We start from the raw sequence: 70,316 nt of genomic DNA on the forward strand, positions 1-70,316 counted from the left end.
CAAATTGAGGGGGGGGACTTAATTTACTATGGTAAAACACTTTGAAAGCTGCAGATGAAAACTGCAATTTAAGTGTCTAATATTATAATTATATACTCATGCGTTTTATTAATGGGATTGAATGCTCATAGCTTTGTAGTAATGAGCTTTTTTGAAAATCCGTATAATAGAGTTTTCTGATGGTAAGGACCCCAGCATGCTGTTCCCTCTAAAATGCACCTCGAAACTCATGGAGTAGCTGGGGACAGGGTTAATTTGTTGATTTGGGTAGTAATTAGTCGCCCATCTCCTGGAGGAGCCCTTCTTGGAAGGGAGGAGGAACCCGAACCTCCTGCTTGAGGATGATCTGAAGTCTTACTGTGGTGGGACGAGTGACTCTCGAGCAAATGAAGTGTTTTGGGAACCCTGGAGATGAAAGGTAGCACGTTGACAAATTAGCACTTAGCAGATTGCTAGTATTAAAGATCTGTGGGTTTGAACACTGTCTACGTTCGGTCTTTTCTAACCCGGAGGAAGAAATAATTTTCCCCTCATGTAACACCTTTGTGCATGGGAACCAAACAAAATAAAATATCCAAACCTTGAGTCTTTTCATGGGCTGGGGCCGGTTAAAATGGTGCACGTTTACAGCTTGCATATTCCATCTGAAACCCCCCTAATCGAGATTGGGAAATGAGGAAAGACTTGGAGACAGATATCAGTTTTAAAGACAATGTTGAAATGGGCTATTTTGATGATTTAATTTTTGTTCCCCTATCGTCAATTTATCACAACTGACTTTCCTGTGAATAAATTTTGACTCGGATAAATCAACATATAGTATTAATTATATTAATAGACACATTAATTATATAACTGTTAGTGCATAAGAATTTGAGACTTTCTAAGACTGAACAGGGAGAGCATTGAAAATAAAGTAGCAAATCCTGGAGCTGTTACAGTGTGGACCGGCTGTTTTTTATGAGGTATCTTTTGACAGGAAAAAAAGTAATTTTTCAAAAGACTCTACAATGTTCTTTACAAATCTTGCTTTTCTCTAAACGCTTCCCTTTTATGCAAGAGCGTAATTAGCTTTTGTTAAGCTTTGTATGGGCAGTTTTCTTTTCATTTTGCACTTCCTTTGGAAATTGTGGCTGCTTTTCTAAAATAGCTGGAAGTTTTGTTTCTTCCTATGGCATCCCGAATTTTCTCAAAGAGGAAGATTCGTGGTTGGCCTCCCCTCACTAGTTAGACACCCTCGATGCACTTATTTAGGGAATGCAAAGCCGGGCTAGCGTTCGCCCTTCTCCCTTCGTTAATTAACCCAATATGTACAGTCATATTTTATTTGGCAGCCTGGCTTGAGAGCCCAGCTGCTGGGAGATGAGCCATGAGAGGAGGAACAGAAGCTTTGTGTTGAGTTAATAGGTGGATCTTTGTAGCGTGCTGATGTTCCCTGGAGCATCTGCTCCTTGGCATTTGCCTGGGCATCTCAACCTGGATCTTTCCAGGAATGATGGAAAAAAGGTCTAAGGAAGGAGAAGCGTGGAAATGGGGTTGCAAATGAGAAAATGGGGTGGACTTTCACTGCAGTTCTGAGTGGATGCTGGTAGTTGCTCCCGCAGATGGTGTTGCCAAATCTTTGGAACCTCTTCAGGACAAAACCTCCTTCCCTCCTCCCAAGGCCAGGAAGCCATGTCTGGCTTCCAGCATCATCCTTAGTCACTTGTGGTGAGCTGGATTTCGGGTGGGTGGGACGGCAGGAGATGGGAAGATCCCTGTCCCATGCGTTCACTGTCCTCGCCTGCATCCTTTCTGCTCTTCTCATTCATGGCCACTGTCAGTAATGAGATGGGAAGACTGGGCAAGGAGACAGCTCCAGTGCCACCCTGTCCACCCCCACATTATCCTGACTTATTACATTGTAATAAATTGAACCATTCCACTTCATTATTTCATATTTGAGGAGATTTATAGATTGTCCTGGTGGCTGAAGAGGCAGTGATTAAAGGAGCAGTGTGCTAATGAATGAGCCTCAGCACAAAGCCTTTTTAATTAATGCACAGCCCAGGGGCTGTAAACGACTTGCTGATAACAAGCCTGGCCCATTCAGGACATGAACTGACAACTTTGCACAAAATGAAGGCTTATGTGGAGACATGGGTACGGTATTGAAACGGCAATTAAGGCTAATAAAACGATTCGTCTGCCTCTCCGTCGTGACGGTGCTGGCCCTCCTTCGGCATGCCCGGCCCTCGGAAGTAATGGCAGGTGGAGATTTCATTTGGCTCTTCCAACCTTTCTTCAGTGATTTAATTTACGGGCTGGCGGCTGCATCTGTTCCTTCATGTGGCTCTTTCAGTCATGTTAGGAAGAGATTTTCACTCCGGGCTTTTCTGAACTCGCCTGAAATTTCCCTGACTCGGATGGTTTTGCCTAGCATTTCCACTGTTTTTTTTTCTTTTATTTTTTAAAAAACTTCTCTAATGGAGTGTCTTGCTGGGAGAGAACGTGGCCAACTTGTCGGCTGTTGTCTGTCCTTCCATCCTTTGTCCATCCCTCCAACCATCCGTCCTCCATCCACCCCTCCAACCCTCTGTCTATCCATCCACCCCTCCAACCATCCGTCCTCCATCCATCCCTCCAACCCTCTGTCTATCCATCCAGGGTGGCCTCAAACCTGCCAGTGCTTTTTGATGGCTTTCATGCACCCTTTCTGCTTTTTGGTATCCATACTTGGTGTTAAACAGACTCCCTGCTTTGAAAATAAGTCTTTGAAAAAGTAGATTAAGGGACAAAATGAGGCTTAAATAAACAGTTGGGATAAACCAGAAGTTCCTGTACAGCAGAGTGTTTTCCTTGGGAAATTAGGGGCCAGATGAACAGCAGAGGTAGATCATTTCTGCTCCGCTGCATTGTAAGGAGTTACCCTGATTTGTGCCAAATTCTGCATGGTGGCACTTTGGTGAGTTTAAATGCCGTGCCCTGGGTGAATCTTGGAGCAAAACTCCCTGGGTGTGTTCCGTAGTACACAGCTATCATGAGCTGAACCAAGCCAGACAGCTCTGATGCTCTATGGGGCTTGGCATCTCTGGGATATTTGGGAGTACCCTATTCCTCTGAGCATCCCCAGTCACCTGGGAGAGATGAGGGACCCAAAGCCTGGCACCGTCCCACCTTCTCAGGGTTCAGGTTCTCCATTTCACCTCACCAAATCCCTGAGAGGTGGAAGTACTGTTTTTCAGTAAGGAAAGTGGGGAGAGGAGGTGGGAAACTTTTGAAACAAAATAAAAAAAAAAAACCCAACCAAAAAAAAATATAAATGATGCTGCCTGTGGCCTGCAGATTTAATGATATTTACCCATTTGATTGATGAAGATGATGAACGAGGCTTCGTGGCCTGTTGAGGGTGAAAAGTCTAAGTACCAGGATGGCGAGTGAATCAATCACTTCTCGGGCTCCCCTGCCAGATGGGTTCATCAGTTAACTGCGGTTCCCAACAGGGTCGTCCATTACCCCTGGCTGAGGGACGGCACGTCAGCCATGGCTGCTGACTCTTCTCCGCAGAGATCGATAACCCATAGCGAGGGGAAGCAACGCAGCCTAAATGAAACCACTAAAACTCCTCTCCAACTTTATTTTCGCTTTAGATTTTGTTTGCTAGCGTACGTGTCCCCATAACACGTCTAGGAAGGGTTGAACTAGACCGTTGTGTTCTTCAGGGGCTGGGTAGGAGGCATTAACTGGAGAACATGGTGGAAAGTGCTGGTGGTTTGTTGGATGATAGTCTTCTCTGAGTGTTTGTAGTGACTCTGTTGGTTTTTGGTTTTTTTTTTTTTTTTGGTGTATTTTTAATGGTCTTTACTTAATATTTGAGCACTCATCAAGCCAAAAAGGTGGTTGTGAGGGATGGTTCTGTCCCTGCTTTGGGCAGAGGGTGGGAGTTGTCTCACCTGAGCTGAGACACTGCAGTGTTGGATTCCTTACAACTCCTACATTGAGTCCTCTGACTCATTCCTTTGCCACGACGAGACATATCCTCTTCGTGCCAACAAAATGTTGCATGTTCTTTGGGTGTATCTTTATTATTTTGAGTAATACTTACCTTTCACTCAGCAGAAGGCAGTGAAGTATTTGAGGATGTGTTGGTAAACAGGGTTTGAAAAACAGTTGTGCAGAACCTTGTAACAAGCTCTGGACTTGGGATGTTCATCAAAAGTTTGGGGGTTTTATATTTCCCGAGTTCCACCAACCTTGTGAGCAAAGCCAGTGTGATTTATGGCTTTGCGTTATGTTCCTGTGAAACTTGCAGGATTTTGATATAAAATTCTCCTGGCTTTAACTGTCAACTTTCACCTGAGTCCTGGTTTGGAGACCATTATTCTTTATGTTGTCATTTCTCAAGAGCTTTTTACAGCAGGAGCTCGGCATTATATAGCACTTAGTAACGAGCGGGTTACACTCCGGAGTAAAGAACATTCTGCTATGTTCAAACCTTTTATGGTGATCATTGCAGGTGTTGATGTCCAGGACAGATGTGCAGAGTGTTTTGTGAAGTATTTGTGTAGGGAAATGCCATTCTGCTCAAGTAGTTTCCCGTCTGTGACTGAGAGCCTAGAGGTGCTGGAGGATTTTCACACCATCTGAGTTCAGTTACCTAAAAAAGTCCCGTGTTGTGTCCATGGAGAAGGGGAAGCTCCTGCCTTTAGTGGTGTTTGATTTGGTCTGTTGACCTCCCCAATCTATAATCAGAACCCACTGGAGATCTGCCCTTAATTACCTGGCCTTAGTATTATAGGTTTTAACATCTTGGTGGGACGGAGATACTGTCACGTGCAATGGTCCTTGCCAGGCATGAAGAACGTGGTGGGCAATAAAAGGAGGAGGATGTTGTGATGATGCAGGAACGAAGGTCCTTGCAACATGCATGTCCAGACCCTGAGGTTTAAGAAGGGAGATGTCATGGGCCAGGTTTGGTTGCCATCACAGCACGTGCAGAACCAGGACACTAAATTTTCATCGTGAAAGTAGTAGGAGGGTGGCTTTCAGGTGGGGCTGGTGGATGGGGATGTCTCAGTGCAACGTTGGTTGTTTTTTTTTTTTCCCCTGGTTGCAGTGCAGACTGCTTCTGTGACCTTGGGGATGTCTTCAGATCTTTCTTCGCCTCTTGTATCTGTGCAGTCTGCTTAGACTGTGCTTTCTAGGGCAGGGAGTGTCTCTTAGAACATGTACTTAATCCAAATTTGCCTCTCATTTGAAGCTTCTGGGCACTGCTTTTGATACCGGTAACAATCCTGATAGCGAGAGACCGCAGACAAAGGAGTGATTCCCAGGAAAAATAGAGCAGTGGTGCTCTCCTGTATTGGTAATTCAGGGGTAAGGAATATAGATGAGTTTTAACGAGGAATAATAAGAACTAGAGAGCTGCGGAGTGCAGTCCCAGTGTGACCTAATAGCAGTTCTATGATGAAAAAAGCTTTCCACACTTCCCTGCGTGCTTTTTCTTGGGAGGGATGAGAGGAAGGGAAGCAGAAACACGTCCTGGGAAGGTCTACATGAATTCATAGGGTCAGTGCCTGCGGCAGAGCTCAGCCTGGGCTTGGTGTGGGTTCTGAGATGGGCCCCGAATCCCAGGCAGGGGGCAGAGGAATTGGGAAGAGCTCCACCTCCCCCAGTAAATCAATGCCGAGCCTAACTGGCAAATATCTTGTGAATTAGAGCTATTTCAGGTTGGAATTGCTGGCTAAACTCCACGACTTAAATTCAGCCCAATGCAGTCATTAGAGAGGGGCTTAAACTCATTATCTCCTTTTCATTAGCATTAACCATTAACTCTGGATAGCCGTGTTATTGATATAAATGTCTTTGAAACCTTCCGAGCTCTTGGCTGCAACGGATTTCATAGGCTGGTTGGGGAAAGTGTTTCTTTTCATCAGTTTTGAATTTGTCACTATTTCGGTGGAATCAAAGGGGACTTCTCGTGTTGCAAGGCAGGGAGGACAGAAATACCAGATGTACTTTGTCTCTCTCATTCATTAATTCATATACATTTATCATAAGGCTTCCTATTTGTCTCCTTTTTAAGACAAATAATCTCAGCCCTTCCAATCCCTTGTCATATGGAGACAAGAATGATTTAAGGACCTGGAAAAGTTCCATATGACAGGGGATACAGAGACTGGTATATTTAGTCTGGTCGTCTCATTTCCTAAAGGATGGAACAGAAGGTGGAGACGACCGGACCGAATAAGCTGGTATCTCTGCAGGTATCCCACTGGATAACACAGGGATGAGAAAATGGATAAACAGACGTCCACCCAATTTTTCCTGCTGCTAACACATTTCTGGGCTGGGTTAGGTTTGACTTGAGCATGGAATAAGAAAAATTTGACGGAGGCTGTCAAACTGGGACGACCTTGGGTCCCAAACCCAGAAGTGGATGCTGAACATCACACAGGACACATTCCTGTGGGACCTGCTGTGGGTGGACCTGCTCTGGCAGGGGGTTGGACTGGATGATCTCTAGAGGTCCCTTCCAACTCCATGGGATTCTGTGATTACGGGGGTCGGTCTCTTCTTCCAAGTTACAGATGATAGGACAAGGGGTGATGGCTTCAAGTTGCACCAGGGGAAGTTCAGGTTGGATATTAGGAAACATTTCTTTACTGAAAGGGTTATCCAGCATTGGAATGGGCTGCCCAGGGAGGTGGTGGAGTCACCATCCCTGGAGGTATTTAAGAAACGTGTAGACATGGTTCTTCAGGGCATGCTCTAGTGCCCAAGATTACTGGTTTGTGGTGGGGTGCTGTGTGGGTGGGTGATGGTTTTTGGTTTGGTGGTTGTTGTGTGTTTAGGTGGTGGGTGGTGGTTTGTGTTCTTTGTGGGTTTTTTTGTTGGTTGGACTCGATGATCTCTGAGATCCCTTCCAACCACTACGATTCTGTGATTCTGTGATTAATGTGTGCACAATATTTGGAGTTCCTAGGGTTTTTTGGGAGGGGGGGAGGGTGCTTCTATTGCTTCCCAGAGCATGGCAAGGATCCTGGGACCATGCCTGCAGCCTGGGTGCCAGGAGGGGTGTCCAGCCAGGAGACATGGCTTGTCCAAGGGCTGTCTCCTGCTGCACCCTCACCCATGTGCTTTGTTTACAGGCTGGTGGTGAGCTCAGGCAGAACAAACTGTTTGAGAAATCTCTCCCCGCCGCCAAGCCTAATTTCTCCTGTCAATCCGGGGCTCGCCTTCCCGTGCTCATATTTAGCGCCATTGATTTATTGGATTGCAGGAATATTAAGGACCTCAAACTATTAGTCCTGGTTACAACTTCTTGGCGGCTTCATCACTCCGTGTATCTTGCTGTGCTCCGAGGGAGACTGGTCCCTTCTCTGGCTCTCAGCAGCTATCGAGCATCACTTTGCTGCTCTCCTTCCCCCCATCCCTTCTTGCTCTCCTCAACGTGCCTTTCTTGCACCGACGGGTATTTTTTGGGGGGGGAAAGGGGAAGTGCAGTGAAATGAAGCAACTTTTTCAAGCTGAGGTGAGCTCACCTGTAGCAGAGCCAGGGAAATGAGGTTGCTTCTGTCCTTGCATTGGAGCTCCCCTCGTTTCTCCTCTGCTGCTCCTCATCCCTTTGCTCCCTTTGGCCATGGCCGGTCCCTCCTGCAGATATGATGGTTCTTCTTTCCTACCTTCAGTGTGCTCTTGGAAAATCCCAGTGTCTTTTGTCTTAGAGTGTCCTGCACGGTGTTTTCCCTTCTCACCCCTTTTCCTGCTCCTGGATGCTCCCCAAAATAAACAAGTTTATCCCGAGTAGGGATGGGAATCCATTTAGCTCCTCAGACAGAGATGCCACCTGCAAAGAGGTGCCGCCGTAGCCCTGGTTTTGAAACTGTCCTGGATCGGGAGAAAAATAGCCTCTGACAAAGGGAGGGAGGGGGAGAGGAGGGAATTTGGGGCGAGAAAAGTGCTGAAAGGAACAGTCTGTGCGCCACGATGTGCAAGGGAGGGTTGTAGGGGGGGGATGAGGGTGGGCTCCAGCTGGGGTGTGAGTATGGGGAGGCTGCTCGGAGCGGCTGTCGGTGCGTTTTCCCTCTTGCTGCCAGGATTTTGTGGGTGTGTAAGGGTTTTGTGGGTGTGCAAGGGGTTTGTGGGGGCGCAGGGGGGCTGCAGCCCCCTCCCTGTGCTCCGGTTGGGCTGTGCAGGGATGCAGCAGAGCTTGGGTGATGGTCTGGTCGCTGGGGACGATGCAGGGGCTGGTATATATCTCTTTATCAGGCTGGTTTAGATGATTTTATGAGCTGGTCAGCCAGGAACTGACAGTCCCAGTTGGTCCCCGTAGTGTCCATACATCTCCATTGGCTTTTCAACCATCCTGTCCCTTTGATCCCCCCTCCTGCTGGGAGCTGTGATTTTAATTAAAAGCCTCCTGAGCCTCCAGGTCAGGGGAAGCTGGTGGTGACTCTGCAAGCCACTGGTGGTTCTTGCTCACTGGTGTTGGCTGGTGGGGTCTAGCAGCACCTGCTGCTACCCCCCAGCAGCAAAAAGAAAGAGAAGAGGCTTTTAGCTGAATTTGTGATGTTCAGGGAGGCTCTGACCTCTACGGTGCCCTCTAAATGATGCCAGGCTCTGCAGAGGTGCCCCAAAAGAAGTGCTGGAGAAGGTTGTGCTGGACCCCATGCGATATCCTCACTCCTGAGCTTCCTTTCCTGCCCTCCAGAGGCTTTGTGGTGAGATGAGAGCTTCATCTCCAGCCCCGTCCAACCTCCATCACTCATGGCCTCAGAAATAGCCTGGAGAAAGCCTTTCCAGTCTCCCTGGTGAGTAATGGCTGGTGTGTGCTCCACAAGGACCCGGCCGTTTCTCCATGAAAGGCTTTCAATCATGCTCTCCCAGCCCCCTGGCCACGCGGCGCTTTAGCCTAATTACAGCTGCTTAATACACTGCAGCCACCAGCAGAAGGGGACTTCTAAGCTTTGACCATGTCCCCCTCCTTTTACTGCCCACCAGAGACGTCTGACGTGCCCAGGAGCACCAGGTCCTCCTGGCGTGGATGTCACCAGAGGGTCCTGTTGCCCCATCCACAGCAGCATCCCCTGTAGATGGAGTTTTGGGTCCTGGCTCTTGGATCCAGAAAAGTGGGAGGAGAGCAGGGGGCTCACGGGGTGGGTTTGGGTTGGGTAAATCTGCACCGAGCAACTCTTCGGGCCACTTCCACCCCTTGTGCTGTCCTTTCCCTTGGCCATCCCTGCTCCCCGGGTCCCGCAGCCAACACGTTGCTCACGGAGCAGCCCAGCCTGCTTAAGGAGCTAAATTTATTTCATTTTCTAAACTGCAGCTGGGAAAAAAAAATAAGGAGCCATTAGGCTGTCAGTTGTCAGAGCTTTAGAGGAGCATCAGCGCATCGTGTTTTTCTTTACTGAGGCATTAAATGTGTCAGGACCCGTGATGGACTGTCTGGATGGGATGCAGAGGGCAGGTGGGATGGGGAGAGAGGGCAGGAAGGCTTTCTCTGCTCTCCCAACACTGCTGGGCTCTACGCTCCTACGAGCCTGGGGAACACCATGCTTTCCAAAATCTAAGGGCAAAGTCCTACAGCATCGGGGTCCACGGCCACCTGGGCATTGTCACCTTCATGGGACCAGTCACACTGGGGATACTGGTGAGGCTGGGAGAAGCAGGACTCTGTGTCTCTGGTGGAGAATTCGGAGGCTGCCCCGGGCAGCAAACGGGAGCGTTTCTCCCCGTTTTCTCCCCATCAGGAGGTTAATGACTCCTTGACCACAACAACGTGCTGGGGCAGAGAGCTGGCGGGGAGAGCGATGTGGAAACTGTGACTTAAGCCGAGGAGAACTCACTGTGAATGTTGGTTTTATTCTTTTCTGAAGCATAACCAGACTTGGGGTTTTTATTTTTATTTTTATTTTTTGATGACTTTGCAGGATGCCCAGAAACGGGTTTTTATTTTATTTTTTTGATGACTTTGCAGGATGCCCAGAAACCTCCCAAAGCCTTCAGCATGGCAAGGCTCTCCCGAATTCAGTGTTTGGTCTGCACATACATGAGAAGTATGGCAAATATTTTATTTCAGACGCTGGCATATTTGCACTGGCACTGACTGCATTACATGTGAGTGATGAAAGGCCCTGTATAAATATGGTGTTTCCATCGGTATTGATTGCATTATGATTGCAATTACATTTGCAATGGAGCTGACTGTATTATGTGTGTCATTATATTGGCAGTCATCATTAGTGCTTGCCTGTGGCCAGTTTCTTTTTCCTCGAGTTGTGTCTGGAGCTGGAATTGAACTGTTGAGGCAAAGTGGCAGAGGCTGGGCCGGCTCTGGGATGCAGGACTGGCTCTGGGATGCAGGACTGGCTCTGGGATGTGGGGCTGGTTTGGGATGTGGGTCTGGTTCCAGGATGCAGAATTGTCTCTGGGGCACTTGGCTGGTTCTGGGATGTAGGGGTGGCTCTGGGATGCTGGGCTGGCTCCGAGAAGCCATCCTGACCTGGTCCACCAGAAATAGTGTGGGGGACATCAGCTATCGGAGCATGGGGGACATGTCCATGAGGTTTCTGGACCTGAGCAGGTCTGGCCACTCCTGCAGGCGACCAGCTGATGCTCTCCTGGCCATTACTTCTGGGTACCCTCAGCTGGACGTCCCCTCTTGTGTGGGGTGGCTGAGCAGCTCTGCTCTCCCACTAGCTCCCGCTGTCCCTCCTGGCCCATGTGCATCGCAGCACAGACCTCTAAAAGTCCAAGATACCATTGAAAAAAATCCTTCTTGCTCTCTGTGCTGACCTCCTTATTACAGAAGCTAATTTCCTCGGATGATCTGTGTAGGAAAACATATTTTTTTTTTTTCCTTTGTTTCCACCTCCTTTTTTTTTTGTTTGTTTGTTTTGCGAGAAGAGGTGCTGTGGGCTCAGGGGTGGTTTTGATATTTTCCTAGTCAATATCCCTTCCTGCTAAGAAAAAGATGTAATCTGTGTGTGTGTGTGTGTGCTCACAGGCTCGCACGGAGCCAGCACCACGTTCCTGGAATAGGAAGAAAGGGATGTGCAGTCCCCAAAGGCAGGCAGGGAGGAGCGGCGTTGCCTTTTAGCCTCCTCTGAAGCTGGTGAGAAGGATGCCCTTTGCTACCCTGCCCTGGAAATGTCATCCTGGACGGGGAGGGAGGTTTGTGCCTGCTCCTTGCCCGAGGCTGAGGCAGTTTTCCGTGGCGAATTGATTAAAAGCCAGCTGCTTTGAGCTCAGGAAGGGTTTTCCCTGCCTGGGCAGGTGTTAATGGGAGAGGTTACTGGAGTGATGGGGAGCCAGGACTGGAGCGAGAAGGAGCAGCCGGGTAAGCCAGGGGGTAGGGGCGATGGGAGAAGGAGAGAGAAGTGGAGATGTCTGTGGAGGCTTTCTTCATCTGCTGGCTGTAATTAGAGAGGAGCTGAGGAGCTGGCGTGGTGACCCCAGCTTTGCCACTCTTGGCCCTTTGAAGAGTGGTGGGGATTTGCTCTGGGCTCTGCCTCTGGCCCTCAGCCGCTGCCCCGGGGAGTTTGCCTTCTGCTTGAATAAATTAAAAAAAAAACCTCCGTGAAGGGATGAAAATGGTGAGGGGGAGGCAGGGACGAGGAAGGGACACAAAATACACTCCCTCTCTGACAATCCACATGAGTTTGAAGTCAAAACATTCTGTGCATGTCTGCTTTTTTTCCTTCCCTCGCCACCTGGTAGCTATTATCAGATGACAATTTATTCCAGGCGTCCTCTTGGGAAGAGATTTCATAAGCGTCAAGATTTGAAATCTCGAAAAAATCAGAAAGGGCCATAATGAGCACGGTGGCTGCATGAACCAGAGAGTTTGGCACCCGGTTCCCATCCTGGGCTGTGTTCCTCGCTGGCTGGAATTTCTTCAGGGACTGAAATTTGAAGTCCAGGAGCCTCCACCAGTGCTTGGACCAGTTCTCTCCAGCAAGGAGCCCCAACCATAGCTGGGAGAGGGAAGGATTCTTGCAGCTTGGCTGGGAGAAGGTGGCAGAGGCTGTGGATGGGTTCTGTGGATGGGCTTAAAGAGGAATTTCATCTTTTGTACCCTCTGGAGGTTTGCAGTGCTGATCTAAATGGTTGCTTCCAGGGGTCAGGTAGGTGGCAGGAGCTCCTGTGGCCCCCAGGAAGGAGATGCTTCCAACAGGCCAACGCTACGTGGTTGCCTCTGATTCAGGAATTTATCACCAGGACAAATCACCCATTCTCACAGTGCTTTTTGTCTTAGCTTTTCGCTTTGCCACAGAGGCTTATTAGTCGAATTGTTAACTACTAGATTATTACTTTGCTGCTAATGACTTAGTAATATGTTGCTCTGGGATAACGCAACTCCAAACCCCCTTGTATCTTACCATCGCAGCCACTTTTTCCCTGTGTTTTGTGGCTTTCTCTGCAGTGGGGAGGCCCAGCCTTCTGTCCTTAGACTATTACTGGGCAACCAGTATAAAAACCCACCCCAGCTCCTCTTGTAGTCACCCTGTGGCCACCCAGCTCCCTGTGCTCCTTGCCAGCATCACACCCGGGGCTGTGTGTACCTCAGCGCCTGCAACTTCGCCTCGCCGCCGGTGAAAATAGACTTGTCATGTTTGGTTTGGTTTGGTTTCCAGCAGATGTATTCGCAAATAACTTCATTTTTTGGTGGCGATGATGGGGAAAGAAAAGAAAATCATCCCCCTCGTTGCCTGAATGTTATCCAATGATCTACAGAGCTAGTCAGAAATTTTTTAAAAAAGGGGAGAAAAAAAATAAAATAAAAACCAAACCAAGAAAAGGAATTGTGAATAGCTTGACAAGAATGTCAGCGTTTCTTGAACAAATTACTTGCAGCACATAATTCAATTGGCTTGAGTTTCTGGTGCGCTTCAGCGCCCGTTCCTGAGCGCCGAGGCAGGGCTGTGCTGCCTGCCTGCCCCACGCCGGGGACGTGGCCCACTTTAAAATGCAGTAAAAATCACAGAGCCTTTCATATTGCTCCCAAGGCTGGAGTGATGACTTTTCGGGGAGGGAGGAAGGGAGGGAGGGATGCAATCGCATGGGTTTGGTCTCGGCCCCCCAAGGGTTGTCCCTTCTGCTGGTTGTCCCACAGAAGCGATGCTGGTGGCATCTCGTATAGAAAGCAAAGGTGCTGGGTGACTTCAGCTGAGGGGCTGCTCTTCAAGGTCTCTGCTCAACCTGTATTTTAATCTGCTTTTATTTAAAAGGGGGATTGTTTTTTTTTGTTGGGAAGCAGGGATGAGGGAGCAGTGCCTGCCCCAGGGGGGCTGTCCCCCTGCGATGCTGGATTAGGTAGCACGAAGCAAGGAAGGGGGTAAATACAGGCGATAAAAAATCATGCTGTAGAAAGGCTTAATGCAAATTCCCTCCCTGTCCTGGCTGTGTGTTTGGTGAGCAGCTCCTGCGACATGGGGTTTGGTCACCGGGGGTTTGTACCCCCAAAAAGCTGATGCTCTGTCTGAGGGCTCCGGCCCCGGGTGGCAGGAGGGGGAGGCTGCGAGGCTTTGCCTCTTGTTTAGAGAGCTGTGGCTTTTGTAAGTTCAAAATGAGATGGCAAATTGAATTTGTTCATGAGCAGGGAGGCTCTCAAGGGTTTCCTCTTTAATTCAGTAGACTTGCTTTAAGGGACTTTCTATTTTAGCAGAGAAAGGATGGGATCGGTGCTTTCATCTCTCTAGTGTCCTTTCTTGGTTTTCCCCATTTTGCTCCTGCTTCCCTCAGAGTCTGTCTGAGAGCAGAAATGTCCCTTTCCGTGCCTCCCATCCCTGTCCCTTGTCCCTGTGCGTGATGCTGCACCCAGGTTTTTGGGAAAGGCTCTGGTCCCTGCACCACGGTTTGCAAAGCTCTTGCGAGGACACATTGGAGGGGATGCAGCAGAGCCCCCCATGCTTTTGGGGCTGGTGAAGGATGCAGGACCTTGGTCCTTTCTCCTTCCTCCTCATCCTCTTTGCCCTGCCCATAGCAAGAGAAAAGGAGGCTGAGGGGGGACCTTCTTGCTCTCTCCAACTCCCTGAAAGAAGGTTGTAGTGAGGGTATGAGGGGGTGTCTCTTCTCCCAAGTAATGGGCAATAGGACAAGAGGAAATGGCCTCAAGTTGTGCCAGGGGAGGTTTAGGATGGATATTAGGAAAAAATTCTTCACTAAAAGGGGTTGTCGAGCCTTGGAAGAGGCTGCCCAAGGAAGGGGTTGAGTTGCCATCCCTGGAGGCATTTAGAAGATGGGTAGACATGGTGCTGAGGGACATGGTTGGCGAACTGAGGGACTTGGGTCTTCTTAGTCTAGAGAAGAGAAGGCTGAGGGGGGATCCGATTAACACCTATAAATATTTTAAGGGAGGGTGTCAGGAGGATGGGGCCAGGCTTTTTTCAGTGGTGCACAGGGACAGGACAAGAGGAAATGGGCACAAACTGGTACGGAAGAAGTTCCACCTAAATATGAGGAGGAACTTCTTTGCTGTGAGGGTGGCAGAGCCCTGGCAGAGGCTGCCCAGGGAGGTGGTGGAGTCTCCTTCTCTGGAGACATTCAAACCCTGCATGGACATGTTCCTGTGGGACCTGCTCTGGGTGGACCTGCTCTGGCAGGGGGTTGGAGGAGATGATCTCCAGAGGTCCCTTCCAACCCCATATGATTCTACGACTGGCAGTGCTGGGTTAACAGTCGGACTTGATGATCACAGAATCACAGAATGGTCTGGGTTGGAAGGGACTCTGAAGATCTCATCCCACCCCCTTGCCCTGGGCAGGGACACCTCCCACCAGAGCAGGTTGCTCCAAGCCCCCTCCAACCTAGCCTTGAACCCCTCCGGGGATGGGGCAGCCACAGCTTCTCTGAGCAACCCGAACCAGGGCCTTGAAGGTCTTTTCCAACCAAAACAGTTCTATGATTCTTAAGATCTGCCTGGGTGAAGTGTTTCCTCCGATTTCGTGTCTCCGGCAGCTGTCGGTGCCATCTGAGCAACAGGCTAATGGGTGCCATATGGAGCGAGGCTGGCTGTGTCTCCTGCCCCCCCGTGCTTGGGGGGAGCCCCGGGGGGGTGTTCTGAGCAGTGCCAGGAACAGACACGGGCAGAGGGACCCGTTAGTCGGCTCTTTCATGGTTCAGCGGTCTCCATTTCCACCTGGTGCTCTCCAGGGAGTCACAGAATGGTTAAATTTGGAAGAGACCTTGAAGATCATCTCGTTCCAACCCCCTAACCAGGGCCTTGAAGGTCTTTTCCAACCAAAACAGTTCTATGATTCTTAAGATCTGCCTGGGTGAAGTGTTTCCTCCGATTTCGTGTCTCCGGCAGCTGTCGGTGCCATCTGAGCAACAGGCTAATGGGTGCCATATGGAGCGAGGCTGGCTGTGTCTCCTGCCCCCCCGTGCTTGGGGGGAGCCCCGGGGGGGTGTTCTGAGCAGTGCCAGGAACAGACACGGGCAGAGGGACCCGTTAGTCGGCTCTTTCATGGTTCAGCGGTCTCCATTTCCACCTGGTGCTCTCCAGGGAGTCACAGAATGGTTAAATTTGGAAGAGACCTTGAAGATCATCTCGTTCCAACCCCCTGCCCTGGGCAGGAACACCTCCCACCGGACCAGGCTGCTCAAAGCCCCGTTCCAACCTCATGTTGAACCCCTCCAGGGATGGGGCAGCCACAGCTTCTCTGGGCAACCTGTTCCAGTGTCTCACCACCCTCTGAGTAAGTAATTTTTTTTTGGTCCCCACGGGCTGAAGGAGGAGACAGAGTCTTTCATGCCCGAGATTGTTGGTTTGTGTCTGTTTGTGTTTTTTTTTTGTTTGGTTGGTTTTTTTGTGGTTGGACTTGATGATCTCAAAGGTCCCTTCCAACCATAAAGATTCTGTGATGGGATGTGGGGGCATCTTTACACAGGATGAGGGTGTGCATCAGACCTGGAACCCTCATCTTGTCCCAAACATCCCCTCCCCAGATACCATGGGGAAAAAAAAAACCCACTGAATTTTTGCAGCAGCTTTTGGGTGGTGGTTTGTGGTTTTTTGGCTTTTTTTCCCCGCCACTCCCTTTTTCATCTCTTTGGCTGCTGAAAAATGAATGAGCCAGCAGAGATTGCTCCAGCGTGTGAATACGCTTTGGGGTTGTTGGTATTTTTGTCTCCACGCTTAACCCAAGGAGGCTCCGTGCTCTGCTGAGCTCAGAGAGGGCTGCGAAAACAGCGCTGGGATCACAACGGGGAAATTAGGGTGAATTTTGCCGTGTTTTAGGCTTTGTTATGAGTGGGTTTTTTTTCATCCCTCTGGGAACGTCAGGGTGGTGCAACGCTATGATCCATCGCTGCCGGGCTTGCCGCGGGCGCGTGTACAAACCTGGCACCTACAGGGAATCTCTGGGGCTGTAAAACCCCGTGGGAAGGAGGTGATGAACCCTCTTGAGCTGCCTCTGCTCCTGGGGCTGGTGGGACTTCTTCGAGATCTTGACTGGGGAAGGTGCTGTTGAAGGACAAAGTCTGCTGATGTTTGGATCTTAATGTTTTACAGCTCCCCTGCCTTCGAACAATGCCTAAAAATACAAGGGTATGCAAATTATAAACTAATTTAGATGATGGAGCATGGGAATATTGCTCGTACTCCCCAAGCATGGCATTTCCAATCATATCTTCGTTTCATTTTTAAGCAAAGAAATCATAATCTTGACATGTTTATCATTCAGTGCCTGCACCAATTATCTCTTTGGGTTCATTCTATAGTTCATAGAGCTGATAGATTATGATCATGTTGTTAGGAGAATTGTGCAGTCATTATTCCTCCAGCTGGAGGAGAAGTTGAAAAACAATTATAAAGAATGATTCTCCTTTGGATTGCTTTCTGAGTTCATGAAATAGGTGAGTTCCTATTACCGGGGGCCATGAGCTTGCAAGGCTGTTGCCACTCTTGGTTTTTGATCTCTTGTGATCCAAACCAGATGACTTGTAAAGCCCATTTTCTCCAGCAAGCTCCCCCTTGTAGTTATTATTTTTTTATGGGTTGGTATCAGAGAAGATGAATGCAGTTGGCTGCAGAAGAGCTGAAGCTCTGAATGATCATTTCCAATTTAATTGCAGTGGTGATGCCTCAGCGCATACCTTTTGGGGAGGGGGGGGGTGTTAGAAGTTGAGACCCAAGGCTTGCATCCAAATAATGCAACGTTGGCATCTGCGAGTAATTTTGACTCGAAGCGGGCTGAAGTGTGGTTCCCTCGAATTAAGTTGTCTTTTCTTTCAAGATCCTTAATGAGACTCAAGGGATTGTGACCCCCAAAGAAAATATTTGCGGGAGCGGCTGCAAAAGGGAGTCCTGTGGGACTTTGGGAGTTGAAGGCAGCCTGCTCCTGGGGGAGAGCTTTACTTTGATCCCCAGAAGGAGCTCTCTAATCCCATCCATTAACACACTTGGGCAGCTCGAGGGGGATTTGGCAGCCTTCCTTCTGTGATTGATCGTCCCCAGAGGAGCACATTGGCTTTCCGCTCCTCCCTTGCCCCAGTTCTCCAGGCACACTATTGAATTTTCAAGTTACTTGACCAGAAGGAAACAAGAACCAGAAAAACAAATGTCTTGTCAAGGCTTTGTTTCCATGCAAGGATTTTGCCTCCTTGTCTCTCCAGGGATTTCCTTTCCTTCCTCATCTCCCAGCTGGTGTTCAGGACGTGAGCAAAGGGCCATGTCCCCATGCTTGGGTTGCACCCGTGCTTATCTAATTTGGGACTGGCTGAAGCCCCCCCTGTCCCCCAGGTCTTGTTGTTTTGCCTTCTCAAAGTGGTCAATATTGAATGCTTGAGCAGATCTATTTTATTTAATAATGCACCCTGTCAATATTTATGTAGCTTGTAGCTGGCTGGCTGTTCCAGATGAGCGTGGGTAATGAGTGATGTGCAGAAGTAACTCTCCAGATGTGAAGTGCCGTGTGCCTGGGGAAGGAGGGAGCAGCACTTGAGGGGGGTCTAGTGATTTTGCAGTGCCTTGGAGTGGCAGCTTTCCTCCCCGCGCCGCTCACGGCTTCCCTCCTCTTGCTTTGAGCTTCTCCTTTTCCCCATCCGCCTCCGCTCGGGAGGGCTGGCTCAGATTTTCCTCTGGGGAAGGGAGAGGACCATGGCCAGAAGATGATGTGCTTGCTATGAGACCCCCTCCGCCTCAATTCCTCAATTTTTCCTCAATTCCCCAAGAGCTTGCTTCTGCTGTTGGTATGGGATCTACCTAAATTATGTGCCCCATAGCAGAGAGCCCTTGGGGGTGCAGCCTGCACCCAAGAGGGATGCATCTCCCTAAACTAAGCTCCTGCTTTACTAAAGTTCCTGTCTTTATATGGGTGGCCCTTTTTCCCCAAAGCATGGATCTTTCCCCTGGCATTGCATGGAAATGCATGGAAATAGAGTCCCTCCCAGTCCTCTCGGCTGGTCCTGGTTGACCTGACCAGCTTTTTCTGGTGTAAGCAGGAAAGCTGAGGGTGAAACGAGACAGGTCCCAGGTCTTTTGGCTTCTCTAACTGCAAAAAAAAAAAGAACCCAACACAACATTTTGAAGCTGGCTGGGTGTTTTTGCATGCTGGAGTTGGGCGGTGGCGTCAAGAGTCCTTGAAACTTTAGAGGGAAAGCTGGAGAAGCAAGCATTAGTATTTATTATTTTTGAACACCTACCACCCTGAGCTCCTGGAGTTAACAGGCTCCCTGTAGCTCTCTGCTCGCTAGGAGTTTGGTAGATGGATAAACATATTTTATTTCTTTATAAAGGGGAAAGGTTGTTTACAAGTTTTAAAACAGAATGGAAATGCTGTTTTCTGTCAGAAGCATTTCGTGAACAATAATGAAATAATGTTTAAAAAGCCCTTGAAGTGTCCCTTTTCAAACGAAAAACTGAAGTGCTGGGTAGAATATTAAATGCACACAAACTCGAGGTATTAATGCTTAATAATGAGGTAAGAAAAAAAATACAAAATGCAACTGAAAGCAGAAATCTCTGCCTGGCACCAAAACCTTTGTGAAGACGGTGCCAGACCTCCGTAGGAGATGACCATATCTTTATTTAAAAACCAAAAAAAGTCACAGAATCCAATCCCACTGCAAACTCCTCTGTTTTAATTATTGTATCAGGAGTAGAAAAAGAAGCTTTAAAAACAGATTCTCTGATGAGTCAGAGTGAGACTTGCTTGTCTTGAAGAGCAGGTCCAAGGAGGATGCTGGCCGTACTTCCGTTTACTTCATGGCAAAACCCATTACACAATAAAAATATTTCCAAGTGCCAGTGGAGGGAGCCAGCAAAACACAGGAAATTTGAAGGTTTCCCGCTTTTTTTTTTTAATGTCCCTTTTGCTAATGAAATCAGAATAAATTCAACGAAGCAGCTCCAAAGTTTGCTGGCGCTTGTGAAAGAGTTGATAAAAGTGGTGACCGAGGAGTTGGGAGCGTTCGCTTGAAAAATCAAAAGTTTGCAACTTTTTTACCTTAGAGGACAGGGTTTCCCCCCCCCCCACTCTGCTTTGGGCAGCTTCTTCAGTTAAGTTTTTGCAATAACTTCAGGGTTGGTTTGGTTTTTTTTTTTTTATTGGCCTCTGGTCTTTTCCTTGCTCTTCCAGCACGGAGTTATCCACGCGGATAACTCCGGTGGAGAGTTTTGCCTTAATAATGATGCTTCTGGGGGCCCTTCGCTGCTCGCCCTGCAAGGCAGAGATGGTTTTTGCTGACGGGCTCTCGAAGGGGGCCACGGTGCAGAATAATTGCTCCCGAAAAAAAAAGCTAATTACGGAGGGGGTAACCCTGGCGTGGAGCTGCCCTCCAGCAGCATCCCTTGGTGAGGGATGCAACGTTGGGTTCTCCTGGTGAGACGTGCCACGGTGGGGCTCGTTGGTGGGGAATGGGAGGAATGGGAGCCGCCTGGAAAAGCTGGGGGGAGGCAGGGAAAAGGACATCTGTGCGGTGCCGGAGGCGTCTCTCCACCCCGCGGCGTCGCTGTCGGAGGCAGGGATGCAAGCGGGAGAGATGGAGAAGAGAGGTGCATCCTGCTACGGGCAATACCCCAAGCTGGTTGACCCAAAACGTCCCGGTGCAGCCCCAAAACTCCTCTCTGGTGTCTGGGACAGGTGGGAGCTGCCGTCGCCGTTCATTTTTTTGGGCCTTGCCTTTTGATTTACTTGTGCTCAATCCCTCTACAAATCTCCCCTTCGTCAACCCGCCTTGCAAAATGCCTGCGCCGCATATGAAATGGAGGAGATAAAATTACAGTATCTCAGAATTGGCTGGGCTCGGCGCAATATATAACATAACAGATGGTACTACATGATGCCTCTGAAATATCTGTGCAATAGCATTTTGAGAAACGTATAACTGATCAGGCAGCATATGGAAAATACTTTCTGTGCCGCGCGAGGGTGCGGTGCCCCCTCTCCCGGCACCTGCTCTCTCCCTCCCCGAGTTAGGGTGAGATGTGGTGAGGAACATCTCCCGTCTTTCATGGAGATGTCCTCGTCGTGCTCCTGGGACTGGGCTGCCCCTGACGCTGGCCGATCACCACTTCAGTATGATTTTTACCCCCCCTAAAAAAACCCAAAAGGAAACAAAGTGGTTTTCATAGAATTGCCCAGGCCTGAAGGGACCTCTAAAAAAACTCAAAAGGAAACAAAGTGGTTTTCAAAGAATCATAGAATTGCCCAGGCCTGAAGGAACCTCCAAAGGCCATCTAGTCCGACCCCCCCGCAGTCAGCAGGGACACCCCCAACTAGACCAGGTTGCCCAGGGCCTCGTCGAGCCTCTCCTTGAATATCTCCAGGGATGGGGCCTCAACCACCTCCCTGGGCAACCTGTTCCAGTGCTCCACCACCCTCCCAGTGAAGAACCCTCTCCTCATCTCCAGTCTAAAGCTGTTCCCCTCCAGCTTGAAGCCATTGCCCCTCGTCCTGTCACTGCAGGCCTTTGGAAACAGGTTCTCCCCAGCCTTCCTGTGGGCTCCCTTCAGGTACTGGAAGGCTGCTATTAGGTCTCCCCGGAGCCTCCTCTTCTTCAGGCTTCATCCAGGAGCAGAGTGAGAACATGGTGGTTTGGTGGCTTCTTGGCGACTTCCAGGAGGTCCCTTCCCCTGGGGGCTGCCCAAGGATGGGGCTGTTTGCACAGAGGTAGGGACCAGCCAGGCTCCACTCTGTTGAATATGGGGTCTTGGTCATGTATATCCCACCTCCCAGTACCTTTAAGCAGAGGGCAGTGGGTTCATGGGTGCTACCTGGAGAAGACAGACCACCAGAATGGTCCCGGAGGAGGTTCCTGGTTGAGGGGAAGGACTACCTCCTTCACCCCCTGGGCTGCAGCACAAGTTGAGGGGGGGTCTCCAGCTGGACTTTGTGCCCTCCACTTCATCCCATTTCCCATCCACCTCATGGATTCATCTTGCCCGTGGGCTGCCTTTTGCCTTGTGCACGTCTGAAGCCTCTCCTGTGTTTTTGCTCTTCCCTGCTCCGCTCGCTGGCCCGCTGCCTGTCTTCCTGGCCTCACGCGTTGGTTGACCCCCTCTGTCTAACAGAGAGGACAATATTTCCTCTCCGCGAGGCTCGGCTCATATTCTTGAAGGTGCTTCGGGGTCACGGGATGAAAGGCTCCTTGCTGTTTCTGGAATGAGTCAAAGTTGAGCTAAGAATAGATCTATAAACAAGACAGCAGGGAAGGTTTCCTAGCGGAGCCTGACGGGACCCCGGGAGTATGTCATTGCTGGAGTTATTTGCAGAGGAGACGGGGACCCTGCCGAGCTCTCGGTCTGTGGGGTGCCTGGCTTTGAAATGGGGGGGTTGGCTCCGGGCAAGTCCCCTCCTAACTTGGCAGACTGGTGGTGGTCGTAAGGAGAAGTGTTGGGGTTGGGCATCTCAGAGCCTGGCGAGGAGAGGGAGCTCTGGCATCTCCTGATTTAGGTTAGATTTAGATTGGATATTAGGAAGAAATTCTTTGCTGTGAGGGTGGTGAGACCCTGGCTCGGGTTGCCCAGAGAAGCTGGAGCAGCCACATCCCTGGAGGCGTTCAAGGCCAGGTTGGAGGGGGCTTGGAGCAACCTGCTCTGGTGGGAGGTGTCCCTCCAGGGATGGCAGCTCAACCCCTTCCTTGGGCAGCCTCTTCCAAGGCGCGGCAACCCCTTTTAGTGAAGACTTTTTTCCTAGTATCCATCCTAAACCTCCCCTGGCACAACTTGAGGCCATTTCCTCTTGTCCTATTGCCTGTTACTTGGGAGAAGAGACCGACCTCCCCCTCACTACAACCTTCTTTCAGGGAGTCGTAGAGAGCAAGAAGGTCCCCCCTCAGCCTCCTTTTCTCTTGCTATGGGCAGGGAAAAGAGGATGAGGAGGAAGGAGAACCATTCTACGATGGCTTCAGGAGCCTTGCCGTGGTGGGTGATGCTGCGGGAAGGAGCCAGTGGGTCCTTGTTGGGTTCAAGAGTGGTGGTGGAGGTGCTTTGGTGGAGGTGCTTTGGTGGAGGAGCGAGGGACGGGGTGAGCTACACGGCTGGGTTTTTTCTCCAGCACGTGAGATGCTCTGGCAGGAGGCACTACGCTTGGTTTCTACCCACGCTCGTGCAGAGAGGTATTTAGAGCTGTCAGTCTAGCGTGCTGTCTGTCTGTCCACCCACCCAGGTAGCTATAAAAATCCAGGGTATATTAGATGTCTGTGAGAGCCCTGGACACGCTGAGCCGAGCCGAGGGCTCCTGATGTATTTTGTTCTCCCCACGTCCAAGCCGAGAGAGTTGGGATGGGAGCCTGAAATGTGCAGCTCGGTCCCCATTTCTGGAGTAATCTACATAAAAGCCAAAAGTGGGAATCTTGCAGAAAGCAGGCTTCCCTCCTTTGTCTTTCCCGACTTTGTCCTTTCTGTTATCTTGACGGCTTTCTGCTTGCTGCCGTGTTTCTCTTTAATCTGGAGCCCTCTGTTCTTACCTGAGCTACAGAGGCTTGACGAGAAAAGCCACTGAACTCGGAGAAAAATGAAAGGGAGCAAAGCTTAAAAAAATGTTTTCTTTCTCTCTCATTCTTTATATAAAAAAAAAAAAAAAGAAAGAAAGAGAAAAACCCAGCCCCCAGAAACACACAGCCAGTGAGCGGTGCCTGAGTTATCCTTGAACCTTCTCCTGCTCGTGGATCGGGATGCATCATTTCTGCCCTGTTTTCTTCTCTTTCCTCCCCCCGCCTCCCCCAGCTCTCTCCCTGGCGTTCCATCATCATTTCCATTAAAGCTGGGCAAACACAAAGTCTGCTTTCTCAACCCGCCGACGGGAGGAAAGGGAATCCTGCCCTGGTGCTTGCAAACGTGCCTTCGGAGCTGGTGGAATTGGGGAGCCCAGAGCTGGGGGGGGTGGTACAGAAGGAGACTTGATGCCTGTGTGGAGATACTGTTTTGTACATTATCTCCATAATGTACAAAACTACGCCGGATAATTACTGTGATCAAAGAATTTGCAGGAGGGTATCTTGTATCTCATCACTCTCTGGAGCAAGCCCATCCTCCTGAGGGCTGGGGAGGGGGAGCGAACTCCATGGAGGGCTTTTCCCACCATCCCACTGGGATTTCTCCCAGGAGATGGGGAGCTCTGGAGGCTGGATGTTTTAGGGGCTGGTGGTGCAGCCAGGAGAAAGGGAACCAGGCTTTTCTCAGGGGTGCCCGGCGAGGGCAAGAGGCAACGAGCACAGATTCAAGTACAGGAAATTCTCTTTAAACGCAAGGTGAAGCTTTTTTTTCGTGGTGAGAGTGGCCAAGCGTTGGAAGAGGTTGCCCGGGGACGTTGTGGGGTTCTTGGTCTCATGGTGCTGCTGCATTTGCCTCTGCTCCTAATGCGCCTTTGGAGGTACCTCGTCCAGCACGCGGCTGGTAATGATTCTTGACGGGAATTAGTACCCTGTCCATCTGGCCCTGTTCTGCCATCTAACAAGAGGAGATAAGTGCACTTAACAACATACCAGCTCTTGTTCAGGCCCCTTCTTCCCAAGCCAGAATCAATAGCAGGTCTCTCCAGCTTTTAGAGACTTAGATCCCATCTTTTCATCTCTCTCTCCCTCATTTTTCCCGAGCAGCACGTGCTTGATTTTTTATTTTTTATTTTTTTTTCCTCCTTTCTTTCACGCTGTGGAAATTTTCCCATTCTACCTTTCATCTTGAACCCACCAGGCCTTCGCCCAGCCGGGGCTGCAGCTTGCACACCAGATAAGACCCTCCCCCCCCCATAACTGGGTTCCCCCCAGTCCCCATCTCCATCTCGCTCCCGGTTACGAGCTCTTCATCTTCAAAGGGCTTTACAAACACTAATTAATCCTCCCAGCACCCCGCTGTGGTAGGTGATGAGGGAGAGCTGCTCGCCTTCACCCACTCCTGCTGGTCCCCCTTTTCCCTGCGCCGTGGCACTGGGTTTCTCTCCCCGGGGCATCCCCTCTGGATGGGTTCTCTTTGGAGGAGTGGGATGCTCTCCCCCGGGCAGGACCATTGGGCTCTGTGTCACCATGTGTCACCCATGGGGAAGGAGCGTGGTGGCCGGGGACCTGTGGGAATGGAGGTTAATGTGGACCTCAGGAGCTTCAGGAGGTGAGCAGTGCTGCATCCCCTCCCGAGCACCATCCCTCTTCTCCCTTCGCTGCTAATTTAGTGGCTTTGCCCAGCTTAATTGTCCTCCATGGGGCAACTGGCTGTGTTTGCCCCTGGGATGGAGAAGTTCTTGGGGAGGGTGATAGCATCTCCCCGATGTACACGTACCTGGGGGTGACTGGTGAAGCTCCATGGGCTCCAGGTCCTCCTGCTCCCCATCTGCAGGGAGCCAGGGTGGCTGCTGCTTGAATCCCAGCTCTGAATCTGGGGGAGCTGAGTCCTGCTGGGGTGCTGGAGGCAGCCTCTGCCTGCATCTTCTGTTTATTCCTGGAGTAGCTCTGAGTTCAGAGAGAGGCTTTTTTTTTTTATTTTTTTTTTAATAAAAAAGCTACTTTTTTTTCTTCCCTTGCATGAAATGCAAATCAATAGATGTTGTATTCACATTCTAACAAGATGTCAAGGAGAAAAGGGTAGCCTTTCATTCAGGCAGAGACACAAACACGCACAGGGAGAGGACAGGAAGGAGGGAGGGAGGAGGAGGAGGAGGAGGGATGGAGGGGGCTGTGGAGCAGCAGTGCTGGCAGGGCAGGGGGGAGCAGGAGAGGTACAGCCCACAGGCACCCTGGTTTTTGGATACTTTCTATTTCTCCAGAGCTTTCTGCTTCCCTTCCTCCCCACCTCAATGCTCCTGTGGCTCCCCCAACAGCTCACCACCCACCGAGGAGAGAAGAACCCCAGTATGGGAGGTACTTTGCAGAGAAGAAGCCCTTTGAAGGGGCTTGGAGGAGCTGGAAATGACCTTGAGTTGGGCTGGGAAGGGGGATGTGTGGAGTGGGATGCAGACACTGCGGGGAGGACGGTGGCCTTGGGACCTGGTGATCAGCAGAGAGGTGATGTTCTGTGCCATGTGGTCCTGTGCCATGCCTTGACTTGCTCCACTAAGGGGTCTGGGTCGTCTTCTGGGGCTGAGATTGGCCTGGTGGAGGCTGTTTTGATGCCTGGTCCATGGGGATGCGTGGCTGGTCCATGGGGATGCGTGGCTGGATGGTCCCAGCCCCTCACACCCTGCATTCCCGCTTTTGGGATGCTCTCTTCCCCCTTCCCTGGCCCTGCCTTCCTTCAAAATATCTCCTTTATTGAAAACTTCAGTGTTACTTCCTCCAGAGACCAGAGTGGTCCCAGATGTGAATATGCATTGAGACAGCTTGGGGGGAAAAAAAACCACCCCTGAAAATACGCACAAAAAATCATGTTTAAATGTGCCCAGCGGACCATAATGTCTCCTCACAGATCGGGTGCTGCCTGTCAAACTTAAATATGCATTTTAGATTCTCTGCTTGATACCAAAAAACAAACAAGCCCAAATATCCCAGAAAAGCTCCACCAGTTAAATGCATATTTATACATCTTTTTTTTTTGTGTGTGTGTGTGTCTTGGAAATGGAATGAAACAGGCCAGTGCCCCGTTTGGTCCCGGAGAGCAAGTGAGAGGGATTTGTTTGCCTGACCAAAGCACATTTGTTCCCATTTTGCAGATGGGAAGGCGAAGGCATCGGTGTCCTAAAGGTCTGGTCTGAGGTCATCATTAGAGCTGTGCTCAGCAATCTGGGTGCCAGCCTAATTGGTCAAAATAAATGCAAGGAGAGGGGCTAATTGTGGGTAATAATCATTGCCAGGTGAACAACAAAAAAAAAACAAACCAAAAAAGCATATGGGAGAAATGTGGTGGGAGGAAAAAAAAAAATAATAAGAATGTGTTGTTTTGAAATTTGCCCAAATATAGCTTTTCAACTTGGGTTTTTGAAAGCGGAGCAACATGTTTGTTCTGAGCCCATCAAACATTTCTGGTAATTAGAAAGGATTTCTTTGTTCGTTTCCTTTAGTTCCTCGAGGATAACAATATTTCTTCTCGCCCCTGGGCCGCATTCAGAGCTGGCTGTGTGGGATTTTGGGGAGGGAGCCGTGGTTCAGCTCAGGCTGGAAGCAACGTGGTCCCCTCTGGGGACAGATGTCCCTTGTCCTGGGCTGTCCTGGGAGGACACGGGCCCTGGGAAATCCCAGATGCCTCTTTGCAGTCGCCTCATGAAGCAAAAGATAAATTTGGGTGTCAATTAAAGGGAAATCCAGGCCAGGAACGTGCCCCTCCTGGTCTCAAGCTGGGTGAGACACTGAGCTCCTTGTTTTTCACCCCGTGCAGTGATTTAGGTCTTTCAGAGGTCAAGGTTATCGCCAACAACAAAACTTTGCTCCTATTAAAAGAAACAAGTCCCCGGGCATGTTTTCTTCGGCGTATTCCTAAAGATGCAGGCGACGGGATGTGATAATGTGGGAATATGGTTGAGTTAAAAGCTTTTATAAAACTTGTGGTTTATTCGTGCAGAGTAGAAAATGAATAGAAATTAAGGCTAAGAGCGGAGAAAATCTGTCCCGCCGGCGCGTGCTGGGCTCCCGTCCCTCACCGGGGGGTGGGGGTACCCCCTCGAGAGCAGGATGGAGACTGAAAAGCACCGTTCCTGCTCTTTCTGGTGCTGCTTTTGTAGGAAAATAATGCGAGATGAAGAGGCGGGTGCGGGGAGGGGGATGCGGTTGCCGTCTCTGCCATCGGTCTGCCTCGAGCTGCAACAAGTGGGTGGGAGAAACCCAGGGAGGAAAGATGAGATTATTGGGATTTGGTGGCTGGGTTTTGGGCGAGAGGGGTTGGGTGGCAGGGAGGGCTCTGCCCCCAGCTTCTGTAGCATCTCGGGGGAAATAATATTTGCAGCCGGGTTGTTTGTGGATGGATCGTCCTTCCAGGGATCCTGCAGGCCCCACGTGGAGCATCTCTTTTCTAGAAATTCCCCGAGATGATGAGTTTAATGCAAAAAAAAAGGAGTCTCGAGGGAGAAGGGTCCAGGGAAATGATGTGTCCCTGAGGGGGTGACCAGGTAGAAAAGCACAGAGCCCAAGGAGAGGAGCAGGATGGAACCCCAGGATGGGAGATGGGGATGTGGGGGAGTTTGTGGGTTGATAGCTGAAAGTCCAAAGTATTGCCCTAAAAGTACCTGGAACACAAGAAGAGACCTTTAGCCCTGATGTATTGGGGAAAGAGCTTCTTCTGAGCAAAATTAAGCATTTTGGTTTGTCTTTAAGCATTAAAAAATGCTTACGATTTATTTTTAACAAAGCTGCAACAAATGTGAAATAAGAAGCATTTTTTTTTTGGTTAGAAAATGTCAACAATAACTGCTGTTTCTTTTGGAAACTTACCTTTGCAACCCTTTTTTTTTTTTTTTTTGGCGATGCAGCAAACTCAAGCCCCAGCTGGCGAAGGCTTTGATCTGGGGGTGGCTGTGGGAGGGGGGACATGGCAAGGGGCAGTGGTCACAGGCAGAATGTGGGGTCTGATGCCCTGTGCTGGGGATGCTCGGGGCTTGGCAAAGGTGTGGGATCGTGCCCAGGGGGGGCCTGGGGGAAAACAGGGATGGAGGGGACGCTGTGACAACCTGGGAAAGGGAGAGCCTGAGGAAACACTCCTCTGCCTCAGTGGGAATGGGATAGTATTGAGTCGGGGGGGGCTGCAGGAGCAGGGTACCTTGGGCTCAGCATCCTTTTTGGGGCTCTGTGAGCCCCCCTGAAGGGGGAAAAACATGGCTCTGGTTGGGATGCGCAGGGAAGATTGCTTCTCGGTTTCAGAGATTTTTGTGCGAAAAACACCCACTCATGCTAAAAAGCTTGGATTGCTCCCTGGTTTGCCTCACTTGGCAGGAGGCAGAGCTGCCGCTGGCTGCCCGGGGAGGGGGGCGGAGGGGCAAGGGCGAGCCAAGGGGCTGAAGCCCCGGGGCTACCCCACCGGCTGGCTCCAGCCTAGGGGGGAAGAATTGCTGAGCCCCTTTGCAGGTGGCTGGAGGAGCCAGAGAGAGGGTGCCTGTCCCCGTGACGGGATGCTCCCTGCATCCCTGCCCTCCCGGGCACTGCTGGTGGGAGGGATGCTCGGGGGGGGATCCAGGAGGGATGCTCGGGGGGGGATCCAGGAGGGATGCTCGGGGGGGGATCCAGGAGGGATGCTCGGGGGGGGATCCAGGAGGGATGCTCGGGGGGGGATCCAGGAGGGATGCTCGGGGGGGGATCCAGGAGGGATGCTCGGGGGGGGATCCAGGAGGGATGCTCGGGGGGGGATCCAGGAGGGATGCTCGGGGGGGGATCCAGGAGGGATGCTCGGGGGGGGATCCAGGAGGGATGCTCGGGGGGGGATCCAGGAGGGATGCTCGGGGGGGGATCCAGGAGGGATGCTCGGGGGGGGATCCAGGAGGGATGCTCGGGGGGGGATCCAGGAGGGATGCTCGGGGGGGGATCCAGGAGGGATGCTCGGGGGGGGATCCAGGAGGGATGCTCGGGGGGGGATCCAGGAGGGATGCTCGGGGGGGGATCCAGGAGGGATGCTCGGGGGGGGATCCAGGAGGGATGCTCGGGGGGGGGGTCCAGGAGGGATGCTCAGGGGTGCTGGGAGGGATGCTCGGGGGGGGTCCAGGAGGGATGTTCAGGGGGGGTTCCACGGGGGATGCTCAGGGGTGTCCATGAGGGATGCTGGGGGGCTCCAGGAGGGATGCTGAGGAGGTCGATGCCCACATTTAACTCCCTGGCTGCAGTGTGAGACCCGCAGGAGAGCGGGTGTGCGTGTGTCACTCAGCATCTCGAGCCAATGGGTGCCCGGTAGGAGGTCTGCTCTCCCCGGTGCACGCACTCAGCCTGGTGCTCCTTCTGCTAGTTGTGTGCGTGTGTGCGCGTGCGTGTGCAAGGGAAAAAAAAAAAAAAATCAGAGACACTGACTGCCTGCTCCCGTCTCTCTCTCTCTCTCTCTCTTTCTCTCTCTCTCTCTCTCCAGCTCACTAACTCAGTCTCCCTCCCTCTGCAAACATTGGATTTAAACCTGCTCAGAATTCAGCGCAGACGAAAGCAGCGGCGGCGGCAGCAAGCAGCAAGCAAATCAGCCGCTAGTCTACCGCAGCTCCAAGATGTACCATCCTGCCTGCTGGATCGTCTTCACGGCCACCACTGCCCTGCTCTTCATCCCAGGTAGGGCAAAAAGCTGGGGTTTTTTTTTTTAATTTTTTATTTTTTTATTTTTTTTCCCCCTCTCCAGGGGATGGGGTGGGAAAGCTGAGCGGTGGTGGTGGAAGGGGGGGACCTGGACTTGATGCCCATTGCGCACGAACGCACACATGCAGGCAGGCGGCGAGTTGCTCTGCAGCAGGGAAATTGGATTCGGCACAGCCCGTCCCCCTCGGGCAACCCCCTCCTGCAAACGATGGGGTGACGCCGGAGCTTCTGTCCCCCTTCAAAGTTGGGCACCTCCTGTGCCCTCCCTCCTTCCCTCTCCTCCCCAGCTGGCGGGTTATTCCCTCTGCTCCCCCCTTATTCCTGCCGGGCAAACTCGGAGCAGGGCGCCTGCCCCTCGCTGATTTTGGCAAAGTGATAACGAACCCCGCCATCCGAGGCACCCCCCTGGGGGGGTTGTGGTGGGGGGGCTGCAACCTCCCAGCGGCCAAGCAAGGGGGGGCTCCCAAAATCTGGCTTGGCCTCGTCGTCCCCCCCGGCTCGATGCTGATGCTCGGTGGGTGGGTCGTGGCACCGCATCCGTGGGGAGGGGGTGATGGGGGGCAGACAGTGGGGCTGGAAGAAATCGCCAGCATTTTTTATTTTTTATTTTTAAGGATGATGTGCACTTATTTTAGCGGCTGAGATGATGACGGTCCCCGCGCAAGCGGCTGGGGGGGACCTGGGTGTCGAGGCTGAGATTCGATCGTAACCCAACATGTGGGTTTTTTATTTTTTTCATGCCTGTCAGGGGGAATGATGTTGGGCTCGGGAGGGCAGGGAGAGGGGAGGCAGGGCTGTAATTCCAGCAGCTTTGCCATGGTTTAGTTCCAGCGCTTGGCTGTGCAGGGCTGGCGTGTGTGGGAAGAGGATGAGGCTGGCGGGGGAGAGGGTTAGCTGTGTCACAGCTGGAAAACAGCTCTTTCCACAGCTGTGACGAAGGCGAGGGGGACTCGGGTTAAAACTTGCTCATACCATGGTCCTGGGGCAGAGGGATGTCACGCTGCAGCCTGGGCAGCAGGTCCCACAGCCCCTGGTGTGAGGTTGGGTACCACTGATGCTCCGTGGGATGCAGGGGGAGGTGATGTGCATTAGGTTTGGGGGGGGTGAGCGCCATCCCCTGGGGTGTGTGTCGGTGGGTTGGAGGAGCATTCTGTGGAGGACACCTCTGATGGCAGCACCTCCAGCTCTTCAGCGACGCCTTCAACCAAAATGGTGCACCTTGGGGTTCAGCACGTGAGCACGGGGAGGATGGTGCGGCCGCGTGAGCTGCCTGTCACTGCCGAACGCGAGGGGGGGGCTGGTATTGAAAATATTATCTTGGGCAAGAGAAGGGGGCAGCTTCTCTCCCCAGGGCTGTGCTGAGCAGAGCCTTGGCTCCTTCGCCCTCTTGCTCGGTGAGGTCCCTCTGGGTCGAAACGGCAAAGAAATGGATGCAAGGCAGCCGTGCAGGTCAAACGGGAGGACGTGTGACACTTGCTGGGCTGTCACCGAGGTGTCCTTAAGCTGCAGGAGCCAGCAGAGACCTGGAAGGAGCATTTTTGCTGGTGTCCTGCTTGCAGGTTCCTCAGGACGTGGCTGTTTGGCCCGAGGGCTGGGCTTGCTGTGTGTGCCAGGGGGGGGAAAGGCCCCGTCGCTTAAGCCCCCAGTAACTTGGAGGAGGTTCCTTGATCCGCGCTTACGGGCTTGTAGCTTTCCCTTCTTATTTCTATTAAGCAGCAATATCAGCTTTGGCTTTGAACGTCCCCTGAGCCAAACCAGCCCAGGACTTTGCCCAGCTGGGCTCAGCCATTAATCCCTCAAGCCAAAACCTGCCGCCTGCGTTAGAGGAAGGGAGATATGCTGGGTTCTTTGCTTTCCTGCCCCCAACACCCACCATTTTCTGCCTCGAAGCACGGGATTGGAACATCTCCTCTCCTTTTTATTTTTGCAGAGGTTGGATTTTTTATTTTTATTTTTTTTTCTTTCCCCCTCCCTGCCCAACCTGGCCTCAGCACTGATTTTTTTTGTTTTGCTGCCGTGGGCTGTCATCACGTTGGCAGAACCTTCTTGGATGACAGGTCGAATGGTCCCTACCGACCCTCGGAGCCTGCACCTTCCCAGAGTGGGTGGGTTTTTTTGGGTAGTGGTGGTGGGGCTGTTGATTATTTGCAAGCGTAATCCCACGTGGTTGATGCAGGTGCTGCTCCCCCGGGACGTGCAGAGGCTGTTTGTGAAGTGTGAACCCTTTCCCTCGCCGTTTTTATCCCAATCCTGCGGGAGTTTCGCACGGGGTGGTTCAAGTGAGATGGGAACCTGCTTTTAGAAGGTGTAATTAGAGCGAAGGGAAACATCACAACTTGAAGGCTCCTGCAGAAAATAGCATTGCAAAGTTATTATTAGCTGTAATAGCTTATTTGCCAGTTTTTTCCTCTTTCGCTCACTCCCACCTCTGTTCTTTCCCCCCCCCTCCCCCAACTCCTCGTACTTTTGTTAGAAAAGATGCGTTTTTCCCATCGGGGCTCGTGGCGTCTCGTTACCAATTTACTCTTGTGGAATCTAAAGACACGAAAGGTTAATGCAATAATGAAACCCTGACCCCTCTGGTCATGGATAGCGTCTTACTCTGCAGCTTTTTATTTCTTTGTAAGACAAGTTTCCATCCAAAAATAATTTCGAAGGCTTAATGCTGTTGTCATCTGGTGCTTTGGGGGGGGGGGAAGTGGGTTCCTGGACATCGGTTGGGGCTCTTTCTGCTGGGAAGGATGCTGAGGGTTTTTAATGAGCCCAGCGCTGCGGGATGGGGAGGTGGAGTGGGTAATTTAATTGTCAAGCCGTTGGCAAGGGCTTTGAACTGCTGGACAGTTTGGGTGCTGTTGTTTTGAGATATGCCAGGGTGGGCTGTGCTGCGAATTTGGGGCTGAGGGGAGTATATTTGGCCAATCTGCAGAGTCCCCCAGTGCTCTGCCATCACCTCTTGCACCCAGGACCCGATTTCTGTGCCTCTCCCCGAGACCTTACCACCCCTGCCTCATCTTTGCTTGGTGCATGGCTTTGGTGGTGGTTGTAAATCCAGCCTGAAGTTAAGAAACAGATGTTGCAGGAGTTAAAAACCCCTCTCCATCCCTTCCTGGTACGAAAGCCGTGCCATGGGAGGATGCTTTTCCCACTGCCACCATCAGCTGTGACGTGGCTGTCACCTCTCCCCGGCGGGGGATGCGGGGCTGGTGGAGGGCTGCTGATCCCTGCGAGTAAACCCAGGAAAATAAGTACCTGGAGCACATCAGTTCCGCTTTAGTGTCATTTCAATACGAGCGAGAGGGACTTAAAGGGATTTTCCCTGCTCTCCCAAAGGCTGGGGCCGGTGGCGGATGAGGCGCCGCAGCCGTCAATCCTCCATCAGTCGGAGATGCTGGGGGAGAACGGGGTCCCAGCAGGATGGGGACCTTGCACTGGACTCCCAAAAATGCTGCCTGGGCTATAGTTTGGGCCGTTGGAGGTCGATTCCTCCATCCCCTGACTCCTGGGAGAGGGGGAAAGCCGGAAAACCGGCCTTTTGGAGGATGTTTTCTTTCTGCTGGGGAGGAGTGGTGCTTGCTCGTGTTTCCAGATGACATTTCCAGGGAGCGTGACAGCAGCAAACCCGGCGTCTGCTCCCTGCAGATCCCCGCGGCACAACTTTTCCCAACAATTTCCTTCGGGGGGGCTGGGGGTTTCGGGGCCGGTGGCTCCGGCGCCTGCCTTCCAGGATGCCCCAAAGTGGTGAACCTTGCTTTTGGGCTTTCCAGCAGCTTCTCTTTGACAGCATCTCTCCTTTGTGCGTTTGCTGGTTGCAGAGGCCGGGTGGAGGAGCCTTTTGCTGGTGCGAATCCTTCTGAAAAAAAAAAACCAAAAACCAAAAAACCCAAAAAAGGAGGAATGTTTCAAAGGCACCGACGGGAGCCGGGTGCCTTAACCGGTTGGTGCCTTTGAAAAATCTTCCCCAAAGGCTTGAATATTTGGTTACGGCGAATTTTCAGGCTGCGTAAACAGCTTGTGTTCGTATTTTTACACTTGAATATGCAATTTGAAGTTTACGCTCTGCCTGGTTGGACGCCGAAGCCGCTGGATGAGGAGAGGGGGAAGGAGGCTGCTGGGGGGAGCAGGGTACCCAGGAGCATCCTGTTGCTGTAGGCAGGCGATGATAGAGGAGAACTTGTGGGTTTTTTTTCCTCTTCCATCCTCCTTGACCACCCTTTGGTCAGCTTGGGCTGTGTGGCCCTGTCCTTTTTCCATCCCCAGTTGGCTGAAGCTGGGCATTGCTCCCCATCCCTTGGTACCTCCTGGCCTGAGCATCCCCTGAGATGCAGGGTGGGGAACGATCTCAGCTGTCACGCTTCTCCTTTGGGTTTAAACTTAAAAATAATAACAGCTCTGCTGCAGATCTCCTCGCCTCCCCGTCATCTCTGCCTTTCCCTAACGAAGGCACGGTACTTATAATTACCAATGCGGCAACAGCACGTACAGAGGTGGCTTTGACACTTGCTGCTCAGTGGGTGGGTTTTTCCAGGGAACTCCTCTTCGTTTCATGCTTGGAGGAAAGCGACACCTTCTCCCCTGCTTCTCCAAAGCGTTGGGGCTGGGTTGTCACCCTCAAAGGGTGACTGAGCAAGGTGGCAGGGGATGCAACGCCCTGGGGAACTGATGGTGGGACCTTGGAGCTGGTGGGCTCCCCCTCCCAAGTTCTGTCTTAGGGTCAGAGAGCATGAGGTGATGGAGGGCAGTGGTTTGGGGCACTGGTCTGGGTTCCATGGAGGTTGTGGGCTTCTCCTGGCAGGGCCAGGGAGGAGTGTTTTGCAGAGGAGGTGTGTCTTGAAGATCACCTGCAGCAGGGAGTGGTTGGTTGCGTGGTCACGGAAAGCAGAGACGGTGGTTTCGGGGGCTTTCTGGAAAGGTGACTGGGTGCTTCTTGCACATCTGGTGTCCTGGAGCTGTCTCCATGGGCTGGGGTTCCCAGAAGGACGCATCAGCCTTGGCCACCAAGGCTCAGCTGGCTGCAGAGACCCTTTGGGGTCAGGAGGAGCCCTTCTGGGGACGATGGACCTGTTGCCTGTGCGGCAGAGTCATGTGCGCTCCGAGCACGTGTGAGATGAGGCAAGGAAGGGGGAAAAAGAGGCGTTATTTTTAGATTTACTTTTTCTGTGAATTCAGCGCTAGTGAAAAGTGCTGGATTGACAGCTCTGGAGACTGGAGCGGGCTGCAAAGCGCAGGGAAGGGGTAGCCCAGTGAACGTTCCTGCCAACTCCATGCTTCAGGATGGGATGCTGGGACCAGTCCTCATGGGCTCTGGCTGTCTGGACAGCAAAGTCCCAAGGGGTATCTGTTGTGTGGACCAGAGGTGGTGCACCAGTGGGGTTTTATGTGGAGGATCTGAGGTTCCTGGAGGACAAGCTGGGGTTATTTGTGCTTGATGTGGCTTCGTCCTTGGTGGTTCACCCCGTGGTGAGCTCCTCGTGCCTCCTCAGCCATGTGAGGACCAGCTGAAGCTGCAGCTGGAGGTCCTGGGCTTCTTTTTGGTACAGTAGGAGGTCCTGGGCTTCCTTTTTGGTACAGCAGGAGGTCCTGGGCTTCCTTTTGGTGCAGCAGGAGGTCCTGAGCTTCCTTCTGGTGCAGTAGAACCATTGCCATTTCCACTAACCCAGTTGCCCAGGCACGTTTCTTCCCCGTGCTCCTCGCAGAGCGTGGAAGAAGCGGTCTTCACGTGGCTTCACAGCCTGCCTGCACCCCATGATGTCTTCTCCAAGCAGCAGTTCTTCTGCTGTCCACCTGCCAGGCCGTCGCCTCCTCTCAACCAACTGTTTACTTCGGGCTTTTGTTTCCTGGACTTGTTGCTATGCATGCGGCGTGTGGAAGGAGCTCCAGCGAATATAGGCCACACTTTGATTGTTCAGCAAGCTGGAAAATGATGATTATAATTTTTGACAGAAGGGGAAGGAGGGGGGGGAAGGAGATCTCTGGGCTTTCAAATCTGCTCTGTCATAAGCAGGATCTTGCAAGGGCCTTCTGATGACTTCTCCCGCCCCAAAGGAAATGGCGTTTGCATAGCAAGAGGGGTTACAGGAAAAAATTCCTCTCTTCACAAGGGCAAACGGGTGCTGCTTTCGCCAGCCTTTCCACCTTGTGCGGTGGCCCTGTCGCAGCGTGTAAGCGACGTAGGGTTGGTGTTGGCTGGTGATTGAATGGGAAGCATCCAAGAGAAACCTGGATGCTGCTAAGAAAATAACCCCATCCCTGGTAGAGCAGTTCACCCTCGGGTACGTGCTTCGTGGTGCAGCTGGAGGTGGTCCTGGTGGGATGCTGCCTGTGGTGACAGCCTCAGGGGACATGGCTTTAAGGACTTGGATGCCCAACCTGAGCAGAGCATCCTGGAAAAGTCTGGAAATGAAGCCTAAAAGACCCTGTAGACTTATCCCAAGCAGGTGGCTACATCTGGGGCCACATCATGGCTGGACCTGTCTCAGCACGTTCCTGGGTGGCAGCAGAACCCATGGAGACCTCGGCTGCTCCCATCATGTCCCTTCCAGAGTCACCGGTCCAGACAGTCACTGCACGGTCCCCACCGGGTCGCCCCATGTACTTACTTCATTTAATGGCGTTGGCTAATTTCCACTTCTTTCTTTTTTTTTGTTGTTTATTTTAATGCGATCGCTTCTAATGAGGCTAATGACATTTAGTCTCCGTGGCGGCGCATTTTAATTCGGTCACCGAAATGTCAGCGCGAGGCGGCCGCCTCCTATCTGCCCGCCACCACGGGCTCCGCAGACAAAGGGGCTCTGTCCCCGGCCACCCCTCAACCTCCTTATCTCCTGTCCTCCTGGTCAGGCCGTTTGGCAAAGCCACCCTCCCGCTGTCCCCTCCCCTGATGGCACCTCAGGGATGGAAGGCGAGGGCTGCCAGAAACGCAGCCTTTCGAGGCGAGACGGGGCGACGTAATTAATCAGATGTCAAAGCCTCTGAGCAAAGTTGGCTTTGATCGGTTGGGAAATCTGTCAGGTGGGTTGTTCTGCTGCCCGTGGTGCTTCTTCTTCCTCTCCCAGCCCGTCCGTCTGCTTTGCCACCTCTCCTTTCCATGGCTGGGGTGACAATCTCTTGTAGGCAAGTGGGACCTTCCAGCTGGCAACGCATGGACCAGCATCTCCCCTCGGAGCTGATGACAAGGCTGGTGCCATGGGACAAAGCTGTGTGGGTGCCTTGTGCCATGGGGTTGGAAATGGGACAGCGAGGAGGTGACCAGGGTTGGGAGGTGACTGGGTTCAGTCCATGAGCCTGAAGGATGGTTTGCAGAGGTCGAGGTGGTCCAACGCTGCAGTGTGAGAGGGTTTGGTGCAAAGTTGGGGTGTCAGGAGCAGCCCAAACCCCAAGGGAGGTGGCCCTTAGGTTGCAGGTGGCCACACGGGAGAGATGGCAACTGATGACAGGGCTGGTGCCATGGGACAAAGCCCTGTGGGTGCCCTGTGCCATGGGGTTGGAAATGGGACAGTGAGGAGGTGACCGGGGTTGGGAGGTCCATGATGGTTGGCAGAGGTTGAGGTGGCCCAACGCTGCAGCGTTAGAGGGTTCGGTGCAAAGTTGGGGTGTCAGGAGCAGCCAAAACCCCAAGGGAGGTGGCCCTGAGGTTGGAAGTGGCCACACAGGAGAGACGGCAACTTCTCTACATCGTGTTGTACTTGAATCTTCTGAAGATGCTGAACCTCAGAAGCCCGAGCCGTTTTGCCTAAGAATGAGTCCTTTTTTTCTGCAATCTGGGTCCAAATGCAGCTGGATTTGTTCTCTTCTCCTTTGATCTGTTCCTCCCTCTCCATTCTGTTTACCAGGAATGGATGAAGATTAAAGTTTGCAGCTTCTGAGCAAAGTAGGTTGCTCATCACTGCATGATACCCAATTACCTGCTGATACCTCAGGAGCGAGGAGGTATTGATCCTGCTTGGATTTGAACTTGTTGAACTAAAAGAAAGGCTGGATATTTCGAATTTGTTGCTCAGGACATGCCATTTCCTTCAGGAATCAAAGCGTGGTCCAAGCTGTGTTTCTGTGCCCCGTGGTCCTTGGAGCTGATGGGAGGGTGGGTCTCTTGTCTCTGCCACGTGGGAAGTGACCAGTAAGTGATAAATAATAGCATCTGTTCTCTCCACGGTACAGGAGGGATGTAGTTGTAATGACTTTTGTGATGTGCATGAGGAATATCTCCATTTTACTGAAAATGAGTCCCCAGAAACTGGTTTTTTTCCCCCCGCAGGGGTGGTTTTCTGTGCCACTGATGGCATCCCCTGTGTCTGCTTTCCTCCTGTCTCCCGCTGCCTCTCGTGTTCCCAACCAGAAATAGCCTCTCAATTCGAAAGAAAAAGAAAATTTCTCCCAAAATTACGTGGCGAGAAGAGGCCTGAGGGACTGGATCGAAGCGTTTATTGCTGAAACGTGGTAGTATCGGGTCCCGCTCTCGTGTAGGGGTTGTTTCCAGTAGATCTTAAAACACTTCACGGAGGAGAGAAATGCCCTTGTCCCTGGTTTTACAGACGGGGAAGCCAAGGAATAAAGGGGAAAAATGACTTGCTGGAGGGATGTGCAGAGACACGTGTTAAGAGACGTGTCCTCGCTGTAGCTCCCAGTCTGAAGTGGAGGTTTCTGCACTTTTTTCCTTGTGAAACAGTGAGTTTTCAGCTTCCTCCTCGGAGAAACAGAGGAGAGAGACCCGTGGCATCAATACCTTGAAGTCCTAAAAATCCCTGTGCTGGGCTGCTGTGGAGCTGGAGTGTCAGGAGCTCTTGGGATTGGACTTAATGTGACTGTGGGAGCAGTGTCACCATCAGGAGAGGCTGTGCCACGCTGTGGGTCATGATGTCTGGAGGTAGGCAAAGGTGAATTCACCATCAGCAGGAGATTTAGTCCGTCTTGACGAGTTGAGGAGCACCCTCTGCTCCTCTCCAAGTGTGCTTGAACCTCTCCCTGCCCTCTGGCATCTGTTCTCAGAGCTTCCCCCGAGCTCTGAGGGTGAGGATCTTGAGGTCAAACCAGGAGAGGAAGAGAAAGGAAGATCTTGAGCGTGCTCTTCACGTTTGGGCTCCAAACGGAGCTGCTCTTGGTGATTTAACGGGGAGCACGCCTTCGTCCCGGCGATGCCTGCGCTGCTCCGAGGCCGGGAGCCGATGCCTTCCCGTATCCTCGGGGCACTTTATCTTTATAAAGTGGCAATAAGTGGACAGTGTAATATATTTCACTTTTAATAAGGTGTTGCCAGTTGCACACACTCGGCGGAGCAATTAGTGTCAAAAGCAGCTAAGCAATGGCGGGGAGCTGTAATTCCGCTGTTTACCGGGCTGGAGGATTTATGGGCAGGCGTTGGGGGGGAGCCACGGTCGCAGCTTGGCTGGAGGGATCTGCAAGGGCTTTCAACCCCTGCGTCTCTGAGCTGTTGAAGGTCCTGCTGAGTCAGGAAAACTCTTGAGAGAGGGGCCCACACGAGCCATGGCTTCGTGTTGGTGTCATCCCCCACCCCAAGCTCTGAGGATGCTTCCAAAGGGGACGCTGAGCCAGCTCAGATGCCAGCCAGGTGGTCACCCAAAATTCAGGCAGGGAGGACCCTTTTGCTCTTTGTGCGTTGACCTGGAAGGTGGAATTTGCTGCGTGAGGTTGTTCTCGTCGGGGAAGGGTCGCATCTGGCTCGAAGAGAGACCCTGGGCTTGGTCGCTACCTGGGTGTTGGGCTGATGGAGATGGCCCGATGAGCCGGGTGGAGGCAGGGGTGCAGAGGGGATTTTTGGGGTCTTTGGGGAGGCTTTTCTGCATCCTTCCATCCCATGGAATACCTGGAGCTGATGGGGGACCATACTCGGTGGTGCTGCTTTGCGTGAGAATAACCTCATTTTACATCCCAGGCGTCCAGGACTTCTTGCTTTAGTTTTAAGGATTTTTTTTTAACATCAGGGCAAAGAGCTTGAGTGAGCTCAGCCCGGGGAAGGCGCTCGTCTCTGCCTCCCTCCCATGAACTGAACATCCCTGGCTTTTGTCTGGGGACTCTCTGATCATCACAGGAAGGTGGTTTCTATAAAGACTGTCCACGCGTTGATCTCTCTGCCCAGGCACTGGGCTTCAGCCATCCTGCCAGAGCTCTCCTCCCCACATCTCACCGGGCTCACGCTGCTTTCCAGAGGCCGGGTCTTGGCAGTCCTTGGCTGGTGGTGTAGCCTCGTGGGTGGACAAAAAGCAGGGTTGCTCTGAGGAGGTGGTGCAGATGCTGCTGCAGATTCAATCCAGCTGAGGATCTGCCGCGGGGAAGGAAACTGGGTTGGTGTCAGACCTGTTGGAACTGATTTTGGGGGTGTTTGAAAGTGTGTTGATCTCTCTGCCCAGGCACTCGGCTTCAGCCATCCTGCCAGAGCTCTCCTCCCCACATCTCACCGGGCTCACGCTGCTTTCCAGAGGCCGGGTCTTGGCAGTCCTTGGCTGGTGGTGTAGCCTCGTGGGTGGACAAAAAGCAGGGTTGCTCTGAGGAGGTGGTGCAGATGCTGCTGCAGATTCAATCCAGCTGAGGATCTGCCGCGGGGAAGGAAACTGGGTTGGTGTCAGACCTGTTGGAACTGATTTTGGGGGTGTTTGAAATCAGCCTGTTGTTGGAGGGGGGGGGAGGATGCAGGTGAAAGCGCCGGCTTGCAGCCGCTAACGAGGGAGGTGTGATGCCAGGGATGCAGGGATGGCTTTGGCATCCCTGGTCCCCGGGGTGCCGTCTGTTTCTGTGCATCTCACCCCATCCCTGCTTCCAGGAGAAGCCTTCTCCTCCCCGCCCTGTGCAAACCCCAAAGGGTTTGGTTTCTAGAGCAATATTTCCCAGCCTGTGCCCCCGCCTGCTCCCCCCTTTTCCCCCACTCCCTGTTTCTCAGTTCAATAAAGTCCCGGTTTCTTGGGTTTGTTCTCCGAATTGAAAGCCTTCCATTTTCACACCTCTGTAATTGGTGCTATCTGTTGAGAGAAACTCTGCAACTCCAGCCAGCCAAGGTCAGGAGGAGCTGAATTGAATTAAAAGGAGCCGAAATTGGTTCGAGGTGGGCAGAGGGCCGCGGGGAGAACTATGCAATTTCTCTCCTCGGGGCTCCTGATGAGCGGAGCGAGCAGCAGCTTCCCATCTCAGCCCGTGGGGGGCTGACATCGGCCCACCCACACCTTAATCTGCTCACCGAGGTGGGCACCTCTCAATTGAAAACAAGGAAATGAAACCCAGCATCTCCTCCTTTTATCTGGTCAGCGGGACGGGGCTCTGCTCCTCTGGTTTCCTTGGCTCGGATGCTGACAACTGTCACTGAAATGACCTTGCGGTGATTAAATACAGCGAGAAACGATGTTTTTAATAAAAAAAAAAAACGGTACAAGCTGATGGCTCGGAGGTTTAAGATGAGGTGCCGTGCCCTAATCCTACCTGTAACTCAAACCCAGGTGGAAAAGAAAGAAACCCCAGTGCTGTTGGCCTGAGTTAAGGGTGAGCATCCTGGTGTTTGGATCGCGCTTCCCCCAGCTCGGTCTCTGCTGGCTTAAGCTGGTGTAAAACCGGAGCAGTTTCAGCCAAAGCCCTGATTTATAGCCCTGTGGGTAGAGCCCTGGCTGTGCAGGGTGCTGGGAAGTGCTGTGGTCTGGAGCTGCTGCAGGGGAATAGATGTGATGCTTATAGCTCTTGGAAATTTCCCCACTGTTTAATTCTTTTTCCCCTTGAAAAATGCCTGTTTCTTCACTCTTTGCTTGGCTCTGGAATGTGTGTTGGTCTCAAGGATGCTGTTTCGAGGAGTAGGAGGGAGAGACCCATCCCAGGAAGGGAGTGCTGTGACCTCCAGTCCCTGCTCTGTCCTTATCTCTCAGCCCTCACAGAGTCTCTCTTCCCCAGGCAGGGGCTGGTTTTCTCTTTTGGAGCTTTTCTACTGGGTGTATAATTAGCGTTTATAAGGGATTTGGCCCCAGGTCTTTCCCAGCCCAGCTAAATGTCCTTGGCTCTTCAGAAATAGAGCCGCTCTCGCTTTGCTGCTGGCTGGGTGAGCATTCAGAGTAGAAGTGGCTCCAACAGGATCGCGCAGGAAAGGGGGAGACGTTTCAAATGGTGAGATTTCAGGCAACAAGGGAACAATTTTCCACCCACTTCTGAGCTGGAGCCGAGCCCTTCCAGTCTCTCCTTTCTCTCGCTCCCCAGCTGGGCTGGCACGGGGGGGGGGACGTGCCCATTTATTAGCAGCAGCGAGGAGGCACGTGGCCAAGGTGGCCTCGGAGGATGCCAAAGCGCGGTACCCCAGCTGTTGGGAGGAGGGTCTGCTCGCAGGATGTCCCCAACCTCTTTTTTCTTTTTTTTTTTTTTCTTTTTTTTTCCCCTCCCTGGGGAAGGGGGGACACGGAGCTTGTGGCCTCACCGTGTCCTGCTCCATCCATGGGGCAGGAGAGGAGCCACCAGCGTGGCTGCGAGCCCCCGGGCCCCCCGGCTCTGCCTGGCTCGTAATTTATACAAGAGCAAGGCGATGTTCCCTTTTAAATTGACAAAGGCAGAGAATGGAGCCCGGGAAGCCCTCTGACCCCGGAGCCCTGGTCCATGAAAATTACAGGCGCTCTACAGCGCGTTTTCCTCTTGATGTACTTGCAGTGGGGAGATGCTGGTTAATTTGCCAGGACTCAGAGGTGACCCGGGTTTAATAAAGAGGATTAATGGATTTGAGCTAAAGGTCTCGGCTGTTTGGAGCTGATAGCCTTCTCCTCCGAAGACGCTGCGGCGAGGCACGGCTCAGCCTCTTGCGGGGGGAAGAGAGGGCTGCTCGCTGAAAGGAGCACGCTGTGTCGGCAGGTGATTATGTCCTCGGGGGTTAATTAGCAAAGCCAGGTACCCCAACCCCGTCTCTCCCTCTCCTGCCTGTCACTGCTGCCTCTGGAGCTGCTCTGGGATGTCCCCTTCCCTCCCCGGCCTGGGGGACGAGCAGGTGACTGAAGGTGAAGGGCCACAGACTTTGTGCTCTGCCTTTTTTTTTTTTTTTCTCCCAATTTGGGGTTCAGTGTTGAATTTGGGCTGGGACCCGTCGTTTTTTGGTAGCCAGCCCCGTGCTGTGGCTGGTCATGGGGAGGTGATGGCAGTGGTGTCCCCATCCGAGCATCCCCACAGCAGCGCTGGTCCTACCGAGAGGGGTTTTTTGTGTTTCCTACCAAATCCAACAGTGCTTCCCACACTCTTCCCTCACCCCTCGGGGCAGGGTTTTAGGGATGGAGGTGGGCACATCAGGGAGCCTGGGAGGTGGTTTGGCTCTGGGGCTGGATGCCTGAGCCTTGTCACAGCTGGATGTAGGCATCTAGGGAGGATCATAGAATCATAGAATCATAGAAAGGTTTGGGTTGGAAGGGACCTCAAAGATCATCGAGTTCCAACCCCCCTGCCCTGGGCAGGGACACCTCCCACCAGACCAGGTTGCTCAAGGCCACATCCAGCCTGGCCTTGAACCCCTCCAGGGATGGGGCATCCACAGCTTCCCTGGGCAACCTGCTCCAGTGTCTCACCACCCTCAGAGTAAAAAATTTCTTCCTGAGATCTAATCTGATGGAGAGGGATTTTCTGGCTTGGGGAGGAAGAGGAAGGTGCGTATCTACAGGGCTGGGAGCGGGCAGGACAAGGACAGATTATTGTCCCTTCTCACCTAATATGGCATGTGGTAAGAAAAGAGCATAAAAATGGACATTGGGGGGGCTGAGGCACTGTATAAATATTTGGTAAAGCGAATTATAGGCCGAAATTTGTATACTACAGTAAGGCAGGTAACACAACAGTGTGATCTTTGCCTCCAGACCAACCCTAAAACAGTTCCCAGACTAGAAATGGGCCAAATTGGTAAGGGCAATGGGCCCGGACAGCAATGGCAAATTGATTTTTCAGAAATTCCAAGAAAAGGGGGGTATCGATACCTATTGGTATTAACAGATAACTTTTCTGGAGGGCCAGAGGCTTACCCGACAAGGACAACCAAAACACGAGAGGTCGTAAAGGTGTTAGTACAAGAGATAATACCACGGGTTGGAGTCCCCGCTACTATCTCATCTGACAGGGGGCCACACTTCATTTCTAAAGTAATACAAAAACTAGTAAGCACTTAGGGATTGATTGGCAACTTCACATTCCTTATCGCCCTCAGCCCAGTGGGCAAGTGGAGAAAATGAATCATTTAATAAAACAGCAAATTGTAAAACTGGTCCAACGGACGAATTTAGCCAGGCCCCCAGGCTAGCCAGTGGCCTTATTACGAATAAGAACCAGGCCTAGGGCAAGAGAGGGGCTGAGCCCATTTGAGGGCAGTTTCTCTCAGCAGATCCGTGCCACCCTCCCTGCGTGCCGTTCTCCTGAGGTTTAAGGACAGCCTGGTGAGAGATGACCCCATGAGGCCGCCCAAACTCGTAGCAGGAGTGATTTAGGCTCCGCTGGGGAAAAGGCTGAGCTCTGCCATCCCCTCAGCTTCTCTCCCTTAACGTTCCCAGCTCTGGGAGAGGGATGAATTCCCTGCAGCATCCCGCTCCCTGGCCCCGGAGCCCCTGGCTGTGTTCCCGTAATAACTGAGTGGAGCACTTTGGGGGGGAGCAGCCGGGGACCGGGCCGCTCTCCCTGCCGGGGAAATGCACGCGCGATCGATGCAATCAACTTACCCTTCAGGTCCTTTTTGGGGTTGGATGGAAGAGATGCTCTGACTGAAACCCATTTATTGAGTGGAGAAGGTGCAATGAAATTACAAGCTGTAGCTTTTACCAGCTCCTGGCTCCTGCCTTGTCTTTTTCTTATCCAACAGCATGTCTAGTATTATGAAGCATTATTCTCTTAAAAACCCCCATTTCTCTCCTCTTTTCAGAGGGGTGGGAAAAGCACCCAGCGATTCATCCTTTGCCAGCCACGGGTAGAAATGTTCAAGGAGAGATCCCAGCGTGGAGCTGGGTCATCTCTAAATTGTTCATTTACCTCTCTGGGGCCGGGCACTGACCTCTCTCATTTTGGTGCTCGTCAGGGAAATCCAAAAGAGTGGAAATCCTTGCGGAGCTGAGCGTGGGGTCAGAGCCGGAGCCGCCTGCGCTCTCCTCCCCCGGGGAACCCCCCAGCTCTTTAGGACAGGAGGCGAAGGTATTAAACGTATCGCGGAGCAATTAAGTGCAGGAGGCTTAATGAATGATTCAGCAGATGCACTTGAATGTGATGCTCTGCTACGATGGATCCTCACGCGCTGCTCCAGGTGGAGGGAGTTTATAGGGGGGGCTGCGTGGCCACACAAACCCTGAGCATCCTTAGGGATGAAGTCACATTTTGTCCATGTTTTGGTCACTTGGGGCTGATGCAGGTTATTTTTTTTGTGTGTGTGTGAAAACTGCCTGACTCACGGGGAGTTTTTCCTTTCATAACCGGGCCTATTTTCGCGTCGCTGCTGAAATGAAAAAAAGAAAAAAAAAAAAAGGGGAATCGTGACTTTGCTGTCATTTAATCTCTTGTGCTGCTCCTACCAAGCAGCCGCCGCCGAGCTCGGTGCAGCAGCTTTGCCTGGCAAATAACCTTTAATTCTCACCAGTGGTGGCCAGAACTGGAGTTTTGGCTGGGACGTGTGTGTCCCCCGGCAGAAAGCAGCAGCATCACCTCCCTCCCCTCCTCTCCCAAGGAGCTCTTTGACCCCACCGCCGCTTCCCGAGGCTCTTTCCCGGCAAGCTTTGGATGCAAAAAGCAACTTTGCAGCCAAATTGGGAGCTTTCCCCAGAGCTGAGCCCTGCCCTGACCTGGGGGTCCCATGGTGGGGACACCCCCCTTGTGCTTTGGGGTCTTTTAGATGAGGTCTGTTGCCTCCCCCCCCCCTCCCCATGCCTGTGATTTAGCCCTGAGATCATCATCTATTATTTAGCTCAAAGCTCAGAAATGCAGTTTTTTGGGCAAAAGCATCCAGGCTCTCGCCTGGGTTTTGCCTGGGAAGGGTAGGGAGGGGCTCCGTGGTGTCCGACCCTCCGGCCCCGCATCCCTGCCCAGGCTTTTCCTGGGATAACTCTCATCCCGGGCATCAGGCCTGGAGAGAAATTGCTGTTCACCCCTGCAGCAGGAGGTTTAATTATCATTAGCTTAGCTTGCAGGGCTCCACGTGGTGTCGTGCAGCTGCGAGTTTATCTGGGCCTTTTAAAAATCCAGCTGCAATATATTTATTTTTTTTTATTTTTTTTTTCACCCCCCACTCCCTTTCCTTGTGTTTTTATCCTTTGCCTCTTACAAAAGCTTTGCTGTCCTATAAAGTTTTGGCAGCTGGTGGCCACGGAGCATACTCAAAGTAGGGAGGAAGATGCAAAGTTCAAGGAGATGGCAGTGGTGGCAACCTGTGGGCACGTTATAAAATGTGCAAGTCCCATTTCCTAGGGCTTGGGCAGTTTTTGCAGTATTTGGTGTTTCTTTTGCAGCCTCTCGATTACACTGGGGAAAAAAAAAATAAGTCAGAATCATTCAAAAATCGCCTTTTTCTTGCTGGCAGGTTGTGAGCGGGAGCTGGGGTTGTGTCAGGTGTGGGAGGAAGGGGAGAGATCCCCGGGGAGTTTCCCATTTTGGGCTGGAAAAGCCAAATTCCCTGATTTGCTCAAGTTTTCAAAGTTTTTTTGAAGACTTCAGCAGCCCGTGCAATGAGCTGGCAAAACCCCAGCTCAATCTCTCCACGATACAGAAGTTTTAGCCGAAGTTTGTTCACATCCAGCACTTGCCACAAAACTTTCTTGGTTTTTTTTTCCGCCGAAAATCCACTTTTTCTGGGAAATTCTAGGCGAGTCCTCATTCTTTGGGCCAAATCCCTGGCACTATGACCTTTTCCCATGGCTTTTCCCGGCCCTTCCCCACCCAGCCCTCGAAGCCGCGTTCCCCCCCCATCGCCAATAAAGGCAAACAAAAATTAAATCTATAATTATCATTACTAATTCCACTTAATTAGTCACAAGCCAGCAGCCAAATTGGCTTTCTCATAATTATCAGATAAGCAGTAAGCACATCTCATAGATTATAATTAACACTGCTTAATTAAAATCTAATATACATACACCCTTTTCCTCAACATATGCCTAATTGGGTTCACAAACAGAGGGGTTGTGAAGCCCCCATCCCCGTCGTTCCCCCAAAGGTTCCTTTGATGCCACTTTTGCTTTGAGTTTTTGGCGGGATGTTCTTCTTCTTTGGCTTTAAAACACCTTGGCTGGAAAAAAAAGAAAAAAAAGGCATCTCCCTGATGCGCTGGGAACGCGCACAAGATACTCTCCCGACTTAACTATTTTTTATTATTATTGTTATTGCTCCAGCTGTGACCTCTCCATAATCCCCCGTCTACGCTGGGCTCTGCAATAATAAAGCAGCTTGAATAAATTACGCTTTTCAAAGGCGAAGGCCGGATTTTGGCGCTGAGCTCTGGAAATTGATGTCTCTCTTATTTCCTCCTCCTTTTCCTGAGCGGGGTCGGGAGAAGCTCCGAGGCTGCGGCGAAGCTTTTTTTGCACGGAGGGAAATTCTTGCTTTTGCTTGTACCTCCCCTGGTTGTTTATATTCTGTATGAAATGCTCTTGGTGGCCCCTTTTCTCCACGGGGGAAGCAGCCGTGGGGTGCTGGGGTGGCCAGGAGGACCTGGGTCCTCTCCAGAGCTTGGATGAGGCAGAGCTTCAAGTGATGGGTAGCTTTTAGCTCCGCTTCCCCTGCATTTGGTGGAAACTTCTTGTGGGTGGAAAACCGAGGTGTGAGCCAGCTCTGCTGTCCCCGGGGGGCCACTGTCACAAGGGGCCACCAGGGCTTTGGTGTCCTGAGGAGGTGGCTTGTGAGCGGGGCACTGATTGCTGTCCAACCTTGGGGCAATAATCACATCTCACTCCCAAGTAGCCCTGCTTTTCCATTTTCAGAGAAGCTCTTGCCTGTTTGGCTGCTTGAGAGGAGCGGAAACTCCTGATAGTGCTGATTATTAATTAGATCATTTGCCTGCCAGTTTTTGTTTTTTTTTTTTTTTTTTTTTTTGAATATCTGACTGGTGAGTTGATTCACTGTGGGAGATTGGCGAAATGTGATTTCCTTCGGAGAGAGATGCTGAGCTGAGCTCCTCGCTGCCGAGGAGGGAGGGATGTTCCTCTTCCAGGACTTAATCCCAGCCCTGCCGGAGCTGGAGCCCCTCTCCTCTTACTCTGGGAAAGGGATGGGGGCATCTCCATTGTCCTTGGGGATGGATGGGGCATCCAGGTCTGGAGCATCATGGACTTTGGGGGATGCAAAGGCATCCCGTCCCGCTGCTCCGCGCTGTGAGCTAATCTCCAAAGGCCTTCAATGCGGCGGCGGCGGAAAGTGGAAAAGGCTTGGCACGTGTTCCGGTGTCGGGGGAGGATTTGCGGATTAGAGATGTGTAATTGTATGTAGTGCATGACAAAACAAAATAAGTGGTGAAAAGAACTCGGTCGTATTAAGCATTCAAAGCAAGCATTAAGCTTTTTTACATTAAGGGGGAAGAAAAAAAAAAAAAAAAAAGAAATCTCCTTTCCTCTCTGCCGCCTTTGCTCCGTCCGCTCTTCCTGCCGGGATTTGGTGCTGGGGGGGGAGGGATGCTCACCACCCCGGGGAGAGAGAGGGACCAAGCCCCTTCTAGAAAAACTTCTCCTACCCGGGTGCCAGACTTGGGTGGATTTACCGACGGGGGAAAAAGATGTGCATTTGGAAAACGAAGGCGAAACGGGGCCCGGGGAGAGATGTACGTTTGGAAAACGAAGGCGAAACGTGGCTGGGGCTTCTTGGCTGGTTTTCCTGGCGATGTGGGCATGGACTGGAGCAGCAGCCAGGTGCCTGGAGCCAGTGGCATGGTCCAAAGCCCCCCGGTCCATGCCATCCAGTTGCAGTGCAGTCGAGCATCTCGGCAACCGGTTGCTCGCGAGCTTTTCCTTAGAGCGTGCGAGGCAGCTGGATGGTTTTTTTTCCGTGGGGATTTCTCGCCATCGTAAGATCTTCCCAGATTAAGTAAATAATTTCACATTAGCTTAATTAAGTCTAATAGACTCATTAGTTTGCTCTCCGCGCTCGTTCCCGAGGGAGCGGTGGCCGGGAAGCGTGAAGAGTCGCTGCGGAGAAATCCTGTGGCATCTTGAAGGCAGGCGCCGGCGGCGGGGAGCTCTGCTCATGGTTGAAGGTTGAGCTCCAGGAGGTTCAAGAGTTAAAAATTCACATCCTCGTGGTGGCTTGAATCATGGGCAGGGCTTTCCTGCCCAAAACGCTGCTGGGCGTTGGGTTGGCTGGTGGCTCAGGTGTGACCATGTTGGTGGGCGCAGTGTCCCGAGTAGGAGATGGTCCAGACCATCCCCTTTGTGTACTTGGAGATCCTGTGTCCGGTTGTGGGCTCCCCAGTTCCAGAAGGACAGGGAACTGCTGGAGAAGGTTCAGCAGAGAACCACAAAGATGATGAGGGGCCTGGAGCATCTCTCCTACGAGGAAAGGCTGAGGGACTTGGGTCTTTTTAGTCTGGAGAAGAGAAGGCTGTGGGGGGATCTGATCAACACCTCTAAATACTTCAAGGGTGGGTGTGAAGAGGATGGTGCCAGTCTTTTTTCAGTGGTGTCCGGGGACAGGACAAGAGGAAACGGGCACAAACTTGAAGGTAAGAAGTTCCACCTAAACATGAGGAGGAACTTCTTTCCTGTGAGGGTGGCAGAGCCCTGGCAGAGGCTGCCCAGAGAGGTGGTGGAGTCTCCTTCTCTGGAGACATTCAAACCCCACCTGGACACATTCCTGTGGGACCTGCTCTGGGTGAACCTGCTCTGGCAGGGGGTTGGACTGGATGATCTCCAGAGGTCCCTTCCAACCCCGTATCATTCTGTGATCCCTTGACCCCCTTTGAACCTGGTGGCACTTGAGAAGTCCCATAAGGACTGGCTTTGAGGTAGATTTTTCGGATGCTTTTGCAGCACTTGTATTATTTCTACCTGATGAAATCAAGAGGTTTCCAAGCCCACCATGGAGAAGAACACGGGGGTCCAATGGCAGGGTTTGGCTGGTCCCTCTGGGGACAGATTGTGGCAGGAGCAGCTCCTGGATGGTGCCACAGATGGGGGACATGGAGTGACTGGTTGGGGACAGATGTTGAGCAGAGCAGCAGATGTGGTGGGGGGGAAAAAGGCTGTGAAGAGAAGGTGGTGGGGAAGGGAAAGAGCTGCTGGAGCTAAACCGTGTGTGGAGGGAGAGGAGCTGTTGGCAGAAGGGGAGGAAATTTGGCTTTTCTGTTCCCTGCCTTCCCGGTGGTGTGTGATACTGAATTATACTGCGGTGCCCAGGACATTTTTATGATGCATTTTTAAAGTTACGTCAAGGGCGTTGAGAGCATATGGGTAGGTGACCTCTTTTGGCATTTGCATAAATCTAAATAAATAAAATAAAACCCAGCGAGGAAGGCAGGGACCTGCGGCTCTCGTCGCTCTCGTGGCACATTTCTATCTCCCGCACACAATGCTGAGGAGCAGAAAGCACAGAAGAGGGAGGTAGACATCTGGTTTCCCTTTCAAAAGTGTTGCCTGTTCTTTATTTATAAAGAAATTATTGTATTTAAAGCCAGTACTCATCTCTTGTACCAGCAGAAGAGCGGAGATAGGTGGCCAGATTAGAGGGAAGTGGATTGTGCATATAAATAGGAGTTAATTTGCTGAACTCTTTGGAGAAGTGAAACCTAGCGGAGAGCTGCGGGGTCCAAAAAAAAAAAAAAAAAGGGTATTTTGCTTTTAAAAGCAGCGTGAGAGATGTGCATCCTGGCCAGAGGGATGCTGCATCTTGGTGTGTTGGGTACCACCCCTGCAGGGGGGCAGGGTGAGACCAAGGGCATCCCTCGGGCATCATCAGAGGGGGCAATTTCTATGATACTTGTGTTTTGGAGATTTGTGCATTTCTCTTTGCCCCACGGCGTGGTGTGACTCCGGCTGGGCAGCGGGGTTTGATCCTGGCCGTGCCTCAACCCCAGCAGGGATGGGAAGGGGAAAGGAAGAGATGGAAACGCTAAATATACCCAGCAGGAACCAGCTGGAGCCGGTGGAAACCTCAAACGTATACCTAGAGAAGAAGAACACAATGTTTCATTTGTTTTGTTTTATTTCACAAGAAAAATCTTCACAGCCCAAACTGTCACTTTGGAAATAATTTGTGGCTGAGGATTTCAACACCCACTCCAATGATATTTTATTCTGACCCTAAACAAAATCAATAGCTTTTTTTTTCCCTCCTCCTTTTTCTTCTTCCTTGAGAAAACAGTATTTTTCAGCTCAGTGGAAGAAAAAAATAGATTCTGCTCATCGTTGTTAAAAAGATATTATAACCAGTGTCTCTGGAAGTGTAAAAAGTACATGATCTAATATGTCTGAAGCAATTTTGAAAGGCTGCTTTATTTAGGATAATGGAGAAGCAGCAGTAAACCTCATAATCTTCCCGGATAAAGAGTGCAGCAGGAGGGTTTCAGAGCTGCAGCTTTTCCTGCCCTGGCTGCTTTTTTTCACTTTTGGGAGTCGGGGTTGGGTGATGGCTGGGATGCAGCCCGGAGGTGGTACCCACCAGGGTGATGCTGGGGGGGGGATCGATGCTCTGGGTCTGTAAAGCCCCTTTGGGGGGGAAAGGGGGGGCTCTGGGAGGCAGAAGCAGCTCCGGGAGGGTTTTAGGCAGCAGGGACACAGTGGGGGGGGCATCCCTGGCACCGATGCTGCGTCTTTTCACGTTCCCAACCTCTGAGGAGCCCTCAGCAGTATTGTTCCCCTCAGTCGCCCTTCTTTGGGAATTACAGAAAAATCTTGTTTGTCAGAAGGGAGGCAAAAAAAAAAAAAAAAAAAGAGGAGAGGAGCCTGGTGAATTTAAAAATAAATTATAAATTATTTTTTTTAATAAATTATGAATACATTTTCTCTGTCAGGATTCGAGGCTCCGTGCTCTGATCAAAAAAGTTTCCGAGTGTGTTCTCCCCCTGCTTTACTCAGATGCAGATGTGTGCGTTTCGGCTCCCCGTTTTATTTATTTTATTTCATTTTATTTTGATGAATTTTTTACTCCGCCGACAACAAATAACTTTGTTTGTTCTTGACGGGCGCCGGGGGAGAGAACTTTTGAAACCCTGCTCAAACACTTGGCTGGCAATCAGGGTGAGCACTGAGAGGATGCTCTGTGCTGACACAGCCCCTCTGGTGCTTGGAGGGGAACGGGAGGGTGCAGGGGGGAAAATGGGATGCAGAGGAAAAAGGGAGGATGGATGGAGCTGGTCCGAGGTGGGCTTGGTGTCTACCACCCACCCTGATGCCTACAGAAGTTGCTTGGGGTGGGAAAGCAGGTTCTTGAAGGTCTTGCCAGTGGTGTGGCTGATACACCAGAAGGATGTGCCACCATCCGGAGAGACCTGGACAGGCTGGAGAGCTGGGCAGAGAGGAACCTGATGAACTTCATCAAGGGCAAGTGTAGGTGCTGCACCTGGGGAGGAATAACCCCCTGCACCAGGACAGGTTGGAGGTGACCTGCTGGAGAGCAGCTCTGAGGAGAAAGACCTAGGAGTCCTAGTGCCTATGCCCATGATGCCCATGAGCCAGCAATGGGCCCTTGTGGCCAAGAAGGCCAAGGGCATCCTGGGGGGCATCAAGAAGAGTGTGAGCAGCAGGGGGAGGGAGGTCATCCTGCCCCTCTGCTCTGCCCTGGGGAGGCCCCAGCTGGAGCCCCCAGCCACCAGGGAGGTGGTGGAGCCTCCTTCTCTGGAGACATTCAAACCCCACCTGGCCATGTTGGGGACCCGCTCTGGGTGGGGGTTGGACTAGATGATGTCCAGAGGTCCCTTCCAACCCCATGGGATTCTGTGATTCTGTCTGAGGTCTGTATCTGTTGAAGAAATGAGATCCAGGGAGTGATGCCACCGGGCTGGGTGATTTGCCTCCTCTTGTCTCCATGTCCAAGCTTTCAGGTGTCTGGGTTTTGTGTCCTTGTCAGCCTCTGTTTTTTGCTGCTTGGGTGCAGGTAAGGACCTGGTTCCTTACAGAGATTTTTTTTCCTGCCGCCCACGGCTGCTGCCCAGCAGCACGTCCTTGGGCCGCTCATTGGACTGGATAAAAGGGACTTTATTAGCCTTCCCTTCAGAGGATGACAGGGGCAATCACTCTTGTAGATTTTAATTAAAATGTTTAATTAAGCACAGTTCTAGCAGGCAGAAAAGTTAACGCTGATCCTGGCCGAGTCCCCAGACTCGGAGGTGGTGGAGGCGGGGGAGAGGAGGAGGTGGGTGCGGAGGAGATGCATCAAGCTGCCCGTCGGTGACGTTACAGGGCTCCTGTTGAGAGGGTTTGGGAAGGGCAGGAGACACTGTCATCACAGGGACATGTGTGTGTGTGTGTGAGTTATTGATTCCTCGCTGGTGCTGTTTAGAGGGGAATGGTGGCTTCCATGGGTCTCCTGCCCCATCTTCTTTGCCTTTTTCATAGCGGTGGCTCGTCTTCTTCAACCTGAGGTCCTTCCGAGTCCTTCCCAGCATCTCTTCTGCTTGGCTAATCCCATCCCAGCCTGTTCCAGGATGTGGGATTATTCTGCCCCAGGTGCTGTGTTTGGCACCTTTCCTTGCAGGGTGTCAGAGATGCTCTTCAATGTTTTGAAGGATGCAGCTGCCTCCCGTAAAAACAAATCCCTGAAGTGTGTTGAGGTTCCTAAAACTCATTTCCCGGGCGGAGGTCTCAGGGATAACAGTGGCACAAGAGCCAAGGCAGTTTCTGGGCTAATTGGCTACTGTTAATTGGACTAGGAGAACAAGAAGATCAGCAGCAAGACAAGACCTGTCTGTGCTGGGTTTAGACTCTTTCTGCCCATTCTCCTGGAAGCACAAGTCTCCCGTGCAAGCACATCCATGGCTTTTTTAAAAAAAGCGACAGAAACCAGTTCCTGAAATAGACTGTGGGGAAGGAAGGAGGGGAAAAAAAATATATAAAAATCAGTGCAATGCACAGCCTTTCTCCAGGGAGCAATTACCAGCCCGAGAAAAAGCTCTTAGTGCTCCGCTGCCTTCAACGCCTTTCCGTGTGTGTGTGTGTGTGTGTGTGTGTGTGTGTGTGCATCCTCTGCGGCTCCCTTCCCACTGTCCCCCAGCAGCAGGTACAGGAGGAGTCACCAACCCCAGGAAGGGGCCACCCAGCTCCTCCAGAAACCTCCCCCGAGAGCGTGGGGCATCTCTGCACCTCCCTAAAGCCTCACCCCGTTCTGTCACCTCTCCTTAGGCTGAAAGGGAAGGGACAGGCAGCAGAGCCCAGGGAGCTTTTGGAGGTCTCCAGCCTTGTTGGAGGTCTCCAGCCTTGTTGGAGGTCTCCAGCCTTGTCTTTCAAGTGCTCTCCTTTCCTAACAGGCTTCTGCCAAAGCTCTCTTGCCACCCCTGTCCCTCACTGGTCGGTGTGGGGTGATGCCAGCCCCCTTGGCTCCTTGTAATGTTTTTCTTCCCCCTGTAAAACCCCATTTTTGTCCGAGCTGGATGAAGCAGCAGCGATGGTCCTTGCTGCTGGCCCCTTTCTGTCCTGCTGCGGGTTGGGGCTCTCCTCACCTTGTTCCTGAGATGTCTTCACCACAATACATGGCCAGGAAGCCCCATATCCATCTAACACCAAGCTATTTTCTTTATCTCTAAGTGTTGTCCCCTAAGAGATGCTCTGTGGCCTCATGTATCTTCTCACTGAAGGTGCCATGTTAAAGCTCCATCTCTTTCTTTCGAGCTTCGGGGAGGAGATGCTCCTGGGAGGATTGGGGTTTTTGGACACCCACGTTAGCAGCTGTGGGGCGAGTCCTCACTTTGAGGGTGATAGTTGTAACTTCAGGGCTGGTGACCTGAAGCAGAGAAGCTTCTCAATAATAATAATAATACAATAATCTGTGAGAAGCTGAGATTGCAGGGGGATACAAGGACGGAGAGTTACCGGCTGGAGAGCGATGGGGTCTTGTTATCCAGTTAACACCTCGTGGAGCTGGGGGAGATGTAGCTCTGGCTAGCAGGAGCCCCAGGGCGAGTCGCCCAGGGTTTTAGAGAGAGCGTGTGGGTGTGAAAAGCCAGGGCTCTCCCCGGGCTGAGGACGTGAGGCGCTGTCACCCGTTCCCCGTTAGCATCGGGGCCGAGGTCGGCCTTCTCCATCTCCGAGGCAGGCTCCTCCGATCCCCCCTCTCCGTGGCGATCGCTGACGTGTTTATTTCTCTGATTAATGAACTCTGCAAATTAACCTCCACGCTGCTCTATAATTGCTATTAAGGCTTCAAAAATCACTTAAGCGTTTCCGGCGCTCGCGAGCCCATTCCGTTCGGCTGGCCGGCGCGGCGTGCTGATTGCAGGGAGATAGAGCCCATCTCCTGACCTCCACGTTTACAATTAATTATTGCATTCAGCACCCAAATTACCCCCGGTCTCCACGTGCTCAGCTTTATCTCTCTGCACACACAGGCTTGGCTTTTAATTAAAGGCCCTTCAAATTAAATGGAAACAAATTCAATTATTGCCTCTCATCGGAACAGCTCACCACAGACTCCTGACTATACTTCTTCTATGGAGAACCTGGGGAGCGCTGGTCTCCCATAATCCAGTCTAACTAAATTTGCCTGGTTTGCTGTTTTTCCTTATCATCAGTTGAGCTGTTCTCTTGCCACCGGGTCAGACGTGGGCTTGACTTGCAGAGGAAGCCGAATTTTAAATGGTGTTGCCCTTTCACGTCTGCATCTTCATACCGTTGCCCTTCAAAGGAGGAGATGCTCTTGTGTGCTGCGGAGGGGTGGGACCATCAACATTAGTCTTCATTTGGGCTGCTGTGGAAGGCAGAGGACCCCAAAAATGAGGGGTTGGCCTCCTTGGTGCTGGATACCTGACTGCCAGGTGGTGGGATGGTCCCTCTCCCAAGGGGACTGTAGTGTTCAGAGCTGCAGGTTTGAGTGTGGAGTCCTTCAAACCCCAGGTCTTCTCAAAGAGGGGAGAGCAAAAATTTTCCAGAAGTGTTGTGACTTGTGTTACTGTAGATGGGACAGCATCACGAGTTAGCATCATTTCTCGTGGCCAAAAAATGAAGTGGCTGAGAAGGTTTCACAGGAGGTGGACACCTTGGGAGAGCTTGGCTCAGACAGAAGCTCTCGCCTGAAGATGGGCTGCATTTAACCCAAATAGTGCCTTGTAACTCTTAGATGCCTTTTCAAGTGGGGTTCTTTCCTCCCTGCTCCATCTGCACCCTTCCAGCCAAGGTTTCTTTGCTAGAGAAGCATCTACCTGTGCCACAGAAGAAGTCCTTGTTCATCCCCCACGTGAGAGAGGGAGAACGTGGCTCTGGCACCGCTCTGCCAAGTCGTTCGGTCCCGGTTATTATTTTTTCCTCTCTTTGTGGGGTTTGTGCCATCATCTGTGCTGGCAGGAGCTGGCAGGAGGGACCAGCTCCAGCCTCGCTGATGCGGACGGGGAGACGGTCCAGCGTGCGGAAGAGGAGGAGGGGAAAACCAAAGTCATCCAGCCTGCCCAGAAACAGGAATGATAATTAACATCTGGGGTAAGGCTTTCTGGTGGTATAAAAAGTGCCGGCAGCATTTTGCCAAGGAGCATCAGCGGCTGCTCTGCCTCATTACCTTCACCTATGGAAAACCCTTCCTTGCCTCAGCGAGGGGTGGGTGAGGGCATGGGCAGCCCCACGGGGGGATGCTCCCCCGACGGGGTTCCAAAACCCCCGTGCTTTGCAGAGTCAGCCCAAACTCCTCCTGACTCCCCCGCTGTGCCGAGCCTCTCCGCGCGCCGCTCTGTATGGTAATAACCCCAGATTATATTGCTCTTCAAAAATCTCTTTTTTGCTGCCGCCCGCTGCCTGGCCGTGATTGAAGGTTAGGCGGCTGTGACCGCCCCGGGGGCAGCCTGTGCTGCCTCAACTCGGGATGCTTCCCAGCATCCAGCCTCGGCTCGGGGTTCAGGACCATCCTTAGAGGCTGCGAGTTGTGCTTTTTTTTTTGCCCAGCTGTGTGTTTTTTTTTTCTAGTCCGAGGGAGGCTCTGGCTGGCTCCCATCCCTCCGTTGTGCTGATGCAGGGAGAAGGCTGTAAATAACCCCCGTGCACACCCGGGCTCCATCCCAGCGAAGGAGAGGGAGGCAGAGCTGGTGGGAAAAGGGGGAGAATCACGAGCCAGGAGGAAGGAGAAGGTGGTAGGGAGGGGAGGAGAGGTGATGAGGATGGATGCACAGGAGGGGACCGCAGAGGAGCAGGCTCTGGAGAGCCGGAGCGAGCTCATCTTGTTTACCCGTGGGGTGCCTGGGCTGAGCGAGACGGCTCCGTTGGCATTTAATTTGTTGCTGGACACCGCATCCCGTGGCTCGGAGCAGGGAGGGTTTCAAAGCCAGGCATCGCTTTGTTGAGTAGTGGTAATTTTTTTTTATTTTTTTTATTTTTTTTTTTTCTGCTTTGTTGAGTAGTGGTAATTTTTTTTTTTTTTTTTTATTTTTTTTTTTTTGGCTACCACCCGGCGTTTGGGCAATTATTAGTCTAGAGCAGTCGCGGAGGATTTTCTGCTTCAGTTCACGAGTTCCCCCTCGCTGCACAAACACTCTGGTGGGGAACTGATTTTCTCTGTGATGTTCCGGCGGCCGCCGAGATGTCAGCTCAGCGTCTGGGGGTGTCGCAGTGAATGTCTCTCCCCCCATCAGAGCCATCTGGAGCACTTTAATCACGTGAGGTGAGATCCCGAGGTAACGCTCCCGTTGCGGCCGAGGATTAAGAGGAGGATGTCAGAGTTTGTGGCCAAGGGAATTGTGTTTTCCCTTACCTTGCAGCACCTTCCCATCCCTGGATCTCAAGGCATGTTAATCCTTACCCCTCGCCTGCGGGGTCAGCATCCCCACAGAAATGTGACTTCTCCCCTCGTGCCTCTTGTCTGAGAAGGAGAGGAGCCCCAGCTCCTGTCCACTCCGTGCCAGCCCTTTGCTTTTCCTGAAATAAATCATAGAATTGCCCAGGCTGGAAGGGACCTCCAAAGGCCATCTAGTCCCACCCCCCCGCAGTCAGCAGGGACACCCCCAACTAGACCAGGTTGCCCAGGGCCTTGTCGAGCCTCTCCTTGAATATCTCCAGGGAAGGGGCCTCAACCACCTCCCTGGGCAACCTGTTCCAGTGCTCCACCACCCTCCCAGTGAAGAACCCTCTCCTAATCTCCAATCTAAATCTAAATGCTAGTTTAGTCCAGAAAACACCCATGTGCTGAGCAGCGAGGGGCTGCGCTGCGGGGTGGGAGGCCCAGGAGCCTTGGTGCAGCCCAGGAATGTGGCCAGAGGGAGATGTTTTTATGGGGCTTTTTATTCCTGGAAGAAACCCAAAGGTGGCGAGTAGGGCCCGAGAGGTGATCATCCCCCTGTACTCGGCACTGGTGAGGCCTCACTTCGAGTACTGTGTCCAGTTTTGGGCCCCCTACCATAAAAAAAACATTGAGGTGCTGGAGCGGGTCCAGAGAAGGGCAACAAAGATGGTGAGGGGTCTGGAGAATAAATCTGAGGGAACTGGGGTTATTCAGCCTGGAGAAGAGGAGGCTGAGGGGAGACCTTATTGCTCTCTCCAACTCCCTGAAAGGAGGGTGTAGAGAGATGGGGGTCGGTCTCTTTTCTCAAGTCCCAGGCGACAGGACGAGAGGAAATGGCCTCAAGTTGCCCCAGGGGAGGTTCAGGCTGGATATTAGGAACAATTTTTTCACTGAAAGGGTTCTCAGGCATTGGAATGGGCTGCCCAGGGAGGTGGTTGAGGCCCCATCCCTGGAGGTGTTCAAAAGAGGGGTTGATGTAGTGCTGGGAGGTCTGGTTTAGTGATGATGCTCCTTGTTTGTTGTGTGGGTGTCTATTTTTGTCAGTTAGGTTGACGGTTGGACAAGATGATCTTGAAGGTCCCTTCCAACCTAGAAGATTCTATGATTCTGTGTGAGTTCAGGTTTGACTGCAGTCGGGTGCTTTTTACATGCAGTGGGGGGAAAAAAAAAAGAAAAAAGTAGTTATTAGGCATTTTGGAGAGTGTTTTTGTGCAGGCGTTTGCCTTGAGAGGCCCATTACTGAGTGCAGGCCTGTACTTTGCAGTGCGGTGATGGCAAAGTGTGGTTTATAGGCCTAATGGAGCAAATTTGTCACTGGAGCAAAGAGGTGTGACTCTGCTCAAGTTGGCAAATTGTCCCCCTGTTTCTGCAGACGGCTGGGGTTTTTTTCTCCCCTCTCCTTTTCCCCCCCTCTTTCCTCCGCCATCCATCATCATTCAGCGCCTGCCGCAGTGATTTCCCCAAAGTCATCTATCCCGAGGCTGTGCCATTAACACGCAGGCTTTGGCATGCTAGGTTTGTTTGTTCTTGGAAAGCTATAAATATTGCTGAAGTAATGGCTTAGAGGATGAAGCTGGGCTTTTTTTTGGGGGGTTTCTGGGTTCCAGGGGGCTGAAACGTAATTAAAAAATTAAATAACCCAACTGGTTGGATGTCGTGACAGGAGGGAAGGTGTTGGGCAGGGTTTTGCTCCTGGCTGGTTTCTGCATCCCATCATGTTGTGTCCTGAGCATCCCTTGCCCCCAGCAAGGGCTGGGAGTATCCTTAGGAGAAATGTTTGGTGGTCACAGTATGGAATTTGGCCACCATTTGGTATCTTGCTAGAAGGGAGTGTCTTTTTCTGGTTGGTTGTTTGGTTTTGTTGGGTATTTTTGCGTATATATCTATGACAAGCATTATTTGGGATGAGGGCACGGCTTGTTTTAAGCCAGCTCAGCTTCTGTGACTGCAATGTAGACAGAATTGTGGTAATTAATACCATATGAACCATTAATCTCTGGGGCAAGAGTGCTGCTGTCTGGCAGAGGGATGTTCACGCGGTGCAATGTTGCGGTGATGTGCACGATGCCTCAAGAGCTTTCTGGGCTTTAGAAGAGGTGGGTCAAAATATTAAATAGGGGTTTTTATTAAAAATGAAGCATTATTGGCCCACAGGTCCTAGGGTCCCCAAAGAGGGGGTCCCCAAAGGAAAGCTGTGGATGCTGGATGATAGTGCATCCTTAGTCTGAGTGTTCTTATCCCAGCAGTACCAAAGGACCCTCTTTATATTTAAGATACCTTCCCGGAGATTAGAAACAAAAATCACTTGAATTATCTCATCAACCCTCCACTGCAGATAGAGCAAATATTTCGTGGGAGCAGACAGTGTGGGATGGTTTGGCCAGACTCTCCTCTGAATGCTGCTGATGGATGCGTAGGAAAGGGAAAACGGAGTTTGGGTTGTGACCACATGGGGAAAAAAGTCTGAATTCCCTGGATAATTCACTCGTGGTGAAGGATTCGATGGGCTGGGGATGGGTAGCAGGTGGTGCAGCCCAGGGCGATGGGTTTTCCAAGCCTTCTGGAGGATCTGCAGCCACCCTGCCATTGAGGTCGGGTGAAGAAACGTGTGGATGTACTTGTGAAAGGCTGCTCTTCTTGCCCTCCCTTTGCCACCTCTTTCTGCTGAGGACAGAGCCGCTTGCTAAGGAGTGAGAAATAACTTGTGAACCCAGGGGATGGCCCTGCTGCCGGGGAGGGAGAGTGTGGGTGGAAAAATGCTGATTTTTGGCTTTTCTCTGCCAATTGACTTTTTTTTCCCCTCATCCGGAGAGCCGGGGCTAATTGTTATTTGTAACCATCTACATCCCTTGCTTTATTAGCACAAAAGAGCAAGTGGCCACCGAGATGGATGGGTCTGTGGTGCAACTCTGCCTCGCTTGGCGAGGCGCGGCTCTCGAGGCGTTTTTGCTGTGAGAGATGGCAATTACAGAAAGGAGGAGTTTTGCTTTTTTCCTTCCTCCCAAGAAGCTGGCGCCACAGTCCACAGCTGTGTAGTGAAGCGGGGAAGGAAGAGAGATAAGATGGAGAAGAGAGAGCGGCGTCCGGGAATGAGTTAGGGCTGTAATAGAGCATCTTCCTTGAAAGAGGCTGGGGCTGAAAATCCTTGGATATTATAACGCTCCGAGAGGAGAAATGAGGCAGTGGGTACGGCATAGGTTTGCATGGGGAAGCATTAATGTAGTAAAGCTTGTAATAGGGGCTGCTTGGCACGGCTAATTTGCCTGGAAAGTGAGGAGCTGTGTTTTTTGCCTGATCCCCAGTGATTTCCAGTTCTGGGCTCCCCAGTTCCAGAAGGACAGGGAACTGCTGGAGAGGGGACAGCAGAGGGCTACAAAGATGATGAGGGGCCTGGAGCATCTCTCTGCTGAGGAAAGGCTGAGGGACTTGGGTCTTCTTAGTCTGGAGAAGAGAAGGCTGAGGGGGGATCTGATCAACACCTGTAAATACTTCAAGGGTGGGTGTCAGGAGGATGGGGCCAGGCTTTTTTCAGTGGTGCCCAGGGATAGGACCAGAGGGAACGGGCACAAACTTGAAGATCAGAAATTCCACCTAAACATGAGGAGGAACTTCTTGAGTTTGAGGGTGGCAGAGCCCTGGCAGAGGCTGCCCAGGGAGGTGGTGGAGTCTCCTTCTCTGGAGACATTCAAACCCCACCTGGACACGTTCCTGGGGGACCTGCTCTGGCAGGGGGTTGGACTGGATGATCTCCAGAGGTCCCTTCCAACCCCATATCATTCTGTGATTCTGTGATTTTCCATCTTTGATGCAATGTACTGCCTTGGTGAGTCCTGGTGACGCCTTTGAGTGTGAGGGATGCACATACACAGCTTTACATCGCACTAAATAAAAGCAAAGCCAAGAAAATCTTCCCAGTGAGCCCAAACTCTATTTTTTTTTCCTGCCCAACCTGAACGCTGCCCAAGGCATGGCTAAGGTTAAATCTTTCCTTTTCATCCCCGTCTTCTGTGAAGACTGGACGACTTCGCTAAGTGTGATTGGAGCAGTTTGTTTTTAAGCTCCACATAAGCACTATGCTGGATTTATAGCGTTTTCATTCTTTCTGAATCGACCCGCTGGGAGCCATTAAACTTTTATTGCTCTCTGCAGTTGCCTGGCCGGAGCGGGATAGAGCGGCCCTGCTGCTGGAAACGCTCTGTCTTCAGCTGCTGGGGTTGTGTTGGAGGAGAGGGGATGTCGGGGAGAGACATTCCCATGTGCAGGGCCACCCAGGGCTTTGCTCTTTAGCTGTAAGGTGGTTTGGGTGTGATGGTTTTCCAGACATAGGGATATATCCTCCCTTAGGTCTTCCTATTTCCCACCGCTATTGACTGAGAATATCGCTGCTCGTCTTTAAAAGCTGGGGATGCAGGAGATTTAACACTATTATTGTTGTTGCATCCTTGGATTTTTGAGCTTATGAAGTACCTGGTGCGGGCTGACTCATGCTGTGTGCTTTGCTTGTGCTGGTGGGGACCTTGAAACGTGTCCTCCAAAGGATGCTCAGAACCACTGCAAAGGATGCCCAGAACCATCCCACAAAGGATGCTGGGCTTCATGGGGGGTATATTGCACGTCTTGCCTGTTACATCCACAAGCCTCGTACCTAAATATTCACCAAAGGAGCCTACCTTTTTAGGGGTGGGAAAATTTTATCGCATTTTATAATGTAGGGAAGGTGAACCATGGGTGCTGCAGCCTGAACTACCTGATTTGAAGCACTTTTGGCAGAGGGAGGGAGAAGAGCCTCCCAGTAAGGGTGTTTTTCTCACCATGGAATAGGTTTTCAGGGTAGGTGAGATGAGTGCCTTGTTGAGGTGCTGGTCCCCCTCCAGCAGTGCTGAGGTTAAATGCCCAGCTTGTAGGTGGCTAAAGCTGGGGGAGATGTTTCCTACTTGGGAGAAGAGGGACCAAGCTAAGGGCTGGGCTAGATTAAACCGAGGAGGTGTTCCCTGGCCTGGATCTCTTGTGTCTAAGCTGCTGTCCCTCAAACGAAGCAGCTGGAAAGGTCCTGGTAGGAATTTTTCTTGGTATTGCAACCTGTGGCTCCTGTCCCACTCTTCCCCACTGCACTCAGACCTTCACCACCGAGGGCTTCCTCTCCAACAAGGCCCTTCTACAAGAGAAAATGCCATTTCTGGGTTTTTCTTTTTGTCTGATCTTTCTTCAGCCCTTCCCCTGGGGTCCTGCCAGAGCTGGGGTGCGTTGGGTCAGGGATCGACCGCCCCTGGGGCTCCCCTGTTGGACCCGTGACATGGGGCAACCAGAATCCTGCAAAAATGATGGAACCAGACCCAGAGTGGACACTTTTTTCCCCGCTGAAGGAAGGTTTGCGTTATCCCCTCGTAGCTCCGAGAAGGCCAGCGTAGGGTACTTCTGTCGGCATGTTTTCTAATTTAATTACTTATCCTTGTCTCAAATTGTTTATGGTACACTAGGCTATTAAATGTGCCATAAGCAAATGGCTCTTGAAAGAGGAAGAGGATTTATTTGTTTTAGCAACCACTCCAACAAAAGTCTATTTCCTCAGCTAATTAAGATTCCATTCGCTAATTTAAATGTTATGCTAATTAAAGCATAATTCTGAAACTGTAAAAAGGAACTTAAAAAAAAAAGGGGGGGGAGAAAGAAAGAAACAGCAAGTAAGAAAGAAAACTGGTTGGCCTTTAGGAATTACATTAAATTTATTGCGTTGTTGTAACAATGGTGAGCGGAGTAATTATTTCATTTGCCTCTCATGTGCTATTCATGCTGTTGCTTTTATTCATTTCCCCCCCCATTCTCGCACTTCATCTCATTAACACCCGCTCTCTCCCCTCTAATGGGCATCATCTTGCGATGGTTTAAGATGAATTGTGAGCGTGATCCCTGTGTATCTCGGAGAGGGGCCACACGGAGAGTATTTGAGCTTGTTTGTCTTCCAACCCAAGCTGAGACAATGCTCCATGGCCAAGCTCGCTAACGGAGTTACACAGCGCTCGCTTTAATTAAAATATAAATAATCCAGTTTGGGGGAGAGAAAAAAAAAAGGCAAAAGTAGGAGCAAAGTCTGTTTTGCTTTGTGTTTTCTTTATTAGATCTTGCTCTACGGGCAGAGATCTGGACTGGCTCCCGTTCTCAGTTCACCCATCCCATTCTTGCTGTGTAACTTAGAAAAATAGTAGCACCGAGCTCTTAAAAAGGAGAATTAGTTCTCTGGAGACTTGGGTAAGATTGTAGACTGGAAACTTAAATGCGTTGGGGAGCAGGGGAAGCTTCATTTCAAGTGGGGAAACTGGACTTGCTGGTGTAGCTTTGGTGGAAGCTGTTGGTTGAAGGCTGAGTGCGAGAAGTCCGTTGTCTACGTTGAGTGTGGTTGATCCCCCAGAGGTTCCTCACCCACCGAGGGCTCCCTGGGAGAGACGTCAGGCTGTGGTTAGAGATGGGCACCAGGACCTCAGCCTGAGCATCATCTCCTTGCTCTGGTTCTCACCTTGCTGACGTTGCCCGCTCCGGGGTCGCCGTGGATGAGGCTCTGACGTTGGCTCGAGCCTCCGGAGGCCGTGATGAAAGGGCAGAGCCGTCTACAAAGTGGAGAAAAATCAAGTTACCAAGAGCCAAGTATGTGCTTGTACTGGGAAGGAGATAATAAAAGGAGAAGGGGGAGATGAAAGACGGCCTGTCTGGGAGGAGCAAGCTGTGAACACCAACAAAATGGAGGTTGTACAGACCCAGTTTTATCCCCCCCCTCCCCGTGCGTCCTCCTTGCTGTCAGGCTCCCCGTCTGCCCCCACGTCCCTCTTTGTCCCCCCTGCTCCTGGCTGCTCCATCCTGGGGGAGAGGATTTGCAGAAAGTTGCTTTGCAAGTCGCTGTCTTGCTGTGTTAATAATATTAATAATGAAAATCAGGCAGGAGTTTATTATTTTTGCTTTAATTTATGCGTTTGGGGTTTTTTAAGAGGAAACCAATTAAGATTCTCTGATGAGCCCTCCAGCTCCCAGCGGCTTTGGGAAACACTTGCCATGAAATGTATTCAATCTGCAGCCAATACCTTTGTGTGTGGTCCTGATAAATAAATTTGGGTGATGCTTTAATAACTGATGTGACTCCTTCTCCCTCCCCAGCCCCAATCCTACCACCACCTTGTCTGGCAGCTCCGTCCTTTGGTGGCAGAGGCTGGACTGGAGCAAACTGGAGTTTGTAGAAAAGCCAGTGTAAATTCGAGGCAGGGCTGGTTGACTTTCTGCCCTGCTTGGTGGTGCAGGTTGTGAGTTTTTATCTCGGGTGTGGAGCTGTGGGATGTTGCATGTGTAGGCTTGGAATGATGCTTGGGATGCTCCCAGTCGTAGGCATCTTTGGGGTGTTCATAGAATCATGGAATCATAGAATGGTTATCTCGGGTGTGGAGTTGTGGGATGTTGCCTGCGTCGGCTTGGTGTGATGCTTGGGGTGCTCCCAGTCCTAGGCATCTTTGGGGTGTTCATGGAATCATAGAATGGTTTGGGTTGGAAGGGACCTTGAAGATCATGAAGTTCCAACCCCCCTGCCCTGGGCAGGGACACCTCCCACCAGACCAGGTTGCTCCAAGCCCCCTCCAACCTGCCCTTGAACCCCTCTAGGGATGGGGCAGCCACAGCTTCTATTCCAGGCTCTCCCCACCCTCACAGCAAAGAAGTTCTTCCCCACATCTCATCTCCATCTCCTCTCTTTTAGTTTAAAGCCATTCCCCCTTGTCCCATGGCTCGTCTCCCTGATCCAGAGTCCCTCCCCAGCTCTCCTGGAGCCCCTTGAGGGACTTGAAGGGGCTCTAAGGTCTCCCTGGAGTCTTCTCCTCTCCAGGTTTAACCTCCCCAACTCAGCCTGTCCTTGTAGCAGAGGGTCTCCAGCATCTTTGTGGCCTCCTCTGGCCCTGCCATGGCTCGTCTCCCTGATCCAGAGTCCCTCCCCAGCTCTCCTGGAGCCCCTTGAGGGACTTGAAGGGGCTCTAAGGTCTCCCTGGAGTCTTCTCCTCTCCAGGTTTAACCTCCCCAACTCATCCTGTCCTTGTAGCAGAGGGTCTCCAGCCCTTGGAGCATCTTTGTAGCCTCCTCTGGCCCCGCTCCAACAAATCCATGCCCTTTCCATGCTGAGGACTCTAGAGATGGACATAGTACTGTGTTGCACCGTGTCTGTGGAGAGATGGAGACAGCAGGTCCTAATCCATGCCCTTCCCATGCTGAGGACTCTAGAGATGGACACAGTACTGTGTTGCAGCATGTCTGTGGAGAGATGGAGACAGCAGGTCCTTGTTCCTGGGCCAGGAGCTGGCTCAATCCCTTTCCCCATCACCAGTCCCTCCCATCCATCCCTTCCTTCTCCCTCCAGCTGTGCTCCAGCTGTGGAGCATCTCTCCATCCCAGCTCAGCCTCTTCGCGCTGCCGAGCCTGGGCCCTCACTCTGGCCCCATGAGCAGCACCTGCTGTTCCCATCCTCGTCCGCAGATATATTTAAACTTTGATCTTGATGGGAAGTGACTGGTGATACATTAAAGCCATATGTTTTAGATGGAACGGCGAGGACGTGTAAGCTCAGTGATATTCACATCTAGAGAGAGCTGGGAACTTGTAGTGCCACCCACGCTTGGTATTTCTGCTAGCTCTGCGAGGCTCACACAGCTGTGGAAGGCAGAGTGGGAGCGAGATCTTCTGCTTAAGGGATTTTGTAGAGAGAGATGGATTAGATAGATTTGATGGAAACTGATAGTTTATGAAAATGAATTCACCTGCTTCTCAATTCGGTTCTTGATGCCAGGAGAGAGAAAAAAGGAAAGGAAGAAAAAAGGCGAGAAGGGGGGAGAGGGGAAAAAAAAAAAAACAAAGTTAATTAAAGTGCAGTTTTGATGTGCTGTGCTGGACCGTTTTCTTTTTAACTGTTCAGCAAGTGGGAGCTCTTCATGTCGGCTTGCCAGGGAGGAGTAAGCAAAGCGATGCTGCTTCCTGGGATCTCCCTTCATCTCCTTTGGCCGCCTAATCGGCAGCTTAGGAGAATAAAGTGGGACTGTGTCAAAAGAAGTGAGCAGAACCGTGTTGACCGTGGGCACTTGGCAGCATGAAAAGAAAAGCACGTCGCTCGTGATGCGGTTATCTCCAAAGCCATCGGAAGGTCTCCTGCCAGGAGATGAATGTAGTGCTGCTAATGCAGCACCTGGCTGGAGGAGGTTGCACTCTTTGCTGGCTGTTACACCTCTCCGTTGCATTTGGCCACTGGAAGGTGTTGGGGAGGGAGCCAGATGTTGGGTAGGAATGAAACAAAATCGCCCCAACCCAACCCTCAAACTTGCTTGAGTCACCAGGAAGTTGGCAAACCCAAACCACAGGCATTTATTTCTGTTGGAGAGAGGGGGTCAGGGAGGATTTTGGGGGACTTTCCATCCAAAGCCACGTAATGAGGTTTGGAAAACCAGGGAGGACTGAAAAAATAGGGCTGCAGGAGGAATCAGAACCTGCTTCTCAAAGGCTTGGGGCTTTTTAGTCTGGAGAAGAGACTGGCTGTTACACCTCTCCGTTGCATTTGGCCACTGGAAGGTGTTGGGGAGGGAGCCAGATGTTGGGTAGGAATGAAACAAAATCGCCCCAACCCAACCCTCAAACTTGCTTGAGTCACCAGGAAGTTGGCAAACCCAAACCACAGGCATTTATTTCTGTTGGAGAGAGGGGGTCAGGGAGGATTTTGGGGGACTTTCCATCCAAAGCCAGGTAACAAGGTTTGGAAAACCAGGGAGGACTGAAAAAATAGGGCTGCAGGAGGAATCAGAACCTGCTTCTCAAAGGCTTGGGGCTTTTTAGTCTGGAGAAGAGAAGGCTGAGGGGGGAACTGATCGATGCCTATCAATACTTCAAGGGTGGGTGCCAGGAGGATGGGGCCAGGCTTTTTTTCAGTGGTGCCCAGGGACAGGACAAGAGGAAATGGGCACAAAATTGAACATAGGAAGTTCTACCTAAAGATGAGGAGGAACTTCTTTGCTGTGAGGGTGGCAGAGCCCTGGCAGAGGCTGCCCAGGGAGGTGGTGGAGTCTCCTTCTCTGGAGACATTCAAACCCCACCTGGACACGTTCCTGTGGGACCTGCTCTGGGTGGACCTGCTCTGGCAGGGGGTTGGAGGAGATGATCTCCAGAGGTCCCTTCCAACCCCATGGGATTCTGTGATTCTGTGAAATCTGCCTTTTGCCTTGGTCTGGGTGCTCAGTGGGGCCTTTCCTTTCTTCCCTGCGCGGGGGAACCCACAAGCAGCCTCATATTATGTACCCACGTGGTGAAATCTCACTGTTGGGGCAATTAAAGGCTGGAGAGCTGCCTGGGGTATCACCAGAGCAGGCGAGATCCAGGAGCTGAACCGTGTCCTTCATTGCCATCTATTGATACTCTTATTGCTAACGAACTATTAGCTTGGAAAGGCACAGGCAGCTCCTCAAACTCCACATGACCTTAGGCAAACCACTTCATCTCTGTGCTTCGGTTCCTTCATCTAGACAACAGGAATAATAATTCTTATTTTCTCTCAACCCGTGTCACTCTTTCAATATAAATATGAACTCCTTTGGGCAAGAAGTGTCTCTGGGAACACGTGAAGAATAGCGAGTGTTTGGAGGTGGCGTCACCCAGACCTTTATCAAGGGGCTGCGTGCAGCTGCAGAGAACCTTTTTAAAAAAAGGTTGAGAGGAAAAAGAAAAAAAGGGAAAAAAAGCCCACAGAAAGTTTAAAACTGAACGTGTGGGTAAATTGAGGCATGTAAGTCTGGCCCGGGAGCGCGAGGGAAGCATCTCTGCCTGGTTGGTTTATCAGAGGGAGGTTAAGAGGTGATTTGATTGTGGTCTACATATTTGTCTGTGGGGGAGAAGCTGCTGAAAATAGACAGGTCTTTAATCTAGCAGCAAAAGAGTGTATCAGGATCCAGTGTTGGAAGGTGAAGCTGGACTCGTTTACCATAGAAGCGGCTTCCAATTTTTGAAGAGAGGGTAATTAATCACTGCAACGACTTACTCTGAACCGCAGCAGGGCTGCCATAACCTGTAAGCTTTAAGTTTAAGAAAGAGGGTTTTGGAGAGGCACAAGAAAAGCGAGGACCCACTGGCATCCCCGGGGATGGGGGCTGCTCCCCTTCAGAAAGCCAGGGATTGCTCCCTTTGGGGGGTTCACCCCCATTTGGATGATTCTTGGAGGTCCCCAGGTGCATGGAGCAATAGCGGGTGCATTAAGCACTAATCACTGCCAGGCCTCCAGGGAGCAGGAGAGTCACTCTGCAGCTTCCCCCCCCCGCCAACCCCTTTAAAAAGAGTTTTTAAAAATCAATATAAATACATAAAGAGGCCATAAATCTAGGAAGACACCCGCAGCTCCCTCCGGAGCCCTCTGCCCGGTGGGGATGGGGAGGAAGGGCTGAGAGTGCTCTGACCTCCCCGAGGTGGATGGGAGGGAGATGGGTCAGTGCTGGAGAAGCCAATGTCCCCTCCAAGACTGGAGAAAAGGGGGGTTTGCACCCATGAAGGGCCCCAAGGGCTATGTTTTGCATCTGGTTTAAGCTATAGGACATCCCCAGCTGGCTCCTCACCAGGGGAAGAGGCTGGCTTTGGGAGCGTTATGCTAATTTGGAGGCAGAGGCTGGGGATTGCTTGGAAAAACAAGAACAGCAGCCCCTTGTCTTCGCTCCCCCTCAACTCCTCGGGTTGGATTTGCTTTCTCAGCGCCTGAGCTCGCAGCTCTGGGGGCCCTTCCTTACTCCCAGTCTAATTTATTTGTGTTGAACAGCCTCGCCTGCCTTTGGCACGGACGGGTGGAAGTGATGGGCACGTTTCTTTGGCGGGGGGGAATGGGGACCCATCCCGTCTTTCTCTCATTTCACCCCCCTTCTGGGCAGGAGGGGTGTTTTCTTGGGAAACATCCTCCCTGTCTTTGGGAACTTGGGGTTAATAGCGAAGCGCGTCGCCCTGCTAACGAGGAAATCGTAGATTAATTGTGAAAGGTGGTGCAGCGGGTCCCTCCCAGTGCTCCCTCATCCACGTTGTTGATGGTACAAGGTAGTTAAAGCCCTTCCCAAGGGGCGATATATTCTTATAAAGCAGAAGATGCTGCGTGCTCCCCTCCTGCCCTGGCCAAACCAATGCTACCTGGGGCAAATAAAAAAACATATGAGCTGGTTGGCATATGCAGTGATGCCCTTTACCTGAGCAACGTGTCCTCCTCCCTCTGGTGTGCAGCAGGGAAGCAGCTCTGCCTTGGCAAGAGCCCTTCCAAGGGGGGGAATATTTATTTATGCGTGGCATCTCCCAGTTTAACTGCTTGGGATACCCTCGCTGGGTGCCGGGGAGGAGAATTCATCCCCCTTTTTGCTCCCTGCGGGATCTTGGGCACCCTGAAATCTCTCCCCGCTGCCCTTTTCCCCGTGGTGGGAGGCTGTTTGTCTGGTTCTTGGCACGGAGGATCTTTTCTGGGGCTTTTGCAGCAAACGCTGCTCTACTTGGTAATCACAGGCTGTTAGCAGCCTGCGGAGGGTAGCCCGGCTCAACACCAACACTGCGAGGAGAGATAATGGTAAATAACCAGCAGCTATTGGTGAAGGTTGAAGTAAAATAAATGGATCCAATTTTCAGTCTGTCTTTTGTTATTTTTATATATATATATATATATTTATTTCTTTTCTTGCTCCGTCCTTTCTTCCAGTGTGACAGGCTGAGCCCTGCGCCCAAACTGGGGGTGCCCCTGGTCTTTCTCCTGTTTCTCCCCCTGCGTTCCAATTTTTTTTAAGTGTTGAGGGGGAGTCACGAAAAACCCCACCTGACTTCTCGTCAAAGGATAAGCTGGGAAGGAAAATGCCTGATTGCTGCTAAGTGGATGGAGGAGGGGAAAAGGG

Source organism: Calidris pugnax, unplaced genomic scaffold (assembly GCF_001431845.1).
Source record: "Calidris pugnax isolate Ruff unplaced genomic scaffold, ASM143184v1 scaffold97, whole genome shotgun sequence".
In the NCBI taxonomy this organism is placed as follows: Eukaryota; Metazoa; Chordata; class Aves; order Charadriiformes; family Scolopacidae; genus Calidris; species Calidris pugnax.